This window comes from Ochotona curzoniae, unplaced genomic scaffold (assembly GCF_017591425.1).
Source record: "Ochotona curzoniae isolate NIBS_2020 unplaced genomic scaffold, NIBS_Ocur_1.0 contig_1813, whole genome shotgun sequence".
NCBI lineage: Eukaryota > Metazoa > Chordata > Mammalia > Lagomorpha > Ochotonidae > Ochotona > Ochotona curzoniae.
In genome coordinates this window covers 44,832-116,920 of record NW_024465204.1, presented here as the reverse complement: position 1 = coordinate 116,920, position 72,089 = coordinate 44,832, and the positions used below count along the sequence as shown (strand labels likewise).

The window sequence follows — 72,089 nt, the reverse complement described above, 5'->3', positions numbered from 1 at the left end:
GGGGTTGAGCTGGTAAAGAGGAGGTACAAGGCAGCACCTCACCTCTTGAAGAGGGAGGCTGCTGCCTCTGCCTGTGGTTTGCCTGGTTTATGTCTTTGTGTGTCTGGGGGCAGGGTGACCACTTTATTAGTGCTACAGACTACTCTGCCCATCTTTTGGCTTGTCCTGGGTTTGGTGGTGTTCCCTCAATGGCCTTCAGTCTGGTGAGAGATTTGCACACGGGGTTGGTGGGTGTGGCCTCCCTTCAGTGAGAAAAAGCTTCTTTAGCGACCTGAGAGGGATGCGTCTACATTATGGGGTGTCGTAACCCCTGCCTGTTGCTTTTCTTCCCTCCTCCTGGTGTATGATGGTAGGTGTTTGCTGATGATGCAGATCACCTGGGTTCTGCATTACAGTGGTGTTGGCTGCTTGTTCCCTCTACCCCATACTGGGGGGAGGGGAATGGAGGTTACATGGTGGCTCTGCCAGCCCCCTACCACTGAGGGCTGGATGCTGCCTTTCTTGGCTCTGCCTTGCCTTGGCCTGTGCTACAACTGTCTGTGTTGGGGGATGGTCTCACTGGGCTAGACAAGGTGTGTGTCCTGTGGTTGCTTGCATGTGCCTGTGACTGCCTTCTGTGTGCCTCTTGGGGTTTTGGGGTGTGCGTGGCTTGACCCATGCAGCCCTGTGACTGGCCTGGTGTGGAGTCTGTCTGCCTCCTGCCTTGGACTGCTCTTTCCCCTCACTGTCCTGTCATTGCCAGCTTGTGACAGTTGTGTCTCCCATGAGCTGTCCTGACCTTGGGAGCGTTCTTGTGGGGTTATGATCTGTGAGACTGGAGACTTGGATTTTGGTGGATGGACACTGGAAGACAGTAGTTGCAGATGCTTGGTGTGCAGGTGCTGGTAGTCTAATTTTGGGGAACCTGGCAAAGGCACATTCAGGTCCATGTGGGAAAATGTCTGGAGTCACTGGAGGTGGGCTCTTGTGCTTCAGGTGTCACTAGTGTATGGTGGTGCTATCCTGTCTCTTTTCTGGGTGGGCATGGCTTTTATTGGCCGAAGGTGTTCCCTTTTGGCTCCCCATTGCACTTCTGGTGCCTCTCTTACATGTATCCCTCTTGTGGCCTGCTGTGGTCTTTTGTCTCTGGATGTGCTGCTGAGAGCTTGTCAGGTTTGGGGATTGGTGCTGGCAGTGAGATTCTGTGTGGTGAGTGGTGGTGTGCCACCTGGCCGCCATCCAGTTTAACTGTCCATGCCAACCAGGCCTTCTTTTCCTGTGCCTCTTTGTGCTCATGTTTGCTGGTTCTTAGATCCCAGTGCCACCCTTTCTCATGTCTTTCTTCCTTGCCAGGATGTGCCTGCAGCTGTGCCTCCATTACTTCTCTTTCTCACTCTGATCCACATTCCTGGGTCTTCTGACACCACTAAGCTTTGCACTGTGGGTTCTACTGTGGCTGTTGTGGGGGCACTTGATCCCCTTCCACATGTCACACTGCCTTGCCCTATCAGGTGTTGGGTGGTGGTGGTGCCATGGGTTAGATTATTAAAATGATGTGTGTGGGTGTGTGTGAAGTTGGTGAGTGGTGACACTGTGGAGTTTAGTGTCCATTTCCCTTCTTCCTGGTAATCTTCTCAGACCTGTTGCTGCCTGTGATGATTTTCTTGAGGCTGGAATTGTCTGGCTCCTTGGGCTTGTTTCTGTTGTGAAGCTGTATGAGTGGTTTGGCATCATTTTGTACTCTTTGTGTGTGGGGAACTTTGTAGGCCCCGGTTCTGGCCTTGGCCCCTTTGTGCCATTTCCTCCATGGTGTTTGCCTTTTATTGGCCTCTCCAGATAGAGAGTGACTTCTTGAAACTTTGGTATGATCTGGCATTTGCGCCCTCAGTGTTGCTGCACCTCTGCTACATCCCCTCTGCCTGGCTCCCACTGTTCCACATCAACATGGTTGGGAGTGGTTGCCCTGGGTTTTGGACTGCCTCATGCCTTTTTGCCTCATGGTATAAGCCCATGGGGGTGGGAAGTGGTCATGGCATGAAACAGCCTGTTGTGCCATCCCTTCTGCTGGTTTTAAGTTGGCACTTAGGTGGTGATCATGGTGTGTTAGGGGTTTTTCCCCTCTGTCCTCCCAAAGATTGGTGAGTGAGGCTGCATGTTCTTGCTGCCACTCCAGTCTTCATCCTATGCCTTTTCTCTGTACATCTCCTGCCTCTGTCATCTCTGCTTGCCTGAGAGCAGGCTGATTGGGTTTGCAAGCTCACCTTTCACCTGGAAGTTGGCTTGTCTATAGGTGACAAAGAAGACTTTTCCCTCCATTGCAATGCTGCAAAAATTTGTAGGACACATTTTCCACTCAGCTACTGTTCTTCATCTAAAAAATATTTTATTTTTTAGTAGAAAGTCAGGTATACCAAGAGGAGAGACAGAGAAAAGAAAAAATCCATCCGTTGATTTACTCTCCAAGTGGTAACAATGGCCTGAGCTGAGCTGATCCATAGCCAGGAACCCAGAGCCTCTTCCAAAGTTTTGGCCATCCTTGACTGCTTTCCCTGGCCACAAGCAGGGAACTTCCCAGTGGGATCAAACAGACACGAACTGGTGCCCAGACGGGGTCCTGTCACATGGAAGGTAGGGCCTTTAGGTGCTAGGCTACCACACTGCGATTATATCCTTTGGCAGGGCATCTAAGCCTAAAACATGCAAAAGAAACTGGAAGTGTTTTGGATGCATGTTTGTCAGAATGATGAGGATATGGGATAAAATAGCATTCTACAGGGGAAATAAAGTGTAGAGATGTAATGTAAAGGAAAAAAATAAATACCAAATGATGCAAAGATCTTGCCTCTGTGACACTCTCATGGCTCACTGTGTTCCATCCTGGTTGATTCTGCCAGTAGCATATGCTTGTCTCAAAGATTAAGCCATGCATATCTATGTAAGCATGGCCAATACAGTGAAACTGCGAATGGCTCATTAAATCAGTTATGGTTCCGTTTTTTGCTTGCTCCTCCTATGTGGATAATTATAATTCTAGAGCTAATAAAAGATAATGGAGCTGATCCCTTGGGGCTGGGGTGGGGTTCATGCATTTATCAGATCAAAACCAAACCTGATTAGAGTCTTCTAAGCTCTGGTCATGGGGTGGCCCTAGTGGCTTGGTGACTTTTGGCAACCTTGGGCTGATTGCACACCCTCTATGCTGGCAGTGGTGAACCATTTGAATGTCTGTCCTATCAATTTTTGATGAAATTTTCTATGTGTACCATGGTGACCATGGATGATGGGAAGTTAGGGTTGATTCTGGAGAGGGAGCCTGAGAAATGGCTACCACATGCAAGGAAATAAAAGTAACAAGGTTTCTGCAGGTGAATGTGCAGAAGGATCATTAATGAGAAGTGCTTGTGTGCACACACATGGTATGTGTGGTGGTGTATTGCTGACCCGTGCCTGGGGAGAGGAAGGAGTTTTCCCTCATGGTGTTGGGTTTTGGAGATCTTGCAGGGACATTGCAGTGGTGATGGTTGCCTACCCGTTCCTCGGCGTACTATTTGTGTGGGCGTTTGTCTCCTACTCCTACTCCACATGGTGACTTCTTGGTGGTGTCATGTCGAGGAATATTCCCCTGTTGTGCCACAGGGACGGGGAGGTCACTGAGAATGTCTAGTCTTGCAGACTTCTCTCCACTTTTTCCTCACAACCCTTGGCTGTGACATTCTTTTCTTCCTACCCCTACTCTGTGTCTCATTGGCTTACCTGGGGGAAGAAGGCAGCCTGTGTGTTGTGTTTGGGGAATGGGCACTGACCATGCTTGTTGTGATGTACTGTGGGACTGTGGTTGGTCAGGGACATGTGTCTTACGCCTGTTGTTGATCTTGTTGTGGTGGCTCTGGATGCCTGTGCTAGGTCAATGCAGGGCTCTTGTGTCAGTTGCACCCAGTGTCAAACCCTGTCAACCCCATCAGTGTCTGGTGTTGTTTCAAGATTGCTGACTGGCCTGGGGTAACCCTTTCCTCTATCTACATTATGGACAGTACTGTACTTTGCAGCAATGTGCAACTGTGCTCATGTGTTGATGAAGAATGCAGCTGAGAATTACTGTGGATTTCAGGACACATTGATCATTGATGGTTTGCACTTATGGAACCAGGAGCAATCCTGAGCTACACCTGTGTGAGTTGCTTGGTGATCAGTCTTGTTGGGGGACTGACCATTTCCTGCCCTGTGATTGGCTTTTTGCCCTGATTGGTGTGGTTTGGTTCTCTTTAAGCTGATTGGACAGGTTTGACAGATAAGCGGGGGGCTTAGTGGGGGAGGGGCATCAGCATAACAGAATTAACGGTCGTAACGGTTTCAACGGAAGATCAGAATAAAGCGCCTTGGAGACTTTCTGTCAAGTGTCAGGTGATTTCTTCCTCAGAACGGGAGGACCTTCGATAATTGTTGATGTGACTGGGATAGAAGATAACTGGTGCTGTGAATCAGATAGAAGTCAGCTGGTGAACGCCAGGAAGGTAAGCTGAACAGATAGCTCAGAGAGCCACTTATCGCGGGAATTAGTTTACAACTGAGCTTTTTGCTCAGGAAGCCGCTGATAGCAGAGGGGACACGCGTCAAGTTCACAGGGTAGCGACCATTAAAGCTCGGGTCTAGCGATTATTCAGATTCATTCAGTTTCATTCATGATGACGTTTACCGCCCATTTACGATCGTGTTTACCACCCAATCACGAACTGTGGCGTTTACTGCTCACCCACGATTGCAGTTAATAATGGCTCAAGCTCACAGTTAAGGATCGGTCAATTTCGCAATTTGACAGTCAAATTTGCAGTTGAGCGACAATCAGAGTTGTTAGAAATATGGACAATTTAACTTCTTCAGTGCATATGCAGCCTTTATTGCAGAAACTGCTGACAGTGCTGCTGTTTTTGCAAACTGTGCAGATGATTGCTCCATGGTTTCTGGATGAGGTCCTTTTGACCCTGCCACAATGGGAACACTTAGGCAGAGACTTATCTAAGGCAGAAAGGCAGGAGCCCCTCCCTCTAGAAATGGTCAAGTTCTGGACATTGATTAAGTCTTTCCTGACAAGTGGCACTGATAAAATCAGAAGGCTTATACAGGAAGGTGAGAAAGTCTTAAGGAGACACACACACACACACATACAAAAAAAAAAAAAAAACAGAATGGAAGGTTTAAAGACCCTTAACCCTCACTAACTTCAAAAACACCAAAGTCATACCATGCTCCTTCTCAGACCACAATGGAGTGAAACAGGAACTCAACAAATCAATATGCCCCAGGAAGTGCAAAAACACCTGGACGCTGAAAAACTAAATGAGCAGTGGGTCTGAGAACAAATAAAGGACAAGATAAAAACATATATATGGAAACCTACAAAAACTCAAATACAACATTCCAGAACTTGTGGGACACCACCAAATAAGTCTTGTGTGGTAATTTCATATTAGTTGGTGCATACATCAAAGCCCAAGAAAGTTACCAATTACAAGAGTTAAACATCCACCTCCAGAAATTAGAGAAACAAAAATAAAATGACCCTTCAAACAAAAGGAAATAAGATATCATCGAAATAAGAGAGGAGATAAACCAAATAAAAATTAAAAAAAAAAACTATACACAAAACGAATGAATCAAAAAGCTGATTCTTGGAGCAGTTAAACAAAATAGACACCCCACTGGAATGACTGACAAAGAAAAAACAAGAGAAAACGAGGATTAACAGCATCAAGGAAGAAAAAGGCAGCATAAGAATTGACCCTGCAACCATTAAGAAAATAATCAGAAATTACTATGAACAACTATGCTCCAACAAATCAGAATATCAACAGGAAATGGAAAAGTCATTGGACGCCCACCACTTACCAAAATTTAGCTCAGAGGCAACAAAAGACCTGATCAAACCCGTATCTGAGGCAGGGATCAAATCAGTGATCAAAGGTCTCCCAACAAAGAAAAGTCCAGGCCCATAAGTTTTCACTCCAGAATTATACAAAACATTCCAAGCAGACCTAACCCCGATCCTCCATAAACTCTTCAAAGCAATAGAAAAGGAAGCAACACTTCCAAATTCATTCTATGAAGCCAACATAGCCTTAATCCCAAAACCGGATAGAGAACTGAGAACGAAAACTACAGACTGATATCCCAAATGAACATTGATGCTAAGTTTCTCAATAAAATCCTAGCCAATAGAACTCAAAAAAAAAAAAAAAAACAGATCATTCATTCAGATCAAGCAGGATTCATTCCTGGCATGCAGAGATGGTTCAACATTAGGAAATCCAAAAATGTAATACACCGCATTCAAAAACTGAAGGACAAAAATCATATAATAGTATCAATAGACGCAGAAGAAGTTTTCGACAAAATCCAACACCACTTCATGCTAAAAACCGTACCCAGGGTAGGCATAGAAGGAACAATCCACAACATAATCAAGCAATATACGAAAAACCCAATGCCAGCCTTTTACCTAATGGAACAAAACTGGAACCCTTACCACTAAGATTTGGAACAAGACAAAGATGTTCGCTATCACCACTACTATTCAACATAATTCTGGATGTACTTGTGGATGCCATAAGACAAGATAAAGAAATCAAAGGAATTCAAATGGGAAATGAACAAGTCAAGTTCTCACTATACATGGATAACATGATCCTTTACATAGAAGAACCTAGAGACTCAATACAGAGACTGCTAGAACATATACGAGAGTTTGGTTGAGAGGCAGTGTTCAAAATAAATGTACAAATGTACAAAACAAAACACAAAAGCCATATTGTATGCAAACAGCCCCCAAGATGGAAAAAGATCTTGTCAACATCATACCATTCAAAATAACACAAAAGAATATGACGTACCTAGGAATTAACTTCACCAAAAATGTAGGAGACTTCTTTGAAGACAACTACCGTAAGCTTAAGAAAGAAATTGATCAGGACTTCAAAAGATGCAAAAAACACCCCAGGCTCCTGGATAGGTAAAATCAATATCGTCAAGATATCCATACTACCAAAAGCAGTATACACATTCAATGAAATCCCAAACAAAGTACCCAAAACATTCCTCATAGCACTAAAAAAAAATGATACATAGATTGATCTGGAAACACACACACACACAAAAAAACACAAATAGCCATAAACTTTCTGAAAAATAGGCAATTTTCAGGGGGAATCAGAGTTTCAGACCTATGGACATACTACAGATAGGTGGTGGTCATCAAAAAAGCTTAGTACTGGCTCAGAGATTGAGAGGAGGATGAATGGAGCAGAATAGGAACAGCAGAGGGGAACCCACACAGATGCAACCAAATAATCTTTGACAAAAAAACAGACAACAACCCATATCAATGGGAATGTCTCTTCAATAAATGCTGTTGGGACAACTGGCTAATAGGCTGCAGCAACCAGAACATACACCTGCATCTCTCACCATACACTGATATCAAATCAAAATGGATAAAAGATCTAAAGCTACACCAAGAATTCTTCAAACTTCTGGAAAAAAAAAATGTAAAAACACTCAACAAGAGCTAGGTGTATTCCATGACTTTTTGAATAGAAAGCCAAAATCAATAGTACTCAAGACCAAAATAAACAATTGGGACTATATCAAACTAAAAAGCTTCTGCACAGCAAGGAAAACTATCACAAAAATTTAAAAAAAAAAAACAAAAAACATAGAATGACAGAATATCTTTGCGTACTATGTAGATGGTAAAGGGCTAATCTGCAGATTATACAAAGATCTCAAGAGAAACCAAAACACCAAAGCGAACAAACCACTCAGAAGATGGGCACGGGAAATGGGCAGATATTTCACAAAGGAACAAACCCAAATGACAAACAAACATGTGAAAAAATGCTCAAGATCCCTAGGAATAAGAGAAATTCAAATGAAGGCATCAATGTTGTAAGACCTAACACCAGTAAGAATGGCTCATATGCAAACAACCGACAACCACACTTACTGGCAAAGTTGTAAGGAAAGGGAACCCTTATCCATTGTTGGTGAGGATGCAGGTTGGTGCAGCCTGTATGGAAATAAGTATGGAGAATAATCAAACAACTGAAAATTTGCATATCATAACCTATGATCCAGCAATAGCACACCTGGGAATATATCCAAAACACCAGCTCCATGAGAATCCTACATGCACCCCCACGTTCATCGCCACACAATCAATAATTGCAAAACTTGGAAGGAATAGAAGTGCCCATCAACAGAAGACTGGATAAGCAAGCTATGGCTTATTTATTCCATGGAATACTACTCAGCTCTAAAAAACCAAAAAACAATGAAATGTAGTTCTTTGTGGCCAAATGGATCAAACTGGAAACCATCATGCTAAGGGAAATGAGTCAATCCCAAAATGTTAGATACCGCATGCTTGCCTTAATTTAAGTTGAAATGTTGTCAATTTGAAAAAGAGCACCTATGAAATGTAGTATTACATTGTTAATTAACCATATAATGTTGGAAACGTTTGTTGATATTTTATTATGGTGATTAATAGGTCACAATGATAAGATGTCAGCTATGTGTATAGAACAGAGTTATCTCCTCAAGAAAAGTTGAATACAGCTGGGCAATAAGATGCTGTACACTGTGCAAGGCACATCCCTGCATCAAAAGAAACAAGACTAGATTTGATCTGTAACATTGCAATAAAGTAGAGCAATCCATCAGTGGGGAGGGCAAGGAGAGGAGAATGGGAATGAAAAGAGACTATGAAACATTTTTATAAAATTAAATGCAATTTTTAAAATAAACAATTAAAACCAATTTAATTAATTTAAAAAAATGAATAACAATGAAACTAGAAGCCGAGACAAAAGCTTCCCTAGAAAATGTGTTGCAAAATCCCTGGGCTTCACTCCATTTTCACCATATTGGCACACTCTCACTCAGTAGACATCCAAGCCCAATACACTCACAGAGGGTTGGCCTCCACGAAGACTGGACTTCCTCCCTGGCAGGGTCTGTGGGGATATGTGTGAGCATGCAGTGGAGGATGTGAGCAGAGGTTCATTGTGTGGAAGACCTCAGAAAGCAGAGCTTGAGCCACAAGTCCGCTTTCTGCACATGGCTAAAAGGTGCCTGTTTGTCGCCATGGCTTTTCTAGAATGCTTACATCATAGCATTCTGGGCTGCTTATGACTAGGCGGCTGCTGAGTGGATGGCTAGTATGGCCACAGGGCCTGTGAAGTCACAGAGGGGCAGCCAATCAGTATGTTCCCTGTTCCTGGACAACTGCATGGGCTTGGATGAGTGAATCAGGAGTGAGGGCTGAGGTCATGGTCCACCAAGTTGGCTATGCTATCAGCTGCCTTTTGCTACAATTCCTCCAACCCCATGTCTGTAAATTTGCTTTTATCTGGAGTTACACAACACCTGTGGCAACTGGCTTACACTAATATGATTGTCATACTGCTATAATAGCCTACCACACCCTCCGCACCATACATGCACCACAATACCTGATTTGGCAACTGCTTGCTACTCCAGCAATCTGAGAGGCACGACAGCTTCTGGCATGTTTTTTTTTCCCCCAGAATTGGAACTCACTGAGCAGGGCACCAATTTCATACAAGGGACAGCCTCAACGCAGTGACAAACCATTCAAGTGTGTCCCTGTTCTACCTAGACGAATGTGGTCTCCATAGTGGATCAAGGACTCCCTGTTGTTGCACAAGACTATTGACATCCTCTGCTGTTGTGACTCTAAAGAGAATGAAAATGAAATCACAACCCAGGAAAAACGCTTTTCTAATAACTGTGTTCCAAAAGCCCTGGGCTTCACACTTTTTTCAGCATATTGGCGCATTCCCACTCGGTAGACAACTAAGCCCAAAACACTCACAGACAACTGGCTTCCCCGGAGGCTGGATATCCTTCCAGGTAGGGCCGGTGGGGATGTATGTGTGTGTCAGGGTGAGTCTGAGCACAGAGGCTTTGGGGGGTAAACAAGAAACAGCAGAGATTGATTCACCTGCCTGCTTGATGCAGCAGGCCAAAGGGGGCATGTGTGTCACCATGGCTTTTCTAGAATGCTGAGGCCATAGCATTTCAGAATTGTTATAATTAGTCGGCTGCAGAATTCATGGTTGGTACACCCAAGAGCCCTCCTAGGTCACAGAGTTGCAGCTCCCTGTACCTGGATAGCTGCATGGGTTTAGGTGAGTGAAGCAAGAGTGAGGGCTGAGGTCATGGTACACCAAAGTTTCTGGGCTGTCACCTGCCTGTGGGCCAACTCATCCACTCAGTCACTCCAATGATGAGAGCTTCCTGTAATCTGGAGCTCCACACCACCTGTGCCAGTGGGGTTATAATTTTAAGGTCATCAAACTGGTACCATCCTCCAAACAATTACACACACCCGATTTATGGCATGCATCTGTCCCCCTAGTTGGACCATGGTGAGCATAATGCCCAGTTCATACAAGGAAAGTACCATTCTCTTGGGACCTTGATATACTTAGACAAATCTGCAGTCCATAGTGGATCAATTACTCCTGGTTGTGGCAAAGGGCTATTGCCATCCTCTGCCTAAAGGACTCTAAAGTGAATGACAATGAAACCAGAACCTGCGAGAAACGCTTTTAGTAACAGTGTTGCAAAAGCAATGGGCTTCACCTCGTTATCAGCCTATTTGCGCACTCCCACTTTGCAGACACACAAACCCCATACACTCATGGATAGCTAGCTTTCACAGAAGCTGGATATCCTCAGTGGTGGGAGTGTGTGTATGTGTCGGGGTTTGTTTGAGCACAGGGGCTATGCGGGGAAGACCACAGAAAGCAGAGCTTGAGCCACCTGATCACTTTCTGTACATGGCCAAAAGGGGCCTGTCTGTTCCCATGGCTTTTCTAGAATACTGAGGCAGTAGCATCTGGGCCACTTATGACTAAGTGACTTCTCCCTGGATAGCTGGTATGCCCACAGAGCCCTGTGAGGTGACAGAGGGTCAGCCAAGTGGGATGGTCCCTGTACCTGGAAATCTACATGGTTTTATGTGAGTGAAGCAAGGGTGAGGACATGGTCCATAAATTTCTGTGCCGTCAAATGCCTTTTGGTCCAACTCATCCACTAAGCCATCCTGATGTCTGTGAAATTTCTGTCATCTGGAGCTCCACACCACCTGTGCCAGCAGGCTTAGAATACTATGGGCATCAAACTGCTACCATCAGCCATGCCCCCCAGCTGAACGAAAACTTCTGTCTTGGCAACTGCTTATTACTCCAGGAATCTGACATTTACAACAATTTCTGACATGTATCGGTCCCTCATGGTTGAGCTCAATGAGCTGGGACCACACTTCAAACAAAGAATATCTCAAACATGGTGACAAACCATTCTCATCTGTCCTTGTTCTACATAGATGAATGTGCTCTCCATAGTGGTTCAAGGACTGTCCAGTGTAGCACAGGGCATGTAAATGTTCATATCAACCATTGCTGGAGCCTTTCTGGATTGCAAATAATCCTAGCTTTCCACCAGCAAGATTTCCTAAAGTCATTTTTGTAACCAAATTTTTCTATACACTTCTCTTTGCCAATCAGAACATGAATCTTTGACAAATATTTTTAGGACTCCTAGAAGGCCCCACATAAGAATCTTAAAAATCAGAAGTCAGGTTGACTGAAACAGTAACATATTAGATACAATGACCACACAAATATCAATAATAGAGCTTATGGAAGCTGGATAGACAATGGACAAAGTTATCAATTTGTTTCCATTAACAATCCTCAAAACTCGAGACTTCCATTGTCAGGTATTTAGGAGCACTTCCACAGATGTACATTTTAAAAGTATTTTGTAAACAGATATCAGTTCAAATGCCAGTAATACTTAAACAATGCTGTACCAATATCTCACAAATTATAATCAGTTCCACATAAAACTTGCAAGATTCATTTCACAAATTTTAAAATTTCTTCACCTTTTTTCTCAACATGTTTAAACCTTCAACTATATTGTTTTAGTGTTTCTTAGCCATATTCCTGGAGGACAAAATATTTTTGCCACCACAGCAATGCTCTTCCTTAATAATTTTCCTTTTACAATCTTCTCACCAAGAACATATTCTCAGACTTGTAACCATTCTTTATCTGCGAAATCTTTGGATCTATATTTTGAAACAAACTTTGAAAACCTTAAAACAAAGCAATTCAAAACATAAACACAAACTTGCATCAGAACCTGAAGCGGTTACCTCTTTCCTTCCAACTGATTTGGGAACATTCTTCTTCTTAAATGAAGGCAGAGACAAGGTCAAGTTTCTAAACTCCCAAATTCTTCAAAGGCTAGGCTCCAAGCATGCCCCTCCTTTTTCCTGGGCTGATAGGCCTGGTGCATCTTCTTGTCCTCTGTTTTATTGAAGACAAGGGTACTGAAGAACTTCTGACAAGGGATTAAACTTCAATTTCAATTCTGCTGCTGTAGAAAAGGTTAACTACTTAGAAGAATGTACACAATACAGACAATTTTACCACACATCTTTAAAAAATTCATTGTCTTCCTGTAAGGCAAAATCTTACAAACAGCACTTTTTCATAAGTAAGAACACAGATAACTTATAACCTATGATTAAAAACACTTTGACCAGTAGACATAAACATCAATATACATGCTCTAAAACCATGTAAATTTCCACCACTTTGTAGTACATATGCAACCAATTTTGCATAATTTCATAACATTTTGAGTTTATAATTCAGAATGTTTTAAAGAGCAACTGAATTATTCAAATTTTGTCTCTTTCCTTGAGAGTTCCACTAACACTTGGTAGACACCAAGCCCAATACACTCATAGACAGCTGGATTCCACAGAGGCTGGACATCCTCCCTGATACTGCATGTGGGAATGTGTGTGTGTGTGAAGTGGTGGTGACCAGAGGGGCGTTGTGCAGAAGACTATAGAAAGCAGAGCTTGAGCCACCTGCCTACTTTCTGCACATGGACAAAATGTGCCTGTCTGTCACCATGGCTTTTCTAGAATGCTGAGGCTGTGGTATTCCGGGCTGTTTATGACCAGGTAGCAGATGAGTGGATGAGTGGTGAGGCCACAAAGCCTTTACAGGTCACATAGTGGCAGTCAGTAGGAATGCTCCCTACACCTGGACAGCTGCATGGGCTTAGGTGAGTGAAGCAAGAGTGAGGGCTGAGTTCACAGTCCACCAAATTTGCTGTGCTGTCACTTGTTTGTTGATCCAACTCATCCACCTCCATTCCTTGAACTTTCTGTTATCTGGAGCTCCACATCACCTATGGCAGGTAGCTTACAATCCTATGGGTGTCCAACCCGATCAATGGAACACCCCCACACATGTTCCCACTCAAGCGACATTTGCACGTGCTTGCTGTCCCTGTCTGCAGCAATGGACTTGGTGTATGTAGCAGATATTAACTCACATGGACCTAGACTCATGGTCAAACTGAAATTCCTTTGTGGCCGCAGACTTTATACACTGAGGGTCATATGGGATAAGGGAGGAAGTACTGATTTCATTAACAAAACCCAGTAACTGTTTCTATGCTTTTGTTTGGAACTCCTTTTGTCTTTTATATTCCACCAAGTTTCTCACACACATACTGTCCACTCATCCATTCTTATACAGATGATCTCCCATCAGGTATACAAAATGTAGCCATTTGTATGTTCTCATGTAAATACCATCCAATTCAGTAATCCAGTACTCGCTGACCTTCTATGGTCACAATATTCTCCTACAAATCCCCTTTTTGTGTTTTATAAAATTAGGCCTGAAAGTGGTAGCTGGGGGGATATGCTCTTGGAAGAGCAGAAAAAGAGGAATTAACAATATTACATATTATACAAAGATGACTTCACCATGGACTAGACATGCTAACTGCTCATCATTACACCTGACTCCTCAACATCATTTTTTACCCAAAGAATAACCATTGGCTGCATATCAGGGATAGGGGCTGGTGATCACTCTGGCTATTTGAACCTGAGAAATTGGCATAGAGGGTGCCATAGCTGCCAGGTATTCTCCAGGAGATGCATCTAATCATCCTTGTTAGAAGGTAGAAATATAACAGGTATACTTTCTCCTGAGCTAATATGTTTTTGAATTTAACCTAAATCAGAGTTGCACAGGAACCGTGAAAGGATCAACATTAACATCCATCATACACAACAGCTGAATACAATCAAAGTCTCTATACAGTTACATCTTGCTTAAAATTAACAGTTTTAAATTGTTTAAAGTTTTTCAGGGAGATTCTTATCCCACAATTTAAACTTTGCGGTTTGTAGTGATTAAGCACAGTTTTTACAGAACTTTGTATTTAAAAATTGAGGAATAGACTATATTTAGGCAGGTGAGCAGGGCAATACCCAACAACTTAGTGAGTGAGGAAGAAGTTAATTCTATATCCTATTAGTCTCTATCTAAAATATTTTCGGAGCTCACAAGCAACCCTGATGATTGGTGTAAGAGAGGGCTGGGAGCCAAGGCTGGAGCTAGGTAGGAAATGGAGAAAGCTCCTCCTCTGAGTCCAGTTGTCTCTGAGTGCCACCTGGGGCTCCTGGCTGAAGTTCTGATGTCACCAGACACTTTGAAGAGGGAACTGTACTGCTTCAATCCCATGTGGGAAATTCAATAGGAAACGGCTGACCTCAGAGTTCTCAACCTCCAAGGGCACTCATCTTCCTTGTGATCTCCTTGGCAGTCAGGATATGGTTCTTGATGTCCTTGATGAGGCAGGTTTCCACTGCATCTGCAGTGAAAGCACATGACAGGCTTGCAGGGATCTCCGGGACTAGGATAGAGAGCTCCTCTCATGCTCCTGCTCCTCCCTGAGATTCTCTGCTGCTCTGTATACACAGCCTCCTTTAAGAGAGTGTCAGAATCATCCTTGGATCCCACCACAAATTAATATGGCTTTTCTAATGTCTAAGGCAGTTAAGAATTTGTTCTTTATTAATAATAAGTTACACTTAAAGTCTTCCTCAAATATCCTAGGAAGGTAGAGAATTTCTCTGCACTCCTGACCTTTAGTAGAATAAGAAGAGTATTAAACAAAAATTTTTCATTTTTCAGTTCTTAGAGGCAGTTCCACAGAAGGCTCCATCTTCTCCAGGGGCAGCATTGCATTGACGTTTGCATCAGAGGGGCCATAGGGAAACCCAGAGTTTGGAGGATCCATAAGAAAACTCTAGAGACAAGAGCATAATCTTTGCCATGGATTATTAATGACCCAGAACGTCAATCATTCAGTTGTATTATCAAATATATCATGAGGTCAGCGATAGTTGTGCTTGATGCACCAATCTCTTAGAATCCCCCATCACCCACTGTAGGGAGGGGTCTGGCATCTTTCTTCTGCAATGTTTCCTTGATGGTGATGGATCTTACAGGATGAGGTCATGAAGCTGTCTTACTGCAGGGGCTTCCTCCAGTATGAAGTGGGCACCCAACTCAGTGAGGACCAACTGTGGGACAGATACATGCCAGAAGCTGCCATGCATTGCAGATTCCTGGAATAACAAGCAGTTCCCAGAGGGGTGTGTTGGGGTGCCTGTGTGAGTGTGTATGATGGAGTGTGGGCCTTTGTAGCAGTTTGACAACCATAGATTGTAAGTCAGCTGCCATAGCTGATGTAGAGTTCCAGATGACAGAAAGCTCACAGAAATGGAGGTGGATGAGTTGGAGCAACAGGCAGGTGACAGCACAGCAACTTTGGTGGACTATGATCTCTGGCCTCATTCTTGCTTCACTCACAAAAGCCCATGCAGCAGTCCAGGAACAGGGAGCATCTTGATTGGTTGCCCCTGTGTGACCTCACAGGGCTCTGTGTCTGTACCATTAGTCCGCTAAGCAGTCGCCTGTTCATAATTGACAAGCAACCCTATTGCCACAGCATTGGAGAAAAGTCATGGGGCCCTTTTGGCAATGTGCAGAAAGTGGTCAGGTGGCTCAAGCTCTGCTCTCTGTGGTTTACCCCCAACGTTAATCTGCTCACCCAACTACACACACACGCACACACATTACCACAGGCCCAACTAGGGAGGTTGTCCTGCCTCCATAGAAGCCAGTTGTCTGTGAGTGTATGGGCTTGGATGTCTACTGAATGGGAGTGTGCCAATATGCTGAAAACGGAGTGAACCCCAGGGCTTTTGCAACACTGTTACTAGGAAAGTGATTCTCTTGGTTGTGGTATCATTGTCATTCTTTTTAGAGTCATGTAAGGAGAGGATGGCCATAGCCTTGTGCCAAAAGGGGAAGTCCTTGATCCTCTATGGAGACAACATTTGTCTAGGAAGAAAAGGGACCTATGAAAAGGGTTTGACACCGCGTTGGTGTTGTCACTCGAATGAAGAGGCCGACCGGCTAAGTGAGTTGCAACTATGGGGGACAGATACATGGCAAAAGCTGTCATGTATCTCAGATTGCTGGATTAGCAAGCAGTTGTTAAAGGGCCTGTTGGGGTGCCTGTGTAATGTGTGTGTGTAGGGGTGTTAGCCATTGTAGCAGTTTGACGCCCATAGTATTGTAAGCCAGTTGCCAGAGGTATATGGAGCTCCAGGTCAGAGGAAGCTGGCAGGCATGAGGGTGGATGAATTGGACCAATAGGAAGGAAGGAGACAGCATAGCAACTTTGGTGGACCATGACCTCAGCCCTAATGCCTGCTCAATTCACCAAAGCCCATGGGACAGTCTAGGTACAGGGAGTATGCTGATTGCCTGCCGCTCTGTGACCTCACAGGGATCTGTGGCCATACCAGAAGTCCACTCAGCAGCAGCCCAGCCATAACAGACTGAAATGCTACTGCCTCAGGATTCTAGAAAAGTCATTGAAACAGAGTCCACTTTTCTCCCAGTGCAAAAAGTGGGCAGGTGGCTCAGACTCTGCTTTCTGTCTTTCTGCTTAGGCACCAATGCTCACGCCCTTACACATACACAGACACACGGATCCTCACATGCCCTACCAAGGAGGATGCTGCCTATATGGTAGCCAAATATGCATGAGTGCAAGGGTTTCCGTGTCTACTGATTGGGAGGGTGCCTATATGCTCTAAAAGAGAGAAGCCCAAGGTTTTTGCAACACTGTTACTATTAAAGCTTTTATCCCAAGTTGTGGTATCATTGTCATTCTCTTTCGAGTCTCATAGGCAGAGGATTGCCATAGCCCTCTGCAAAAATGGGCAGTCCTTGAGCCACTATGGAGAGCACATTTGTCTAGGTAGAACTGAACTAACGACAATGGTTTGACACTACGTTAGAGCTGTTTTTTGTATGAATTGGGGTCCCTGCTCAGTGAGGTCCAACTATGGGGACAGATATATAGCAGAAGCTGTCATGCATCTCGGATTCCTGTAGTAGTAAGTTTTGCCAAAGTCGCGTGTTGGGGTGCCTTTGTGAGTGTGTTGTAGGTGTGGTCCATTGTAGCAGTTTGAAGCCAAAATGATTATAAGCCAGCTGCCACAGGTGGTGTGGAGCTCCAGATCAGTTGAAGATGGCAAGCATTGGCTTGGGTGAGTTGGACCAACAGGCAGGTGACAGCACATCAACTTTGGTGTACAGTAACCTCAGGCCTCACTCTTGCTTCACTCACCTAAGCTCATGCAGCTGTCCAGGTACAGTGACCATCCCGCTTGGCTGCCCCTCTGTGACATCACAGGGCTCTGTTGCCATAAGATTAGTACACTAAGCAGCCACCTGGTCATAACCAGCTTGAAATGCTATGGCATCAGCATTCTAGAACAGCCATTGGGACTGACAGGCCCCTTTTGGCCATGTGCAGAAAGTGCTCAGGTGGCTCAAGCTCTGCTTTCTGTGGTCATCACTAAATGCCCAAACTGCTTACATCCTCCACTCACACACTCTCTCTAGCACACACACACACACACACACACACACACACACACACACACACACACACACACACACACACACACACACACACACTTCTACACAGGCCCTACCATAGTGGATGTCCAGCCTCCATGGAAGCCAGATGTCTGGAATATATGGGGCTTGGGTGTCTAAAGGGTGGAGTATGCCAATATTTTCAAAACAGAGAGAAGCCCAGCACTTTTGCAACACTGTTACTAGGAAAGTGCTTCTTTTGGGTTGTGGTCTCATTGTCATTCTCTTTCAAGTCATGTAGGCAGAGGATGACAGTAGCCCTGTGCCACAAAGGGGAGTCTTTGAGCTACTATTAAGACCACATTTGCTAGGTAGAGCAGAAGCCCATGAGAATGGTTGACACCGCGTTGTGTCTGCCCCTTTTAGGAAGTGGGCACCCTGCTCAGAGAGGTCCAACTATTGGGGACTGATACTTGCCAGAAGCTGTAGTGTATCTCAGATTCCTAGAGTAGCAGGCAGTTTCCAAAGAGACGTGCTGAGGTGCTCCGGTGAGTTTGTGTAGGGGTTTTGGCCATTGTAGCAGTTTCTTAGCCCTAGGATTGTCAGCCAGTTGCCACAGGTGGTATTAGCTCTAGATGAGAGGAAGCTGGCAGGCATGGGGTTGGAGGAGTTGTAGCAACAGCAGGTAACAGCACAGAAAATTTGGTGGACCGTGACCTCAGCCCTCACTCTTGTTTCACTCATCCAAGCCATTTGGCTGTCCAGGAACAGGTAGCATCCCAATTGGCTGCTCCTCTGTGACATCACAGGGCTCTTGGGTGGACATGCCAGCTGTCCACTAAGCATCCGCACCGTCATAACAGACCAAAATGCTACAGCCTCAGCATTCCAGAAAATCAATTGAACTGACAGTAACATTTTGGCCTGGTGCAGGAAGCATGCTCAAGCTCTGTTTTCTGTGGTCTTCCCTCTGCTTTCCCCCTCCAGACACAAACAAACACACACACACACACACACACACACACACACACACACCCCTAAATGCCCTACCATGAAGGATGTCCAGCCTGTATGGAAGCCAGATGTCTGTGAATATATGGAGCTTGGTTGTATACGGGTGGGAGTGTGCCAATATTTTGAAAATGGAGTGAAGCCAGGGTTTTTGAATCACTGTTAGTAGGAGAGTGATTCTCCAGTGTTGTGTGTTCATTGTCATTTTCTTTAGAGCCAACTCATATACCACCATGCTTGTGACCTTACTGTGATCTGGGGCTCCACATCACCTAAGCCAGTTGGCTTACAATCCTATGGGCATCAAACTGCTACAATGGCCCACACATGCAACGCACACATACCACTACATCCCATTTGGCAACTGTTTGCTACTCCTGTAATCTGAGATGCAGGACAGCTTCTGGCATATAACTTTCCACCATTTTTGTACCTTGCTGAGGAGCGCACGCATTTCATACAAGGGACAGACCAATGCAGTGTCAAATCATTTTCATGGGTCCATGTTCTACCTAGAGAAATATGGTCTCCATAGTGGCTCAAGGAATCTCAGTTGTGTAACAGGGCAATGGTGATCTTCTGCCTAACTGATTCTAAGATGAATTATAATGAAATCACAAAAAAGGAGAAAAACATTCATAGTAAGTGTGTTCCAAAAGAACTGGGCTTCACTCCATTTTCACAACATTGCCACTCCAACTCGGTAGACACACAGGTTCCATATACACAAGGGTAATTGGCTTCCCTGGAGGCTGGACATTATCCATGGGGGTCCTGTGTGTGTGTGTGTGTGGTCCCAGCAGAGTGGCATTGTAGGGAGGGCCACAGAAAGCAGTGCTTGAATCACCTGTCTCCTTTCTGAAGCAAGCCAAACGGGCCTGTCTGTCACCATGACTTTTCTAGAATGCTGAGGCCCTAGCATTCCATCCCCTTTTGTCCTGGCGGCTACTGAGGCACAGAGTCATGTGAGGTCACACAGTGGAAGCCAATTGGGATGCTCCCTCTATCTGGATAGCTGCATGGACTTAGGTGAGTGAAGCAAGAGTGAGGACTCAGGTCATGGTCCACCAAATTTGCTGTGTTGTCACCTGCCTATTGGTTCAACTCATCCACCTCCATTGCTGCGAGCTTACTGTCATCTGGAGCTACATACCACCTGTGGCAGCTGGCTTACAATGCTATGGGCGTCAAACTGCTAAAACCGCCTACTCCCCCAGCCAGACTCCCCCCCCACTATCCCCTTTTTTCAACTGCTTGCTACTCCAGGAAACTGATTTGTGAGACAGCTCCTGACATGTGTTTGTCACCCATGGTTGCAACTTGCTGAGCAGGGCACTTACGTCATACAAGGGATAGCCCCAAATTGGTGTCAAACCATTCTCGTGTGTCCCTGTTCTATCTAGGCAAATGTGGTCTCCATAGTGGCTCGAGGGCTCCCCGTTGTGTCACAGGGCTATAGCCATACTTTACCTATGTGACTCTAAAGAGAATGACAATGAAACCACAATCCAGGAGAAAAGCTTTTCTAGTAAATATTTTGCAAAAGCCCTGGTCTTCATTCCATTTTTAGCATATTAGCACACTCCCATTGCATAGACACCAATCCCCATACACTCATAGACAGCTGGCTTCGATGGAGGCTGGGCATCCTCCTTGGTAGGGCCTGTGGGGGTATGTTTGTGGTGGGTGAGCAGAGGTTTGTTTAAGGGAAAGAGCACATAAAGCAGAGCTTGAGCCACCTGACCACATTCTACATTGGTCCAAAGGGTCCTTTCTGTTGCCATGGCTTTTTTAGAATGCTGATACCATTGCATTCTGGGCAAGTTATCACCATTTGTTCACCAATTGGGAGTGCAGGATAGCTGCTTGAAACTGCTGTTAGAGGGTTAGCAACTGGGTGTTATCCTTTACAAATATTATGCAAGACAGTAGAAACTGGAAAACTTATTTGACTTTTATATTTCCAAACAGAGGACTAGATCGCAACTACTTTTAGGGAAAAGGGACATCTTTGTCTACTCTTGGCTCCCTCTTGCTGAGAGGGGGTGTTGTGTTGAGTAAGCACAGTAGTAGGTGTGTCCATCTAGCAGTTCTTAAAAGAAAGTAGAAATCATCAATTGTTTGATGTACACTCTTGCATTTGAAGGTCTTGCCTTTGTTGATGTCTGGAATAGTAAAACTCTGGTGGGAACTCTTAGGTTGTGAACTCACTGTTATACCAGTGAGGGGCACAAGCCTATATCATTCCACCAAGTAAGGGCTGAGGTGACCTCTGTTTCAGTTTCAATGTTAAGAAGAGTATAAGCCCTAAGAGTTTTAGGATGACGTATATAGCCTAGAACATAAAATGTATCACTGAAATCATTTTGTTTCAAGACCCCCTACTCACATCAAAAGATTTAACTGATTTTCATTTGTAATAACTTAGCAGTTTGTAATATTCTAACAAGATTTTACAGAACTTTTCTATTCCAGTAAAGCCTAGTTGTGGCACTGGTCATATGTCAGTCAACTTACAAGCTACTGATAGCTACTGCACTAATAAGATTCTCAAGATTCATAATCACTACTTAGAATTAATCTATAAATATTAATAATATATTAATCATGTTAATATTAATCATTAATATACTAAAATATATAAATTATATATTTATGGATTAATATATATTTTTAATATAACTCTGAATATACATGTTCCACCTGGGAAGTCAGCGCACAGTGACTCTAATGAATGTAAAAAATTACGTATGCGCAGAAAAGACACCACAGTGGGATAGATGGCATAGGTGGTGAGGAGCTGCAAATAACAGGAAGCTTGCATGCGTGGGGATGAATGAGTTGGAATAATAGGTAGGTGACAGCAGAGCAACTTTTTGTGGACCCTGACCTGCTCCCTCATTCTTGCTTCACTCACATAAGCTCATGCTGCTGACCAGGTGCAGGGAAAATCCCGCTTGGCTGACCTTCTGTAACTTCCCTGTGCAATGTGGCCATAGCAGCCATCGACTCAGCAGCAAAGTGGCCATATTCGGCCTGAAAGCTATGGCTTCAGCATTCTAGAAAAGCCATGGGGACAGACAGGCCCCTTTTGGCTTGCTGCAGAAAGCAGGCAGGTGGCTCAAGCTTTGTTTTCTCTGTTCTTTCCCCCAATGTCCCTCTGCACTCCCCCCTCCACAAAAGCACACACCTCCCTACAAGCCCTAACCAGGAGGAAGTCCAACCTTCTTCGAAGACAGCTGTCTGAGAGTATATGTGACTTGGATGTCTACTAAGTGGGAGTGTTCCTAAATTCTGAAATGCAGTGAAGCCCAGGCCCTTGGCAACACTATTGTGTTGTGGTTTCATTTTCATTCTCTTTACAGTCAAGTAGGCAGAGGATGACCATAGCCCTGTGAAACAATGGGCAGTACTTGAGCAACAATGGAGATCACATCAATCTAGCTATATCAGGAACCCAGGAGAATGGTTTGACACCGTGGTGGGTCTGTCCCATGTATGAAGTGGGCGCCCTGCTCAGTGAGGTCTGTTAGAGTGTGAATAAAATGCTATTTTTGGGTAGTGTGAGGTTCCTTTGTGTAGAGAAAACTGCCAGTTTGCTAGACCAGGGGTTGCCTGGTCGTTGGCAGTATTTTGCTTTAGTGATAAATCTGTTTTTTGGTGTCATGCAACTTTGTGAACCCAGGTGCAGGAGGGCAAGGGCACAATTCTTCTTTGGTCCCAGGAGCAGAAAGAAGATAAGGGTGTGAGAATAGGAAGAGCCATATAGATAATTTTTATGGGAACAGAACAGGCTGCCAGTGCCTGAAGACCATAAAAATGTACATATCTAAGGTTATTACATTTGATGTGTTTCCCAGACAAAAAGGCCATATGTAAACTTCTGTCTTGGGCTGTTCGGGGTCCGGCTGCCATTGGTGGCTGCCTTATGTGCCCCAAGTGTGTTCTGGCCCCAGCATGCTGGCACAATAAACACTGTTTTCTGTGTGCATTATCAGGAAGACTATTTGTCATTCTCTGGTGGTTGACAAGCTCACACCCTGATGCCCGGGGGTGCTTTAGCCTGGACCCCAACATTTGGAGGCCCCAGCAAGATTGTCAACCCCTTTTTGAGCAGCGAAGCTGTTGAGTGGTATAAGAGTTATATATTCCTCAAGGGTTCAGGTTAGACCCGAGGGGGATTGAGAAGGTACAGGGTTGGCGATTGAAGCCGAATGGATTGCAGAGGCACTTAATCAACCCTGAAGGGAGATAAGAAGCTCCACACACCATGGCAGGATTTGATCACCCTGGAGGGGAGCAAGGAAGCTCCAGGTACTGCAGTGGCACTTGATCACACTGGAGAGGACCTAAGAAGCTCCAGATTACCAGGGAAGCTTCAGGGGAGCAAGTGAGCTAGACTCCAGGAAGGAAGTTTCTGGGCAGTGAGCGAGGTTGGCAGTGTCCTTGCAAGGAATTGGCCATCCAGAGCAAGGAACGTAGAAAGGACCTGCAGGACAGGAGCAGGATTACATCCTAGAGGAAGTTTTCGAGCTCCTTGATCATCTGCAGTCCATGAGGACACTGTACAGGGCACTTCTAGTTGATGACCCGGATCTGGAGGAATGGTGAGTGTGTGGAAAAATGCATAAGGTAGACTGGTCCTACTGCTGGCATCCTCAGTTCTCCTGTCTTTGGGAGTTTCATAGGATCCATGAAACTCTCAAGGAAAGAGACAAAATTTGGATAATTCAGTTGCTCTTTGAACCATTCTGAATTATAAACTCACAATGTTATGAAATTATGGGAAATTGGTTGCATATGTTCTATAAAGTGGTGGAGATTTACATGGTTACAGAGTATGTATATTGATGTTTATGTCTATTGGTCAAACTGTTTTTAATCACAGGTTATAAGTTATCTGTGTTCTTATTTATGAAAAAGTGTTGTTTGTAAGATTTTGCCTTACAGGAAGACAATGTGTGGTAAAATTGTCTGTATTGTGTACATTCTTCTAAGTAGTTACCCTTTTTTAAAGCAGCAGAATTGAAATTGAAGTTTAATCCCTTGTCAGAAGTTCTTCAGTACTCTTGACTTCAATAAAACAGAGGACAAGAAGATGCACCAGGCCTATCAGCCCAGGAAAAAGGAGGGGCATGCTTGGAGCCTAGCCTTTGAAGAATTTGGGACTTCAGAAACTTGACCTTGTCTCTGCCTTCATTTAAGAAGAGGGAAGTTCCCAAATCAGTTGGAAGGAAAGAAGTAACCACTTCTGGTTCTGAAACGTGTTTATGTTTTGAATTGCTTTGTTTTAAGGTTTTCAAAGTTTGTTTCAAAATATAGATCCAAAGATTTCGCAGATAAAGAATGGTTACAAGTCTGAGAATATGATCTTGGTGAGAAGATTGTAAAAGGAAAATTGTTAAGGAAGAGCATTGCTGTGGTGGCAAAAATATTTTGTCCTCCAGGAATATGGCTAAGAAACACTAAAACAATATAGTTGAAGGTTTAAACATGTTGAGAAAAAAGGTGAAGAAATTTTAAAATTTGTGAAATGAATCTTGCAAGTTTTATGTGGAACTGATTATAATTTGTGAGATATTGGTACAGCATTGTTTAAGTATTACTGGCATTTGAACTGATATCTGTTTACAAAATACTTTTAAAATGTACATCTGTGGAAGTGCTCCTAAATACCTGACAATGGAAGTCTCGAGTTTTGAGGATTGTTAATGGAAACAAATTGATAACTTTGTCCATTGTCTATCCAGCTTCCATAAGCTCTATTATTGATATTTGTGTGGTCATTGTATCTAATATGTTACTGTTTCAGTCAACCTGACTCTTCTGATTTTTGAGAATCATATGTGGGGCCTTAGGATTCTCAAAGTTATAGGAATATTTGTCAAAGATTCATGTTTTGATTGGCAAAGAGAATTGTGCAGGAAAAATTGGTTACAAAAATGATGGTAGAAAATCTTGCTGGTGGGGTACCAGAATTTTTTGCAGTCCAGGATGGCTGCAGAAATTGTTGGAAGGTGCTTTTTGCCAAATTCAAGGTATAGAAAGACACAGACTAAGAAAAGGCACCTGCTGGGTGAACACACTGTTTGTTGATATGTGAATTCCTCAAACCGCCCTTCTTGATGTGTAAGTGACCATCTGGTTGTAGAGTTATCAGTTGTGATGTTTAGGCAGTTATGTCTAAAAATGTACAGCAGTGTGTAAAATCCTACAAGTAGTTTTGCAGTGCTATCTGAAATATAGATGTCTCTACTTGGTTATATTTGATAATGTTTTTTAAATGTGTATTACCTGATATGCATACACATGTTTATGTGGCATGCTATACAGTCACATGGCTATATGTATAAGAGTGTTCAATGGGGCCCGGCGCGGTGGCGCAAGTGGTTAAAGGTCCTCGCCTTGCACGCTCGGGATCCCATATGGGCGCCGGTTCTAATCCCGGCAGCCCTGCTTCCCTTCCAGCTCCCTGCCTGTGGCCTGGGAAAGCAGTCGAGGACAGCCCAAAGCTTTGGGACCCTGCACCCGTGTGGGAGACCTGGAAGAGGCTCCTGGCTTCGGATCGGCATAGTATCAGCCCGTTGCGCTCACTTGGGGAGTGAATCATCAGACGGAAGATCTTCCTCTCTGTCTCTCCTCTCTGTATATCCGCCTTTCCAATAAAAATTAATAAAAATAAATCTTAAAAAAAAGGAGTGTTCAATGATAATTCAAATGTCAGGAAGTGTTAAAATGCTCCCATATGGGAAATGGTTTTTACAGTATACTCACAGACTGGCAATCTCGAGTAGCACTCAGTGGCCTTAGAATCAACCCAAAAGGCATTCTGGTCTGACAAGAGAGCCAGCAAGAGAACAAGTGCATCAGGTGTGGAAAGCCAAGGATGCTGCTGCAAGAGTGTTGCTCTGTGAAAGGCCTCAGCGGTCCATGTCCTAGTGCAAAGAAGCTGCCATTAAACATGGTTGTGCTCTTCTCTCAATGGAGTGGAGAACTTCCACTGTGTGTGTGTCCTTGTGTAATGCCTCTTGGGGTTGGTGTGGATTGAAGGAGCTTCTACTGACTAAGCATGGTGTGTCAGGAGCCTCAAGTGATCACTGACATCACACATAAGAGTGTTAATTTATTAAATTCATTAGAGTCACCTTGTACTGACTTCCCATGTGGGACCTCTATATTCAGAGTTATATTAAAATATATATAGCAGGTCTTTCAATAAAATATTTTCAATGCTGTGTTTTATGTTCTGGGCTATATATATCATCCTAAAACTCTTAGGACTTACGACAATGGGTAAAGTAAATTCTCTTTGACACAGAAGCCAAAACAGACAGTTGCCTCAGCCATTTTTGGATTTAGTCATCATGATTCTTCTTTTTCTGAGATTCCCATATGGTCTCTAGAAGTCTGAAAGCGTAAGAATATTTCTCAAAGATTGCATCATTTAGTTGGGAAAGAATATTGTGTAAAAATTTGTTTACAAAAATGACTGTAGAAAATCTTGCTGGTGGAAAGCCAGGATTATTAGTAATCCAAAAAGGCTGCAGAAATGGTTGATATGAAAATATACATGAGGGGAACTCCTTGGTCCTCAGTCTAAATAACACACCAAGACAAAAAACAAGATATGCTTTTCCCCCATTTCAAGGGACATAAATTAACAGACTAAGAAAAGGCTTCTGCTGGGTGAACAAACTCTTTGTTGATATGTGAATTCCTCAAACCTTCCTCATGCGTAAGTGACCATCTAGTTGTAGAGTTATCAGTTGTGATGGTTAGGCAGGTAGGTCTAAAAATGTAAAAGGGTGCTAAATTATTAAATTCACTAGAGTCACTGTGTACTGACTTCCCATGTGGAACATGTATATTCAGATTTATATTAAAATATATATTATTAATATTAATAAAATTATCTAAGTAGTGACTTAAGGATCTTGAGAGTATTATTAATAGGTGGAGCTTACCATACAGTGGCTCTCAGTAGCTTGTAAGTTGACTAGCATATGACCAGTGCCACAACTAGGCCTTACCAGAATAGGAAAGTTCTGTAAAATCTTGCTAGAATACTGCAAACTGCTAAGTTAGTGTAAATGAAAACCAGTTAAATCTTTTGATGTCACTAATAGGTCTTACAACGAAATGTTTTCAGTGTTATGATTTATGTTCTAGGCTCTATGTTTCTCTTAGGGTTTAAACTCTCCTTCACACGGAAACTAAATACAGACGTTGCCTCAGCCATTATTTGGTGGAATGATATATGTTTGTGCCCCTCATTTGTGCAACAGTGAGTTCACAACCTAAGAGGCCCCACCAGAGTTCTGCTACCCATTCCAGACTTAAATAAAGAAAAGCCGTTCAAATTCCAGACTGTACATCAAACACTTGATGACTCAACCTTCTATCAGGATCTACTAGATGAACCCCCTACAGTGTTACTCAACACAGCACCACCTCTCAAGAAGAAGTAGCCAAGAGTAGAGGATGCAGTCTCTTTTCCCTAAAAGCAACTGGGTTCCTGTCCTCTGTTTGAAAATATAGGAGCCAAATAAGTTTTTCAGTTCCTAGTAAAACTGTCTTGTACAAAATTTCTAAAGGAACATACCATGCAATTGCTAATCTTCTAATAGCAGTTTCAACAGCTACCCTGTACTGAGAAAGATTCCTGAAAACAAAACAAAACAAAAAAAAGTGTGTGTGTGTGTGTTAGAGTGTGGGTAAAATGCTATTATTGGGTAGTGTGAATTTCCTTTGTGTAGACAAAACTGCTACTTTGCTACGCCGGGGGTACCGGGAGCTTGGGATGGTTCTGATTTGGTGATAAATCTGTTCTTTGCTGTCCTGTAACTTTGTGAACACAGGTGCAGGAGGGCAAGGGCACAATTCTTCCCTGGTCCCGGGCACATGAGAAAGAAAAGGGTGTGAGAATAGGATGAAGCAGATAATGGGTATAGGAACAAAACAGGCTGCCTGTGCCTGAAGGCCACAAAAACAAACATGACTAAGGTTGTTACTTTTGATGAATTTCCCAGCCTCCAATTGCCTATATGCTTCTGACTTGGGCTGCTTAGGGGCTGACCACCCTGGTTGGCTGGTCTGATGTATCAAATGTGGTCTGACCTCAGCATACTGTCACAATGAACTCTGATGTTTGCATTACCAGTGAGACACTTTTGTCGTTCTCTTAGGGTTGACTATTATGCACTCTGATATTTAGAGTTTTTAGCTCTGATTCTAACAGTGGCTGCAGAGTGGATTGGGTGGTGTGGCCACTGAGCCCTGTGAGGTCACAGAGGAGCTGCCAAATGAGATGCTGTCTGTACCTAGACAGCCACATGAACTTTGGTGAGTGAAGCAAGAATGAGGGCTAAGATTACAGTACACCAAAGTTGTCTAGGTGTCTCTAAAGAAAATGGCAATTAAAGACAAGCAAGGAGAAATGCTTTTCTTGTAACAGTGTTGCAAAATCCCTGAAAGTCACATCATTTTCAGTATATTGGCACACTGCCACTCAGTAGAAACTAAAGCCCCATATACTCACAGATAGCTGGCTTCCATGGATGATAGACATCTTCCCTGATAGGGCCTGTGGGCGTGTGTGTGTGTGTGTGTGTGTGTGTGTGTGTGTGTGTGTGTGTGTGTGTGTGTGTGGAGGGTTAGTGAGCAGAGAATCATTGGAGGAAAACCAGAGCGACTAGATATTGAGCCACCATGCTGCTTTCTGCACTTGGTCAAAAGAGAACTTTGCATCCCCATGGCTTTTCTAAAATGATGTTGCCATAGGATTCTGATCCGGTTATGACCAGGCAGCTGCAGAGTGTATGGCTGCTATGTCCACAGAGCCCTATAAGTTCACAAAGTGGCAGCCAATCAGGTTGCTCTCTGTATTAGACAGACTCATACGCTTGAGTGAAGCAAAAGGGAGGGCCTAGGTCATGGTAAACCAAAGTTGCTGTGCTGTCTTCTGCCTGTTGGTGCAACTTATTCACTCCCATACCTGTGAGCTTTCTGTCATCTGGAGCTCCAAATCACCTGAGGCTACTGCTCACAATCTGATGGGCCTCAAATTGCTACAAATGCTCATCTCCACACATTCACTCACAGACAACAGCCCAACGTGCCCATTGGCAACTGCTTTCTACTCCAGAAATCTGAGATACACACAGCTACTGACATGCATCTGTCCCCCATAGTTGGACCTCGGTGAATAGGGTGTCCTCTGCATACACATGATAGCCCCAAAGCACTGTCAAATGATTCTTGTGAGTCCCTGTTCTACCTAGATGAATGTGGTCTCCATAGTGGCTCAAGGACTCCTAGTTATGCCAGAGGTTTATGGCCATCCTCTGCCTATGTGACTCTAAAGAGAATGACAATGAAACCACCACGTGGAAGAAACACTCTCCTAATAAATGTGTTGTTAGAAAATCCCTTGTCTTCTGGCCATTTTCAGCATATTAGCACACTCCACCATGGTAAACATCCAAGCTTTTTATACTCACGGACAGCTGGCTTCCACAGAGGGTAGACATCCACAATGGTAGGAACTGTGGGGATGTGGGTGTGTATGTTTGCGTGTGTGTGTTTGTGTATGTGTTGTGTGAAGGTTGTTCAGCAGAGTGGTGATAGGGATAGGACCAGAGAGATCAGAATTTGAGCCAGCTGCCTGCTTTTTGCTTTGGGGCAAAAGGGGCCTGTCAGTTGCCATGGCTTTTTTAAAATGCTGAGGCTAGACAATACTGGGCCGGTTATGATCAGGCAGCTGCTGAGTGGATGGCTGCTACAAGACCACAGCCCCATGAGGTCACAGAGGGGCAGCCAATTGGGATGCTCCTTTTACCTGCACAGCAACATGGACTTAGGTGAATGAAGCAAGAGTGAGAGCCTGAGTTTCAGTCTACCAAAGTTGCTGTGCTGACACCTGCCTGATGGCCCAACTCATCCAACCCCAGGCCTGCGAGCTTCCTGTCATCTGGAGCTCTACACCAACTTTGGCTACTGCTAAAAATGCTATGGGCATCAAACTGCTACTATGGCGCATACACCAAGAGACACTCACACAGGCACCCTATCATGCCCCTTTGCCACCTGCAGGAAACTGAGATGAATGACAGGTTCTGGCATGTACCTCTTCCTCATAGTTAAAGCTCACTGAGCTTGGTACCCACTTCATACAAGGGATAGACCCAACGTTGTGTCAAACCATTCTCATTGGTCCCAGTTCTACCTAAGTGAATGTGGTCTCCATAGTGGCTCAAGGACTCCCCATTGTGGCACAGTGTTATACATCACCTCTGCCTATGTGACTCTGAATGAAACCACAACCTGGGAGAAATGCTTTTCTCATAACAGTGTTGCAAAAGCCCTGGGATTCACTCTGTTTTCAGCATATTGGCGCACTTCCACCCGGTTGAAACCCAAGCACCATATACTCACGGACAGCTGGCTTACATGGAGGCTGAACATACTCCCAGGTATGGCCTGTCAGGATGTGTGTATGTGTGAGTGGGTGTGGGCATGTGGTTAGGTGGTAGTGGCAGAGGGTCTTTAGGGGAACTCCAAAAAGTTCAGAATTTGAGTCACCTGCCAGCTCTGTGAATCAAGCTCAAACTGGCCTGTCTGTCACCATGGCTTTTCTAGAATGCTTATACCATAGCATTCCAGGCCAGTTATAACCAGGCGACTGCTGAGTGGATGGCTGGTATGGTCACAGAGCCCTGTGAGGTCACAGAAGGCAGCCAATCAGGATGCTCCCTGTACCTGGACAGACTCATGGGCTTAGGTGAGTGAAACAAGAGTGAGGTCTGAGGTCTTGCTCCACCAAATATGTTGTGCTGTCACCTCGTGTTATTCCAACTCATCCAACACCAGGTTGATGAGCTTCCTGTCATCTGGAGATATAAACCAAATGTGGCAGCTGGCTTAAAATCCTATGGGCATCAAACTGCTAAAATACCCCCTCCCCCACTCCTCCAACAAAAGTTTTGGACCAGCTTGCTACTCCAGGAATCCAAGATGAATGACAGCTTCTGGCATGTATCTGTCCTTTAAAGCTAATCCTCGCTGAGCAGGGCACCCATGTCATACAAGGGAGAGTCCCAACACAATCTCAAACCTATTTTGTCAGTCCCTGTTCTACATAGGATAAATGTGGACTCCATAGTGGCTCAAGGACTCCCCATTGTGGCACAGGGCTATTGCTATCCTTTGCATATGTGACTCTAAAGAGAATGACAATGAAACCACAACCTGGGAGAAATACTTTTCCAGGAACAGAGTGGTCAAAGCCCTTGCCTTCACATTGTTTTCAACATATTGGCACACTTCCACTCAGTAGTCACCCAAACCTCATACACTCATTGACAGCTGTCTTCTACAGCAGCTGCACATCCTCTCTGGTAGGTCCTGTGGGGATGTGTGTGTGTGTGTCCAGGTGAGGTGCCAAGGGATGTTGGGGGAAAGACCTCAGGAAGCAGAGCTTGAGCCTGTTGGTGTACGTGCAGTGGATGTGGGTGACAGGAAGTTGTGAAAGCTATTTTTCCATTGCAGGCAAGGTCATAAGTAACTTCCAGCTGTTTGGCAGGACCACCTGTTGAATGTCTATACAACCACCGAAATGAAGCTCCAGCTACTTGTACATGGGCATGGGATCACCCTGAAGAAAAATATTAATTCATCCAGGCGTTTGCTTGATACTGTGAGACTGGCCTTTTATTCAATGTGAGTTTGGAGTTTGTCTTGCAAAAGGGCCTGCTATTATCACTACTGTCTTGTCTGTCCCCATTGACCTTATGCTAATCCAGGGACCAATATAGGCTTTCATTCTTTCCTCATATATTTCTTCCTCTTTTTCTTTGTGTTACAAGATTGAGTTGTAGGATAAGAATTGTATCAGGAATTTTACTGTTTCTGGATAAAACTGATGGCAAAATTACCCAAAGAAATTCCCATCTTGCCCATGATGTAAAAGTCTGAACCAGCGTTTGACCTATTTTGTATAAGTAAAGCCTACAGGTTTTCTTCATTGTCCTTTATCATCATGAAATCCTACTGCTCCATCAGTCTCTTTCATTGCATCTCATCAATGCACGCTTCTTGAATTCAGAACTCAGCTGGAGCTGGACTCCGGCAAGTAGCGCCCAAAGTTTTACTCCAAAAGGTAGGTATTTTCTCTTTTGTTTCTAGCAGCATTGATAGGACTTCACCCAGGGTGCTGCAGGCCCCCTGACAGAAGGTTAGGCTAGGAGGGGAGAATAGTCAGAACATTTCTTGAGATGTTTTGTACCCTCTGTTACTATAAAGTTAAAATGAGGCAGAGTGCATTCAGCGACAGAAGCATGTATGCTGATATTAGTAAGCATTCTTTACTAAAGAAAGGAGTAAAGGTTAGCAAAATCAGCTTTCAATATTTTTACACTTTGTATGGACAATTAGTCCCTGGTTCCCAGAGGAGAGAACGCTGGATTTACAAACATGGGATCAGGTAGGGAATGACATGAAGAGGTGGTATCAGAGTCATGGGGTGGCTGCCATGCCATCCTTAGAGCATGGTCTTTGGAAAACATTGAAACAAGCTTTGGATGCAGGGACAGATGTGTATGCCCCATCTTTTCTGAATGCACCACCCCAGGAGCATACACCCTTGATTAAATGGAAAAAGGGAGGCTCAGGCTGTACTTATGGCTCAATGAAAAGTGTTCATCCTGAAGATAATATAAAGTGTTATGAAAATGATCAGGAGGAATCAACTATGGGGGGAGGGGTATGGCAGGGGTGAGGGGAATCCCCAGTGCCTATAAAACTGTATCACATGATACAATGTAAATAACAAAAGTAAAAAAAAAAAGAAAATGATCAGGAAGATTTAACAAAGCAGAAAGAAGATCTTTTAAAATCAGAAAGATTTAGATCAGGAGTTAAGGATTGTGAAAAAGTACAGACAACTGAATTACATGATGGGTGGTCTCCTGCTGTGGATGACAAACCTCCTAATTATTCGGTTAAGCAGTGTGAGCCCTTTCCAGCTAGACCAGATCCAACAAAGGTTGGCCTTAGAGTGGGCAAAGCATCAGGCACATAAGGAAGGTGATTTTTTCTGTTTTCCTGTTGTCTATGAATGGGATGAGCCTGAATGAGAACCATTGCCTTCTAAACTTATTAAAGAACTAAAGCATCCTGGGAATGGCGCAGTGGCACAAGTGGTTAAGGTCCTCACCTTGCACGCCCACATCCCATAGGGGCTCCGATTATATCCCAGCAGCCCCGCTTCCCTTCTAGCTCCCTGACTGTGGCCTGGGAGTGCAGTTACCACTGCTGTCTGGTACCAGCCAGTTTGTGTCCTTTGCTAGAACCAGGGGCCCCGTGTCTGTTCTGAAAAGGACCCAAGGAAAGGGAGGCCTGTGAGCTGAGTGAGAGAGTGCTGCCTGCTGGGCGGCAGCAGCATCAACATGGCTGCTGTGTACTTTGAACGTGCTGGGGTAGTGGCTGAGCAGGAAGTGGGAGGAGCAAGATGGAGGGAGGTGAGTACAGGAGGAGGGGAGGAGCAGGAGCTCCTAGCAGCCTGTATTGCACACTAGGAAAGGCGGAATGAGAACCAGCAGGCTCTACCGGCATTTGGGTCAAGGAAACCCCAGTTACAAGTGTGCTCTGGGAGACATCCATTGACCAGGGACTATGAGAGACTGAGCAGAGGCTGCTAAAGAATTCAAGCAGAAACGCATGGTACTAATGGAACGCAGAGGGATGATCATCCACAACATCCCTGGCTTCTGCCCTAAAGTTGTATTCTTTAATGTGCTGAGTCAAAGTCATGAGTGTAGCCGTTCACCTAGTTAGCATTGAGGAAATGCATCACCGTGAAAAAGTGTTTGTTGTGAGGAAAATGAATTTCCTCCACAGCACATTTAAACATTCCAGGGAGGACTGGAGGGCATGTTGACTGAACCTACACTGTTATGCATTAGTCCACCAATTGTCAAGGTATTCCTCCAACTTGGAAGCAAGGTTCTTTGAAAGCACAGTCTTGCCTGTGTTGGAGATTTTAGGCTAACAGAATGATTCTCCAACCCAGTCACTGACAACTGGTTGGAAGACTATTGCCAATAACTATGATGCCTGAGGTGGCTCTCAAAGGAAGCACCAGCTCGGAGTGAATCCTGTCAGAGAAAGGAGATTCTTGTCTTTCCCATTGCTACCAGGTTACCGGTAAGATCCTGTGGCACACAGAGTGCTCAATGGCAGTTCATCGTTAGCTCACAAGGATCAGGGCTCTCACTATACTGAGGACAGAGGCCCTCCTTCTGTCCACCACTTAAAAATTAACATGTACCAGGAGCTCTTATTTGAGGATGTATTGGGACATTGTGATCCAGTAATATTAATAACCCAGCTGTGCATTGTGTAGGTCTGAATTCTAGTCCCACACGATAGGACTCGAGTTTGATATTTATTATTCTGTTGTATGTTCAAACAGCCCTGAGACTGTGATGCTTGCTCTTCATTTATTTCCTATGAGCTGTGAAAAAGAAATATTCGGACAAGTCTTGGAAGACAGAAGATCTATATATAACAATATTTTAAGGAGCACCCAACAACAAAAGATTTCTCTTTTGCACTGCCTGTTTGACCTTGCTTTTGGCTCTGTTGCACACACACACACACACACACACACACACACACACACACAAACACACACACACTCACACTCACTGAGCTTTTCTTGTGAAATTTCCTTGATAGGTAGTTTGTGAACCATTCCCAGATATCTCCCATCATCTGTGATAAGGATGAAGACATCCTTAGCTACATGACCAACCTACAGGTGAGTTCCTTGAGCCTCAGGCTAGTCCTATGCAGAAGGAACTGTGAGTAACAGAAGTAGTTTAGAACAGTTGAAAGGAGACTCACTGGTGAAAAATCAGCATGCTCCATCTTATCCTGACAGGTGGTCAAACTCAAGCATCCCAGGAATCGCTTCAAGATCAGGTTGTTCTTCCGCAGCAATCCTTACTTCTCTAAAACAGTGATTGTTAAGGAATATCGAGATAACATCAATGGTGAGATGTTACTCAGAGACTGGATATTGGACATGGGTGACAGGTAACTGGCGATGTGATCTGGCTCTGTTTTGCATTCTCGTCCCTTAGGCTATAGAGCATATCGTTCCTCTCCAATTAAGTGGCTTCAGGGTTATATGGGTGAAGCTCCAAGGAGCATGGCATATAACAACAGTGTCAGCATTTTCAACTGGCTTGTGGACCACGACTTTGTAGACTCCAGCAGGATTGCTGAGGTGGTTGCTCACTGGGGGAAATTCTAAGTGCATCTTGGAAGTTCCAGGGCAAGTTAACAGTGAGCAAATTTCTCCTTATTTCTAAGAGATAATCTACAAGGATATTTGCAATATTACCTTGGGACTGAGGCAGCTGTAGATGGAATGTAGAAAGGTGATGAGCAGCCCTTGACCTTGGGTAAGAGCTTGTGTGTAGGGACATGGTCTTTTAATTCCCAAAGGTTGTACCTGAGGTTTAGTGGAAAAAAAAGGATTTTCTGACAAATTGGCTCACGGTTGTGTGTGATCACACACATGTAGGCATGCTTTGTGTCCACCCACGCAGATACTAAATAAATTTGAAGCATCACTTCACTTCAATAGACATATTCCTGCCCATCTATGTCAAACCGATCTTCAGCTCAATACCAGCAAGTTATGTTTGTTTCATTGAAGATTCTTTCACTACTATTTTCAGAAATATCCATGAATATTAAGGCTGTGTTTTTGCCCTAAGACACATTAGGAGTTTAGGTTTTAATAATAGATGTCCTTATATTTTAGTTTTCTTGGGCCATGTATTCCTTCATTGAACACTAGCAATTGCTCTGGATAAGGGGAAACTGATTTTAATCTCTCTCATTGTGGGAGCACTAATGAAAAGTCACACGTGAGTTTTGGATAGCTTTCTATACAGATCCTTTCCACTTTGATACACATTTAATGTTGTTCTGAGGCCGACGTGTGTCCTTATGAATTTGTGTGTTTCAGAGACCTTTTCATTTAGTATGGAATCTGTTGGAGATGTGTAAAAACCCTGAAAATCCTGGTATGGAATATATGAGCTTGTCTGCCACATGATGGAAGGAAGATACAGACCTCAAGTGCCAGTTGGGTACAGCTGTGTTAACCTAAAGTAATAGAATAAATTCTGTGACGTGGATGTTGTGTGTGTTCCAGTGATTGTATGAGAGACTGGGAAAAGAAATGTAGATGAAGTTCACATGAAAGTTCCTGTTCCAAGCCTGGGATGTGCTTTTCTGTACAGTTTTTGGACTAAGACCATTGTAGAGATGGGTTAACCCTTCCCTCAAATACCAGTGCCAGAATAATTATTTCAAAATAAGTATTTCAAAACACCTTTTGTATTAGAAGCAGAGAGAAAAGAGGAAACTGGGATGTTTGGAGTTCTTCTTTGTTGAGTCCAGCTCCTACAAACAGAAGCCTTGTGATAAAATGATCCAAATAAGGTATTAGTGATTCTCCTCCTCTCATTTGTGCACTGTACAGGATGGCAAGGTCCCTGGCTTGTTGCCTCTGTGACTTTCCTTGGGAATTCAGGGTTGCAGACATATTGCACCACAAGACACATGCCCTCACAACCAGCTTGTATGTGTGGCACAGCCTGTCCTCACCCTTGGCTTTATGGAGCCATTCTACGCTAGAGCTCCAGAAGCTATACCCAATCCTGGAGCACTGCCTGGGTCCAACCTGACATGCCATATAATGACCAGCTGTGCAGAACCCTTATACCACCTAGGGAGTCTGCTGCTGGTATTGCAGGCACAATTGCTAACCCCGCCTTGCATACATGTGCACCTCTGAACCACTGTGAGCACCACCTAAGCCAAAGGAATCTCCTGTGGACAGCACGTTGTTCAAGTTCTGTGTCACTTCATAGTCACACAGTGTGTTCTCAGTGGCTGTGGAGGGATGGGGAATGAGGGATGTGGAGGGACACAGTTCTCTTTGGAGAAAGGACATGCCCACACACTGGCCATGAGGGCCGTCTCATTCTCTGTGTAGTCACTGGAAATTTCAGTTGTCTTCCTACTCCAATTCCTGCTCCTCCTCCTCATCTTGCTCCACATCCTGCACAAACCTGGGTCAAGGAACAAAGGCAGGACACTGTTCAATGCGGCTCCCCAAACCTCTGCTGGGCTGATGCTGCCACGGAACCCAGGTTGTTTATGTTGGGTGATGAAGTGATCCCAGCCTTGCAAGCCCGTGCCTCTGATGCCATGTCCACCACAGTCGCATTTTGGGCTACTGTGCTCCTGGTAGGTTGCCTCCAGTATGCTGACACTTGTGCTCCTGCTCTCGTTGACCTGTGCTCTTGCACCTGGATGCCAGCCCAGGCCTGAATGCCCACCAACTACACCAGACCCAGCACACATCCCAGTGTATCTGTAAGGCAGCCCAGGCTTTGACAATGCTCCCAGGCGAGTTTGGGTGCTGATGGCAGGGATGGATGCTGGTGGCAGAGGTCAACAAAACTAGCACAAGTGTAAAACCCTTAGTGTCAGGCAGAGGGAGATGTGTGTGAGGCCTGAAGCCTGGCGGCAAGAAGGTGGACCCATCAGCCTTTATGGCAAAGGGGAAGGATTTGGAGCATTCAAGCCTCCTGCCTATTGGCCATGGCATATGGGTGCAGAGGACCTCTTCATGTCTCAGATGAGGGGATATCTCTTTTCTGCAGAAGCTCTACTGATATAATGCACCTGGCTTCCCAGCCTGCAACCCAAGGAAATGCTCATGCTCCAGTCCATCGGTTACTCACCCCACTTCTGTATGGTTCCCCTGAAGGAGATATCCTCCCTGGGTTAGTACAGCAGGTCTTGAGCCTAGGTTATCGCAGATGATCTGGGGAAAGGGAAGGAGGGCATGTAAGCCGGAACTGCCTAAGATCACCTGAGCATCTTTGCAGGCACCTTTGCCTACTATAATCTTACATCACCAGCCCACCTCACTAGCACTGGTCCATTTCCCTAGCCAACCTCTGGCAGCCTCATTCGTGCCTGAGTCCAGCAAAGGTTCTGGAGTCGAATTAGATGATGCATATGAGGGTTGGTCTCATCCAGGCAATGCTGTTGGTGCCTGGAAAGGCGTGGTCTGACAATGCAAATGCTGGGTTGGCAGGAGCCAATGTTGCAGCCGGTTGGATCACAGTCACAATCACAGAACCACTGGGTTGCACTGAACATGCAGGCCTATATCCTGCAGCAATGGGATCTCAAAAAGGACCCATGACTGTTCAGGACTCACACCGAATCCACTGTCTATGGCTTCCCTAACATGGAGGCTCTGATCCTAGCAGATCTTGTCATTGTGGAAGTAGGGGTTCTGCTAGAAGCAAAAGTGTATCTTGCAGTGCCCTTGGCCACAGCTGAGCTCCTTGACCGCCAAAGTTAGCACAGTGAGCACACTGTGCGCAGAGGCACATCCGGCCCCTGTCTCCACATCCCCGGCCACACTCTCTTGCTTCTTCCCAGCAAATGTTCAGCCCCATAACTCACTCTCACCACCACCCAACGCCTGCACCAGCAACAACACACACCCATGGGTCCCCACCTCCAAGCCAATCACCAGACTTCTGATTCCAGGATTCGCTTCCCTTGAGGTACAACACCAGCAGCCATGCTCAGGATTACAGGGTTGCATGTTCCACTGCGGACAACCCCAATGCTCTGCTCTGGGCCACAGCCTGAACTTGCACTTGTCAGGAGCTCCTCTGCTGGTACCACCTCAACTTCCAGTCCAGTAGCAGCAGTGTGCTTCTGGCTGTAAAACACCACTGGATCCTCAGAAGAACATTGCTACATTCCCTTCTCCAGGTCTGGCTAACCAGAGCCCTGCACACAGTTTGTGGATAGGGTCCTTCAGGTCTGCTTCAGCACTCCAGGACCTACCCTTGCTCACAGGGTGCTGCCCAAGCTGCATGGAGCTGAGGCTAGCCAAGACCACCTGTGGTGCAGGCTGCTCAGCCCCACACCATGCACAGCCCAACACCCATGCCATTCACACTGCTGGCTAGGTTTCTCCTGGTGATTGGTGCCTGGCTCCTGCATCCCTACCACAGTGGAAGTGACTGATCCATTCAGGGCCTTGGCCAGAGCTAGGACTCTGGGAGACTCGGCTCTCCTCCTGCCACCTCCCACACTTCCCAGCAGTCCCATCTCTCTCTCTCTACCTCTCTCTGCCTCTCTCTGTTATTGTCAAACACACACACACACACACACACACACACACACACACACAGAAACACACACACACACAATCTGTTACTGTTTCTCTCTATGTCTACTAAGTCTGTGAATGTTATTCAAAACTGTGTTTTTCAACTAATGTACATTTCTGTCCACTGAAACTGACATTGTATCATTTTTCTAAGGATGGACTTGGAAACTGCAGTACACTCACTAAGACTCAGGTTTCTGTAATTTAGCTAAATGACTTGTGAGAATCAGAATTGATCACAATCTGTTGTCTTCATTATGGTTCCACTGATCAATAACATTAATAAATGACAAGGTAGTGAATTCATCTGTGATCTAGAACAATAAAAATGATATTGATGACTCTTACGTGATTAAGGCAAACATAATACACCTCTAGCTATTGTCAACTATTTCTTTTAATAAAATATGGGAGAGCATTGGAAGCACATGAAACAGTTACCTATACAAGCAGCAGACTACTACCAGAGCAAACAGGAAACATTATGCAATTTATAAGTAGTAAGTTATCCCATAAATGTAAGTAAAGATTTGTCTACACAAGAGAATATGCATCAGTAAGAGACAACTACCAGGGACCACAAAGGTTAGTAAACATTGTCTACACAAAAGGCACTCACCAGAGAAAGAATTTGTAAGATCCAAGCAGTTTACAAATGAAAAAGCCTGCTTGTATATTAGTTATATGAATTCAGATGTCTACTCCCAACAGCAAGCTACAGATTCAGCATGATCCTAGTTGAACTATGCACAGCATCCTTTCACCTTGAAAACTCGCTGGGACAAAATCGCATGGCACTGAGTACTGCTGAAGGGGGCATAGTGCATACTTGAGAAATAAAAGGACTTAGAGAGAAGAGCAGATTTAATGAGGGTAGCCTGAGGGAACTCTGCCAGCAACTGAAGCAAAGAACAACTCTTGACTCACCCAGAAGTTTTTATTCTCAGAGGAAGATTTGTCCCCATCAGTGAATACATGTCTTCAGGGACAACATGAGATTACCACAGCACAGGAGGAAGGAGAGGTTTAGCCAAAAGCTCCAGGCACACAAACTCTTTTAGTTTGTTCTCTCAGTAAAGATCAATTCCAAACACTCTGACTCTTTCCACCCTGGGCTCTGTCACAGGGATTGTCTTTCCTAGTTGCGGACTTTGTCAAGTGGCATCACCTGGGGAGGCTGATGTTCCAAGGCTCCCACTACACATCATTCTGCTTCCAACTCAAGCTGCCTAAATATATTATCCCTTTCTTCTTGTAAAAGATTTAACTATTCTCCTGGAATGATAGATCAATAGAGAGAAGAAAGAAAGAGAAAGATTATCCATCCACAGGTTCACTCTCCAAGTGGCTGTATTGTCCAGAGGTGAGCTGATCCCAGCAAAACAGCAGGAACTTTCTTGGGCTCCCAAGTCAGTTCAGTGATCCATGGATTTGTGTCATTTTCTACTGCTTTCTCAGCCCATGAGCGAGGAGCTAATCAGCAGCCAGGACAGGAGCCACTGTCCATGGTTTCCAAGCGCATGCAAGGCAAGGTCTTTAGATGTTATTACATCACATATGCCTAAATCTCTTTCTTCTGATGGCCATTTTTCAGAAGAAATACATATCACTTCAGCCATATGGAACACAGCCCACTGAGAAGAACAAAAGAAAATTCTGGTTCTTCTCAATGAAAATTTAGTTGAGACATAACAATAAACTCCATGATATATTGACAAGTAGTGGTTATCAAAACTCCATGGAATTGACACAAAGATACACATCAGGATTCACAAAAAAAGAATGCACCACCAAAAAAGAACACTGGCAAACATTATGTAGCAGCCAACTAACAGTTACAAACATACTGAAATCAGTCCAGGGAGAAACAAAACAAACAAACAAAAAATTAGACTTTTGACCAAAGCATGGTGTGCAAATGAGAGTGTGAATGCAAAATAGAAAAGGAGATAATCACCATAACTCTATAGAGCAGGAACCTAAATCTATGACCTGGTGCCCCTAATGTGCCAGAGGAAAGCGTTAGGGAAGCCTAGAAAGAATGTGTGACCAAAGGTTTCTCAGAACAGATCCTAGAACAAAACAGAAAATTATAAGAGAATTTTTCTTGCAAGGAAACATGCTTCTGGAGACTTTGTATTGCAGTTCATCCATAAACGCATGAACCATAAAACCAACTTTTTTATATAAGAATGGGCATGGAGATCAGATGAGCAGACTAAGATGAGGACACATAAAACAGTAGCAACTTGGTTGAGCAGGTACTCCAAATATCTCAACATCTCTATGAAATGACAGTTACATGATTCAAAATAGTGAGTGTAAGGAAACTAAGTGAGTTACAAAAGAATACAGAGGAACACATAAATGAAAAAATAAAAACAGAAGAGAATGAAAAAAGAAAAAAAAAATGTTTGTGTTGAATAAGAAGGGACAAACAGGACAAGAGACTGAGGAGGAAGAGGAAGAAGGAGAAAGAAACACAATACCTCAGTAGGGACTGAGTGGCAGATTGTCACGTCAGTGGATTAAAATGTCATCAAGGAAAATGCAAGTATTACTTCTTAGTGATAGTAATTGTGAATGAAAATGGATTAAAATCACCAATCAGAAACCTGAATTCAGCTGAGCAGATAAAACCACCACAATCCTCAAAGATGCCAGCAAAAAACAAGCATATGAAAGGACAGAAACTCAATGTTTGAGATAACAGAAAATTATTAGACAGGGTAAAGCACAGAGAGAAGATTGCAGAAAACATTTGAGATGAGGAAGTCAACAAGGAGGTACCTGGGGAACCGCAGAACAGAGGGAAAAGGTGACGATGGCAGAGCAGTGTTGCAAGGAACAGAAAACCCAGCTGCCACCTGTGAGCTGTGATCTGGATTCCAACAACAACCAGGGATCCAGAGACGGCCACAGATCCGCTATTGCTGTAGCCAGGTGGGAGCTTGGGTTTGCATGAGGAGCTCAGGAGGTGAAGACAGGCTGGGACTGGTGAATCATGCCGAATATTGTGGCCCAGTATTGAACCAAAAGGGAGCTCTAACTCAGCAGGGCACACTGGTGGTGGGATCAAACACCAGAGTGGGCAAGTTTCCAGCTAGTCACTTCTGGCTGATCTCATGAGGAGGACAGCACCAGCTTCACATCCTGCAAGATCTGGGAGGTCTCCAGATGGGAAAGCCAATAGCCTTGGCTTTCAGGCAGTGAAGAAACAAACAAACAAAAAAATTGACTTGTAGATGTATAGATAACCGATCTTAGAAAACTGCACTAAGGAGAAAAATTTACTAAATAGGATTTCAATGTCAAAAGTTAAGAGACAGAGGCACAATGAATATTACCATATTCACATAATCACACCTCTGGTATTGGAACAAAAGCCTCTAACAACCTTAGAATTAACTGAGGAAGATATTAAAAAGATGGGGGACAGAGAATTCTGAAAATTTATTATAAGGCTTCTGACGAACAGTGAGAAGCACACAACACAAGAATTCAAAGAATGTAAAGACTCTGTTACACAGGAAATGAATCAAATGAAAGCTGACATTTCAGAAGTTAAGAATCCAGTGGAGCAAATTAAAGGTAGAGTGGAGAGTCTCAAAAATAGAATGAATGAACCAAAACAAAATAAAAAAAAAATCAGAATTGGAAGATATTTCCTGTCACCTGGGGGTGACGGGGGGGGGTAGCTAGAAGAAGAGCTAGCCAAACCAAAAAAAAAAAAAAAAAAAAAAAAAAATTCAGGAATTAAAAGATATGATCAAAAGGCCCAACATAATAATTATGAGAGTTCCAGAATGCAGAGAAAGAGCAAGTGGGACTAAAGGTGTATTCAATGAAATAAATTAAAAAAAAAAAAAAATCCCTAATCTAGGGAAATAATTGAGAAACAACATCCAGGAGGGGCACATGCCTCCCAACGGGGTTAACAAAAAGTGACCTTCACCAAGGCACATGATAATCACACTCTCCTCCGTTGAACACAAGGAAAAACATCCTTAAATGTGCACTTGACAAAAATCAAGTGACTTACAGAGGAACCCTAATCAAACTCACAGCTGACCTCTCAGAGGAAACACTATAGGCCAGGAGAAAACGGAGTGGCATAGTCCAGACTCTAAATGGGAAAAGTTTTCAGGCCAGAATAACGTATCCTGCAAAACTCTACTTTGTCTTTGAAAATGAGATAAAATTCTTCCGCAACAAAGGAAAACTCCAAGAATCCGGTCCTCCAAACAGCCTTACTGCTAACACTCAAGAATGTTCTAGTGGAAGAGGAAAGGAATAGCAGCTACCAAAAACAAAGGCAAATGTGGAGAGAATCCCACCAAAAGGCCATCAGATGACTCAACCAGAGAACACCACATTACTATGATGATAGAACCAAATTTCCGTGTATCCATATTAACATTAATTGTAAATGGTATAAATTCATCAATCAAATGCCATAGATTAGAGGAATGGATCAAAAAGCAAAACCCATCTATCTGCTGCTTACAGGAGACACAGCTCACTAACAAAGATCAGAGGAACCTGAAAGTTAAAGGATGTGAAGAGATATTCCAAGTGAATGGTAAGGAAACACATGCAGAGGTAGCTATTCTTAGAAGATATAGACATCAATGTGAAAAACATTAAAAGAGATGAAGAAGATACCATATAATGATCAAGGGATCCATTCAACAAGAAGAGATCATCATACTAAATATGTATGCAATAAATGCCAACACATCAAGCTATGTGAAACAAGTGTTAATGTACTTAAAGAGAGAAATAGACTAGGACACAATCATAGTGAGTGTCTACCCTTTAACATCAACAAACAGATAACAAACAAGCAAACAAAAAAAAAAAAACTGAAACTCAGTAAAGAAACAACAGAACTCACCCAAAGTTTAGAGCAAATGGAATTAGTTTAGATCTACCAAATTCTCATCCTACAGATAGAGAATACACATGTATTTTCAACAGTGCATGGAACTTTCTCTAGAATTGATCATAATATTTTAGAAAAAAATCAATAAGGGGGTAGAAAATGAAGGGAGGTGAATCCCAGACTATATAATATTTTAAGACAAATTTCAAAAAAAAATTAAAGAAATAATATATTTAAAATATATTAACAAAGAGAAATTGATTCTATGCTTCCCAGAAATATGATTCTAGGAAACCACTCATACTTCTATTACTCCATGATTTCATTAAAAGCCCTAAACCTAAACCTAAAACAGCAGTACAGGCACCAACTAGGGCCTACATGAGAATCCCAATATAAGAAATCTATTAGATGGAGTCAGCCTCGGCAACAGCTTTAAATATCTGCCCTTTCACATACAGTCGTTAGACACACGGCACCACAATGCTAATCCAGTGTATGTACAAAACTTATGTAATTTATAACAGAAAAATTCAATGGGAGACACAGAGACAAGTTATATTCCTTGCCAATGACAAGCCACTAGTTCCACCTCTGACTGAAACAACATAGCAGGTTAGCCATTTGCAGACAAAATACAAGACTGAGATGCCTAGCGCAGATGCTAAATGACAAAGTCATGCACTTTCTTCAGGCATGTGCACGTAAGGCATTCATGTATAGATTCATAATCTGATTTTGGTCAAATGAATTTGACATGACATATCCTCAATTAAAAAATTTCAAGACAGATGCTATATACCTGTGCTTGCTTTCCAGCCCTCAAATATTTTTAAAAAAAGAAAGAAGGAAAGAAGAAAGAAAGAGAAAAAGAAAAAGAGAAAGAAAGAAAGAAAGAAAGAAAGAAAGAAAGAAAGAAAGAAAGAAAGAAAGAAAGAAAGAAAGAAAGAAGGAAGGAAGGAAGGAAGGAAGGAAGGAAGGAAGGAAGGAAGGAAGGAAGGAAGGAAGGAAGGAAAAAAACATAAAAAAGGAATCACATGGCTTCCAGTTGTTCCTAATATGGATGGCATATGTCCATCCATATTATGAGAACTCTAATATTTTGAGACAAACAAGTGCCCATGCATCAATGTGTTACTTTATTTAAAAAGTTTTATTTGTTATTATTGTAAAGGCAGATATAGAGAGAGGAGAAACACAGAGAAAGATCTTCCATCCAATGGGTCACTCTTCAAATGGCCACAATGGCTAGAGCTGAGCCAATCCTAAGTCTGGAGCAAGGAGCTCTTCTGGGTCTCAAACGTGGGGTACAGAGTCCCAGGCTCTCGGCCATCCTCAACTGCTTTCCCAGGACACAAGCAGGGAGCTGGACAGGACCTGGGCCACCAGGATTATAACCAGCACCCATATGGGATCTCGGCGAGTGCAAAGTGAAGGCTTTAACCAGTATGTTATTGCACTCAGCCCAATGTGTTACTTTTACAAGAGGGTTCAAATCTAAGATAAATTTAGATGTGGGAGTGTCTAAATATGGCTAAATAGAATATACCTGTACTAACACAAGATTTTCATAGACGTAAATAGCATAGGGATAGGATGGAGGGTCCAGAAGGCAGCCAAAATGTAATTTTTCAGCAATGTATGAGAGAACAGTGGAAGCCCTACGAAACACACAGCAGACACTGGAAATGCTGCTTTCTGTCATCAACAAGCACACAGCTCTCTCCTACTTCAAGTAAAAACAACTATGACACAAATCATGAATTCCAGGCCCAGTGAGATAGTGTAGTGGTCAAAGTCCTCACCTTGCACTCGCCAGGATCTCATGTGGGTGCTGGTGGGAGACCCAAAAGTTCTACTGGCTCCTGTCTTTGGATTGGCTCAGCAACAACCATTGTGTTAACTTGGGGAGTGAATCATTGGTCAGAAGATCTTTTCTCTGTATCTCCTCCTCTCTGTATACCTGACTTTCCAATAAAAATAAACATGATATGCCTTTTTTAGAAAATCATGTAATCCAGTTGAGCAGAAAGAGGGGCACATAAAGTGTGTAGCATGAATTACTTCCAGAATTGATGGCAGTAGCAGGCGCCCGCCACAAACTCTGAATCAAAGCAAATGCTACTGTAAGAAAGATCTTGCTATACTGCCATGGGAGGAGGCAAAACCTCATTCTCCTTATTTAGGGGATACACAAACTGCTGCTAAATAAACATCATTTTGACAGTGACTGTGTTCAGGCTGCAGACACCCTGTGCACTTCTGAGTCAGTTGCAGAATTCACTGTTGGTTTGGAAAGGTCTAATCAGGGCTCCTCACTCATTTTTACAAACAGCTGGTATCTGATGGGAAGATTCATGTACATGTGTCTGCCATTAAATGTATTACAACATAAAGTATTGCAAGGCCTGCTCCTAAGGCTGTTCATCCAGATCTGGCTAGAACTTGCGTCTATGCTAATCTTCATCTTGAAATTAGTTCTGCAGAGAATGTGAGCAATGATTAAGCATCCTATTACTGTGGGAATCTTCCACACACATACTCTGGGAATTCAGTGATTGTCTGTAGGGTGTAGTGTGGATTGCTGTCTAGTAAGGCACATAGAGGTGCAGTCTGTTAGATGATGCTGTGAGAATCACGTGCCAGTTTTATAGGGGTTCGAGCACTGTGAAAGGTGTAGAGGTCACACAGATTCACACACTATTTTGAGGACTATCTCCTGACCTAGACGAAAATGCAGAAAAAAAAAATCTTGGAGGTGACACTGGATATCAACCTTTGGACTATATTACTTCCCTAAAAGAACACTGTAATACTTCAATATAAAATGTATAGATGAGGAAACAGACCATATGCTTGACTATGCACCCAAAATTAATACAAATAAAAGTAAACACTAGCATTAACATCATGTACCTGAGGAACAAAATGTTATTCATTGAAGAGAAAACTTCAAGAGTAAACAATGGTAACATTAAAAAGAAATTATTGAACATGTGAAATAATGAGGAAAACACAACATGCTTTCAAAAAAAAATGATAATGATAATAGAAAAAGATTAAGCAAATGTGGTATAGGAGAATAATTCCTAAATGTAATCAGTGTAATTAAAGCGATTCAAACTGGACAATATGAATCAACCTAAGCCTATTATACACAGCATGATCCTCCTCATAGGGGAAATGAAAAGACTCTACTAATGAAACTTCTGGGAAGTTGGGAAAGTATCAGCTTATAGTTCAATATCCTGAGCACACACAATCAAAAGTCTGATGAAGGACTTAGAAGATTATTTCCACCACAAAAGGCTGCCAGAAACTTAAATGCCTTGGAAAAAACTAACCAAAACAAAGGAGGATCCTAACAACGAAGACTACATAATATTCAAGAAAGCAATACCAGAGGATATCAAAAAGATGAAAACAAACTTCAATGTTGGTGGATTTGCAGAATTGTTGTCCTCAAAGACCTACCACACCACAAGCAAATTTAGTTTAAAGGAGTTTCCACTCTATTGCCTGAGATATTCTTGTCACATCTACAGTCATAAACTCTAAAATCTTTAGGGAATATGGACAAAACAACCAGCTAATACAAGGTTCAATCACAAAAATGTATTTGGGGACATCGCAGTACAGACTCCAGCTGTAACAATCAAAACACTGTGTTCACAGAGTAAAAATAGACCACAATCAGTAGAGCAGAAGAGATGTTACAAGCAACAAATGCACACATCTAACAAAAGGTGATCATTAAACAGTGAATTGCATTCATTGAGGGAGAAAGAATTGCCTCTTCAACAAGCCTTGGAAAACTTGATCCTAATTATCAGAAGCACTAAATCAGAGCACTCACGACCACAGAAGTCATCATAGCATTTATCGATGAGCCAGATCTACAACCTGATGGCATCCAAGTCCTAGAGAAAAATACTGGTTACTGTGTAAAACTCAAGACTTCTATGGAAAACAGAAACACAGGCAAAGAAAATTTTAAAAAGCTTGATAACATCAAAATAACAAATTTGTACAACACAAATAATACTTGCAGAATGTAAAGGGGCAAACAGATATCAGAAAAGCCTAGCAAATTATATATTTGATCATGTGTTAATATCCAGAAGGCATAAAAGCTCAGATAAGTCAAAAATAGTGGGACAAACATTCAGTTTAAGAAGTGGCAAAAGACACTGACACAAACATTTGAAATGATGAAATGCGAATGGCTAACACAACAGTAAAACCAAGTTGTCTAGACATTTGGGAGATGCAAATAAATAAAAACAATTTTTAGCCAATTTCTCAACACCTACTTGTAGTTACAAAAGCTATCTTCTAAAGGCAAAACATAGAAACAAATAGCAACAAAACTAAGAGAAGGTGAACCATTAAATTATGATTTGCTATTTTGGTAGTATCATAAAATATTCACAATTGATATTGGAATATTATTAAATGGAATCTTAGTTATCTGAGATTGTATCCAGTGTATTGCAGACCATCTCATCACATGACTTTATCCTAAATGTAAACAAAAATATGAGACATACACCTACATGGCCATAGCTGATCAATTCATAACAGCTAAGATTGACAACCAAATCATTTTCATGCCAAAAGACAGTAAGTAGAACAGTTTCCTCTTTCTACCCTTTCACAAATGATAATATGAATTTCTTTTAATACTTCAAAAATATTTCTAAAATTTATACTTAAATTATGATCGTTTTTTCTCAAAGACTGATGAACATTTTTTTTTTAAATAAAGCAGAACATGAATGTTACAAAGAGCTGCTGTTTTAGTAGTTGTTGTTGTTTGAAGATTTATCCATTTTTATTGCAAAGGCAGACATACAGAGAGGAGAAGAAACAGAGAGGAAGATATCTGTCCAATGATTCACTCCCCAAGTGACCACAATGGCCAGTGCTGCACCGATCAAAACCAGGAACCAGGAACTTCCTCCAGGTCTCCCACGCAGATACAGGGTCCCAAGGCTTTGGGCTTTAGTAGAGTGCTTTCCTAGGCCATGAGCAGGGAGCTGGATGGAAAGGGGAGCTACTGGGATTAGAACCAGCACTGATATGGAATCCTGGCACGGATCTTAGTCTCTAGGCCATTGCTCCAGGCCCTGATTACCAATTGATTACAAGCTATAACTATAACAGGCTCTCATGCACTCTTTTATGTTCTGACCTTAGCTGAAAAATAACTATTGATTAATTGCTACTTGGACCACCTTTCTTCTGATCTCATTTACACATTTCAATTGCTTTCAAAGAATGTTTTATCAGTAAATACACTTCTTTCTTCTCTGTCCTGATAGAAGTGCCTTGGGAATTGATGATAGGTCATAAACTACGAACATGTAATTTCAATTTGCTATTTTCAAAAGATATGGTTATTTTTATTGAAATATCAGGTTTCACAGAGAGAAACAGGGACAGTGAGATCTTCCCCCCTGCTGCTTCACCCCACAAATGACAGCAACAGAAATCCGAGCACATTTAAAGCTTGGAGACAGCAGCCTCCTCAGAGACTCCTGCACTGATACTAGTCTGACTTTATATTTAACATTAGTAAAAGATGCTGATAGAGAAATCTTGGCTTCAAGGATTGCCTGCTGAAAGGAAGTGCACAGGGCCGAAGAAAGAAAAGTTCAGACAATTATTCTGCACAGAGCTGCCTGAAGCCCATGAATTCCAAGAGAGAAGATCTCAAGAGAAGGGACATAAGGATGGCGGCTTAGGTGTCAAAGACACCACCCAAAATATAGAAACCTAATTTACTGGATATGTTATTCAAATGACTTATGTCTAAAATACTGTGTTTATGGTTACTATATTTTTCCCATGGTTAAAATATTTGTTACTTGGAAACAAGAGGGAATGTAATTGATCTGGCCAGTGTGTGTTAGCCAGTGTGTGTTGTTCAGTGCTGAAAATGTTTATATTCAAATAACAATTGGTTTCAGAGTCAAAAGAATCATTTTTCTTAGAAAATGTTCTACCTTTTTTTTTTAATTTGTGCTTTTTATTAGTAGTGTAATTATCATTTTATTGTACAGTTCCATAGGCCCTGGGATTTTCCTTATCCCTTCCCTAGTAATCCTTGCTATGCCGCAGTGATTTCCCCAATATCATCACTAAATTATAGTTCTTCATACCCAATCACAAGTCTGTAATTTTAGGGATGGACAAGGGCAGAGTCCAGCATCATATTTTCAAGATATGTAAGCAGTTTCATTGGGAGCACATTTTTACTGTATAAGTATAGATGTATATTACATTGTATCCTCACATCTGGGTACCTTAAACTCCAGTACACAGTCTCACATTACACACAAACATCCCCTTAAATGAAAAGTCACAAAACAAAATCAACAACAGGAAGGAAAAAAGAAAAAAATAAATTAACAACAGCATGAAATTAAATAACATGCTAATAAGTAATATATAGTCAGAACAACATATTTAGTAGAGACAAAACTAATAAAAAAAATCAACATCCATGATATATAATTTCCTTTGATCTTTGTTGATGAAATGTGTCTCCTGTACAATAAAAATCCGTTTTTTTGTTTTCTTTTTTATGCAGTCTACTAATCTATGACGTTTGATTAACCTTAAGCTACTTATTTTCAGGGTTAATAGTATGGGTGGTCATATGTCTTGTTATTTTAGCAATGGGTTGTATTCTGTTGTTATTTTATTGGGATGTTCTTCCTATTGTCCAATAGGAAATGCCAAGATGAGGTTGCCTGTACTGCATGTGACAACAGCCTCCAACCAACATCCAGGACCTGAGGGGGGTGGGGGTTACGGGATAGGAATTCTCCCTTAATATTGCCCTTTTCCTCAGATACATAAACGTGCAAATCATAGTCTTACCCACTTTCCTATAGACATTGAATCTTTTTACCCTAATTAACTATATAAGTTGTGATAAATATAACGAAAAATAAAAAAAAAATGAAAATGGTATGTTCTGGGATATTTTTGTGCACAAAGTATTTAAAAGATAAAAGAACTAAATAAAAACTTAGACCAAATTTTCCCAGGAGTCAAAGACATTAAAAAATGGGTTAGTATGAGGTCACACTGGTTCAAGTCACTGACAGGAACATTAGTACAACATAGAATGACTAGATTGAGATCTGGCTGCTCCATGTCCAATCTCCTGCTCTTTTAATGTACCCAGTGAATGAGTACAAAATAGTTGAAGTTCTGAAATGCATGGGAAACTCAGATGCACTCCAGGCTCCTGGTTTTAGCCAGAGATAGTCTTGGCAGATGCAGCTTTAAAAAATAGTATAAATAATACATAATATAATATAATGTAATGTAATATCATATAATATAATGTAATATAACATGATATGATATCATATCATCTAATATGATATAATATAATGTTATACAATTCAATACAATATAATATAATACATATACAGAGGTTCATATATATATATATGTATATATGAAATCAAATATACAGAGAGGAGGAGATACATAGAGGAAATCTGACTCTCCTTTTTCACTCCCAAGTGGCCACAATAGCCAGAGATATGTCAAGCCAAACTCTAGAGTCAAGAACATCTTCCTGGTCCCCATTGTGGCTGTAGCCTCCAATGGCTTGAGGCTATCCTCAACTGCTTCTCCAGGCCACAAGCAGGAAGCTGGAAGGCAAGTGGATCAGTCAGGACATGCAGTGGTGTCCATATGGGATCTCAGCATGTCCAAGGTAAGGGCTTTAGCTACGAGGCTGCCACGCCAGGCTCTCGTGCAACCTTTGGTTTAAAACAGTAGCTGGAGATATCTCCTGCTCTCTCTCTCTCTCTGTGCTTGAGTCTCTCTGTAACTCTTCCCTTCTTTTGAGAAGTAAGTCTTTGTTTTTGCTAAATTGAAATCACATTTGAATTGGACTTTGACAGCCACCACTTTCCATTTGACTCCTTAGAGTTGAACAGCAAATATTCCCCAGGTGACTCCTTTACTTATTAAAAAAAAAAAAAACAAAAAAAAAACAAAAAAAACAGTGCTACTTACCTCTCACTGTTGTGAGCTCTTCCTTTTTCTTCCCTTCTTTTTCTTTCCACTGCTTCGTTTGATACCCAGCTTCTGGCCATACTCATCCCCATACCATATTAGAAGTTCACAGCCTGGTTTAATGACTTGGCAGGTGTGGTAAAATATCTGTCTGTGGTATTGGAAGGCCACCAAATTATGCTCCTCATCATTCCGAGCACAGTTCACATACCTGGTGCAGAGATAAATGCTGAGTTCCCATGCGCTGTTACACTTGATTCTCATCTGTTCTCTGATAACCTCCATCTTGTTTGAATCCCTACTCTGCAAGAGCTCTCCCTGCAAACATATATCTCTCTCATGAGATCAGTGAAGTCCCATGTCCAAGGTGTAGATACTGCATTTGTTCTGACAAGCATGCTTTCTTCCTTCTTTCCTCACTAGTCATCCTCAAATTCCTAAATAGTATTTATATAGAGTGTGTTTTTAGAAACTGGCCATAATATTCGAAGGTCATTCAAATAGATATCAAAGAGAACATATCATGTAAAATTCTCTGAGTAAAGTAGAGGAGAAAGGACAGTGATCTTGTTTTTGTGAGAAATATCATCTCCAGATGTAAATTGCCATGGTTCTTACCTCATCCAGTTGGCCACAGAAGTGTCCTTTCCATCCACGTACTCATAACTGTTTCTCCCCTTGGCTATCTGAGTTTCAGAAATATAGTTCTGGAAATGGGATAGTTTCAGTTAATATAGTTCTGGAAATGGGATAGTTCAGCAGAATTATTAACTCAACTACCATCATGTTCCATGACATTCCATGAGTCCAACCACATCTTGAGACATAACATAGTGTTAGTACACACTTAATCTGGTTTGTTTCCTTACAGTAGAAGCCCACAGCTGAGATTGAACTGCTTTGTTTTTACAGCCCAGTGATCTCATCAATTCTAATCTTCTGTAAGGATTCTGTGATGTAATCATGTTGGCTCCACTCATGCCATAATGTGTAGAAGGACACATGAACCGGACACATGAGCCAAACTCACAGCAGGCAGGTGGAAAGCCACCAGACTGCAAAGGGATGTACTTCTTACCTGCCAGCTGTACCCACTATTGGCTTCCTGTTCCACTTCTATGATCTTGCCCTCAAAAGGACCAAAGTGCAAACCCAGTGGTAGATCAGATGCTTCCTTAAACACTCCAAGCCCAGCTTCAGGAATGCTGGATGGACCAATTCGAAGCCTATTGGACACACTGAGGAGAGCGCGACTAGGATGTCCCTTATCCACTGGTTGTCCTTTAGAAACACTGGGGGTCCATGAGCAGCACAGCTTTTCAGGAAGAACTTTTGACCCTTCTCACAATCTGGAGATGAGATTGGAATAGATTGGGAAAGGATAGCAAACAGTTCTAGATATAGAGGCAACAGAAGCAGCCAACAACACACATCACTTAGCCCTAATTTTGCAACCCAAGTTACCAGAAGATGGAATGATATAAGACAAATATGCAAGTGGAATTTGATTTCAGGCTATAGGATTTCTCTTTGTGGATGTGCCAAAGGGTCACTTACACAGGTAATCATCATCCTCAGTCTCACTGAACTCTTTGTATGTCTGTCCCATTCTTTCTTGCAAGTTGTACATCTGAAATTTTTCATTCTCATCCTTTCTTCTGACTTCTGAGATGGAGAAACTAAGTCAGTGAAGTTATTGGTAATTTCGTGTTTCATGTTTTATTAAAATATAAGGCTTTCAAGACAAAAAACTCTGTATGGAATTTTTTTTTTCATGAAAAATCTCTGGTTGTCATTCATTTCCCCTGACATTTGAACAGCTCCTTATTTAAAAGACAAAGAAAGACACACATAAAGATCAACACATCAGGGGAGAGAAACAGCGCATGTTGAACGCAGAGATAGGTAGGGATGTTCACTGATTAAGTAACTTTGAGAGCAAGGAATCCAGCCTCAGATCAGAAAGCTTTATCCAGTTCACACTAAAGGATGGTAAGACTTGAATCATGTGTCTCATCAACAAGCAACACTAAGTTGTATATTAACAATATGGTAGAGTCAGAGAGAGGGTTGAACTCAGGTACTCTGCCATGGGAAACAGGCATATTAAGTAGCAACTTTGCTCCTAGGAAAACTGACTTCCTCTCTGTAAAGTTTTTGCATATAGCCTAAGAAACCTTATCCCATTTTGTTTCTTAAATCAGCCCCCAATGAGCCTAAAATGTAATCATGTTTCTAGAGGCTCTATTCATTTTGCATTGAGTGTGACCCAAGCATGCAATTGCACCTCTCACAGCTTGACCATCCTCATCAATCCTCACCCTCCTTGGGCTTCCTAGTGGGCCTGGAGAGACAACTCTTGAAATTATTTTTCTTACCAAAGTTTTGTGTAGAATCCACTTCTGAGATGTTTGATTCTTTAGGATGAAACACTGCTTTCCGGCCCTTCTTTGAGCCAGTTGTGTTTAGTAAATTTGCTATTCCTGAGGTATCCTTCATACTCATTTCATTATGTGAAGGCCTGCTAGGCTTTCCCTTTAATGACAAAGTAACAGTTTTGATTTGAAACTTATTATTCAGTTTAGTTATCCTTTGGGATTGCAAAGTGTTTTCAGGTGCATGGCATTCTTTAATGTATCAGCAAACATGGGAACTATCTGAGGCGTTTGAATGCTGAGGAGAAAACATTATCTGTATTTCTTGTGTATTTGAGGATAGATCACATCAATTGAGGCTATTTTCCTCCAGATGATTTTCAACTTCTTCTGCACAAATGAAAGTGGAAAAGGGGCGGACATTTGGAAAGATAATCTAGAGAACAATGTATGTGAAGGCAGGTAAATTGGGCTTCTTTAGAAGAGTATGTCTTGTCAACCTGTGGACAGTCAAGGGGAAAATATAGGAAAGCACGGATAGGAAATACAACCAGAACATTTGTTTGCATAAATAAGGTGAGGAAGAGGTGAAATCAGATGTTTGTTCAAAATGAAAGATGGTGATAAAAGCTGAAAATGATAGCATTTATTCAGAGAATATTTGATTTCGGGATTGGATGGGCTGATGCCTATATCAAGTTCCTTGAATCCAGGTGTACTGTTAGCTACTTCTCCACAGCTAAGCTTCCTCATCTGTAAATTTGCATACATACTTTTTAAAAAATTATTATTATTATTATTATTATTTTCGAAAGGCGGATATACGGAGAGGAGAGACAGAGAGGAAGATCGTCCGTCTGATGATTCACTCCCCAAGTGAGCGCAACAGCCGGATACTATGCCAATCCAAAGCCAGGAGCTTCTTTCGGGTCTCCCACATGGGTGCAGGGTCCCAAAGGTTTGGGCACTCAACTGCTTTCTCGGGCCACAGGCGGGGAGCTGGAAGGGAAGCGGGGCTGCTGGGATAGAACTGGCACCCATATGGGATCCTGGGCGTGCAAGGCGAGGACCTTAACCACTGCGCCAATGCGCCAGGCCCTGCATACATACTCTTTAGATATTACATACTCATTAATGTGAGTTAAAGAATTTTTTGTAATAATGCTGTTACACTTTACCATGTTTTCAAAGCTCAAACACAAAATAAAATATATTCCTAGGAAGATTTCCAGTGAGAAGGAGAGACAAAATCCTCAATCTATAGATCATTCCCCAAGTGACAGCAACAGCCAGAGGCAAGCTGATCTGTAGAGTGGAATTTTTAGCCTCCTCAAGATCTCCCATGTGGGGGCAGGGTCCTGAGGCCATCCTCCACTGCTTTTCCAGGCCATAAGCAGGGAACTGGATAGGAAGTGGAACAGCTGGGAAATGACCTGGTTTCCACATGGGAACCTGGATTGTTCAAAATGAGGATTTAGGTGGGTCTCAGGACGGGCCGTCTCATGCCTGGATCCCAGACGGCCACCATGGGCACATGGTGAGCCGTGTCCGGGCCTGCTGGGTTCCAGAGGCTGCTTCCTTTGGGGTGAGTAGACCGAGGGGGGAGGCCTCTGGGACCGGGCAGGTCCGGCACCCAGCCACCGCCCTCATTGGGCGGTGAAGGGGATTTGGGAGGGGCGCGACCTTAGGCCTGGGAATTTAAACCTCCAGCAGCCTCCTGGCAGCTGGTGGGTCTCAGGACGGGCCGTCTCATGCCTGGATCGGCCAGTGCGCCATTGGCGCCAGGCTCCGCCTGCTGGCCGCCCGGCTGGGGAGCTCTGGGGATTTGGTTCTTTCAGTCGCTGCTTAATTAGCTCCAGGTTGAACCCATTGTGATTCTCGGACATGAATCAGGCAGTAACTCTTTCTTTGTAAAAGTTGTAATCACTAATAATGCTGGGCACCAAATACCAGTCCATGCAGAAGCCTGGGCTTGGGGCTTGTCCTGCAAAAGTAGCTCCAACGGCTGGCTAATGTGTCAACTGGTAGGGAACAGAGTAGATCTGGTATGAATGAGCAAACCTTAGCCCACAAGTAAAACTAGAAACCAGGAGGGAGCAAAGGTCATGCTGAGCTAGGCTCTTGTACCTACTGGTCTGCAGGAGCCAGGGACACGAAGCCACAGTGTCTAAGGCAGAGGTCGGGACAGGTGAGGGGCTGTGCCAAGCTGAGTCAGAGCAACCACTGGCATGCGAGTGATCTATGGCTGGGAACAGACCCGGTGGGGGAGCAAAGGGGACAACCCTAGCTGGGCTGAGGTTCCCACAAAGAGGCGCGTGGCCTGGAAGGGGGGCTGCGTTCTGATCTGGAAACAGTTGTAGTCTCCCTTGGCACAAGTGTGGACTGGGATTGGATGCACCGAACCGGGCTGGACCACGACTCCCCCTGGTGTTCTGGAGGACCAGGGCAGATGTGTGATAGACTAGGCAAGGTCTCAACCCCTACTGAGCCATGTGTGAGCCATACATAGGTATGGACAAACCATGGCTGGGCTGGAACATTCAACAGCAACAACCAGATTGGGTTGAAGGCCAGTCAGGAAAAGCCACAGTTCCTGCTATGACAGGAGGTGGACTGAGTAGGGTTGGCTCATGGACCCACTGGTAAGCGTGTAACCTGGCATTGGGTGAGGTTCTGATGGAGGAGCCTGGGCAACTCCTCTGGCAGGACACAGACCCGGCAGGTCAACGCAAGAAACATGATAGGAAACAGCCCAGAAAAGGCCATGGAAAGCTACCCACTGGCATACACTTGGCAGACATGGGGGCAAGACCAGGCTGAATCTGTCCACGTCATCCACTGGCAAATCCAGGCACCAGTGTGGGTCAACCCAGGTTCGGTCGCAACAAAGACTAGTGCACAATATGGAATGCCGAGGTGAGGTTGCCTGTACCGGAGGGACCGCAGCGTCCAACCAGCCTGAGAACAAGAAAGGAAGTAGGCAGAGCCAGCAGGGGAATAAGGGAGGGTTCCTTTGCAGGATAGCTACTTCCGCAGGAGAGCATGGGCTGGGATGGGGGCAGACCAGACTAGGCAGAGCTACCACACCTGTGTGCCTCATGTGGACTAGATCAGGGAAAAGCCGGGCTCAGCGGATTATTCCTACTGGTGCAAACAAAATTAAAGTGGGCGAGGTTTGTTTGGGCAGCATCAACTGGAATCTGGGAGTGGGAGAGGCCTGGGAGGGTAATAGTGGGCTCATCCCTCTTGGGTTACCACTTCCACGGGAGGACATAAAACTAAACAGTGGCTGGGGTGGAATGGGGTGTGGGACAGACTGGATTACTGCTACACTTACTGGCAAACAAGGGTAGGGGCGGGCCTGGTGGGGGTTATTGTGGGTCGCTCCAACTAGGCTGCAGCTCCCACTGGTTTAGGTGAGGGCCAAATATGTGCGGGGCAGAACCAGACTGGACCGCAACACCCATTGGTTCCAGTGGAAGTCGGGAGTGAAAACAGAACCAACCCAGCAATTACAACCACCAGCTGACTGGAGCGATGGACGGTGCCTGGCCCTGTACTTGTTAGCACATACAAGAAGTTTCTTTGGAGATCTTCCTAACCTAAATGCTGGACTCAGAACCCTAACGAAGAAAAGAGAGAAGACAGAACAGGTCAACCAACCATCTCAGCTATGATGGACTATGTCAATCAGTGGATTTTTCAAAGACCTCATAGTGCTTGGAGTGGCAAGATTGACAGCGATTCATAACTGTGGCAATATCAAAACCACTGGAGCAAGAACCTCAGAGCATGCCATACATCCGGGACCTGGGGAGGGTGGGAAATTGGGTGGGCCTTTTCCCTTAATACCCACCTTTTAAACATGAAGGTAACAATATGGAAAACATACTAGTATTATCCACTTTCCTGTAGCCCTTGAACCTTCTTACTCTAACTAAGTATGTAAAGAATATCAAAATAAATTTTATAAAAAAAAATAAATAAATAAATAAAAAAATGAGGATTTAGCAACCAGGCACTTGGAGACTTTTCTTCTTGAAATCAATTCCCTAAACACTTCACATTCCTCTACTACACATTCCTCATTTTTTAATGATTTAGTAAAAGATTCATAGGGTTGTTGGAAGGTTCCAATATGTGTGTGATGTAAAACCTTTATCAGATTTACAGATCATGTCAGCTATTATGAAAGATCATGACAGGAAGAAGACAGTGAATAGTATTCGGTGTCCTTTCTCCTCTTAGTTGTGAGGGACTTAACAGGATTATTCCTGATTTTTTATTTTAATGTAATTCATTTTTTTAGTGAATGGGATCTAAGAGCTACTCACCTTCTGCTGCTGGTGATTCAGTTTGCAGGTCATCTGAGCAGACTTGACTAGAAGGTGACAAGGAAGGATTGATAAGTATTTCAAAACTTTGTAAACTCTTACCAGAAATGAACCTCCAATCAGAGAGTATTGATTCTAACCTGTGGTCCAGATGTGACATGAAAACATGTTTTAACTCTCATTTAGATGTATGCTTATGTGTTGAAGATTTTTTCTTTAAAACAAACCCCCACATCAAAAAGAAATCCTTCATTTCCACCTCAGCTCTTACTTATGCCTATTGTATTCAATGAAATAAACTGAGTTCATTTTCAGAACAAAAGTGATGAACACATTAGGAATAGAAGGAGATTTCCTCAAAATAAAATAAAACTCATATGGAAAAATCTGTAGTTAATTGCATACTTAGTTTTTAAAAATCAAAAACCTTTTCTCTAAGATCAGAAACAAGGTATGGTTTTTGCATACTTACTACATTTATTTCATCTGCAACTATTTCTAGACAGAACAATAAGGCAAAGAAATTATTTATCTAATTTGGAAATGAAGAAATATGATGTCTATGTTCATATTTGGCATGAACTTACAAATGGAAAACCCTGAATATTCCATCAACAACCTGTGAGAGTTAATAAACAAATTGAGCATAGTAACCAGGAAGAAACAAAGGCAACACTTCCGATGAAGTGTTGTTCAACACCCTAAGTTGTCTACAACATCAGCAATTCCATTCCTGAGTACTGGTTTCAGTTCCACCAGACACTTTCAGTTCCTCTCCTGCCAGTGCAATTGGGGAAGCAGCAGGTAATGGCCTTAATGCTTGGAATTGTTCTAACCACATCAAAGCTTCCATTTTCTGAGGATAACCAGGTTCAGCTGCACTGACTGGGGAGTGAATGTATGGGTAGATCTCTCTCTGTCTCTTTATCTCTCTTACTCTGACTTCAAAAACATAGACAAACCATTTATGTACAAACTTGGTTGTACTTCCATTTTTGATTTAGTTATTCCATGATTATTGTCAAGTGTTCATACATTTTCCACGTTTTGTCTGCTTAATACCACTGTTGCAGTTCTAGGATCTCATGTCAGCAGCCTCTGACAGGCACTGTTTTCCAGATAATGAATGGTGTTAATCAAATATTTCTGAGTCTGATCCCAAGAATGCTTTTCAGTTGCTACTTATCTCTCCTGGCCCTCTCTTTCTTTGTTAGGCCTCTATTCTCAAAAGCATCAATGTTGTCCAGGGGCTCTGAAGGCTAGCTCTCATAAAAAGTCAGGTGAGTGGGCTCTCAGAGGTAGATTAAAGCAAAATCTTCACTTCCAGAGGATACAGCTAGGAGACCTGCAAGGCGAAGCCCTCAGAAGCAGGATGGGCTGGGACGATCAAGTATAGGAGAGAGGTCTGCATAGCCAGAACACAAATACCGATCTCCTTGTCCATATTCATCCCTGAAGAGGTGGGACAAGATGGGAAACACATAGGCTAAAAAAGGCTGATGTTGCATAGGTCCATATAATCTGCATGCTATATTTCCATTTCACTATTTGATAGTGTGTCATCTGTTACTTGCCAATATTTAACAACTATTCTTTGGAGAACTACATGGAAATTTCTTGGAAGGCATTTTGGGATGTTAGAAGACACGAGAGGTTGCTGTGCAATCACAGTCACCACAGAGGAACATTCATGTCCCTCATCTAGATGCAGTTTTCTACATTACCAGTGTTAAAATTTGTCCTTCACCACCCATGCCAACTTCAGCCTCATATTAATGTGCCTCAGGCTCTCACCTCCAGATTTAACAATGTGGATCCTAGGCTTTTCCAGGCTTGCTTTGGCAGGAACCTCAACACACGTGATTCCAGCATCCCAATTTAATTCTTCTGAGTCTGTCATCAGGCCAGAATTCTGAGAGAAGGAAGAGGCAGGGCCTTGCTGTGAGCCAGGCCCAATAACCAGGAACCCAGCCATGGGCTGTGGCACCTGCAGGATAGTGATCAAGAGGCAGGCTCCACGCTCACTGATTTCCTACAGCTATGGACATCTGCTGTCTCAACAAAGAGAGGTGCATCGTCATGGAAACCAGAATGAGGGGCAGACTGCTAGTTAATAGAGTGCTGGAATTTTGGGCTGCTTCGGGTGGGGATGGTGCCAAGCATGCCAACTTGCACATCTCCAAGTATATACTGAAGAATAATGGCCTTCCCAACAGGTGGATAAGGTTTGGTGTCTCAGATAAAACAACAATGGAATCTAAAATGGGAAGCTTATGAACCCTACTGAAGAGTATGTGCCTTTGTTACTTTGAGGTGACTGAAGCCTGGGTGAGTGTAGGCACTGTTTTAGGCTGAGCATCTGTGTGGATGTGGCTTGGCATCTCTCAAGTTGAACAGTTTGGACCAGTGCTAGACATTGATCAAAGGGCAACTGTGTGATTGGTGACCTGATGGGTGTGGCTATTTGCAGCCCACCAGGTGTGAGGCCTATGAGCTCTCTCCAGGTAATGGATATGGTCCCTGAATGGCCAAGGGTCCCTGTGCTATTACCCTGAGGAGTTTGTTAGGTGCTCAGGTTGAAGGGGCCTGTGGCATAGGCCAAAGTTGAAGGTTTCTCAGTACAAGGCAAAAGCTGGGCTCTGGTCTATTATTTCTGCTCTCCCCAAGTGCTTTTAGAAATTTGCTGCCTCTCCTGGGACACTCTGCTATTACAGAAAATGCCACCATGCAGTGTTCCTTGTGGTACTGGCTATCTGATGATGCTGTGATGAAAGCAGTCTATCTAGGAACTGATGGTGCAGGGCGGAGGAAGGAGCCATGACTATCAGTCATGGTCACCTCAACCTTGGGTCCTGTTGGTCTGGGTGGAGCTAAGCTTATAAGCACTCAAGTCTTTGCACTATGCACAACACCATTGTGTCCTACTCAGTGAATGATAAGACCTGCAAGAGTCAAGCTCAAGTCAAGCTTCAACTTCAGGATGCCACATTCCTGCTGGACCATTCTGGAACCTAATGAAGACTTGCTTTCAATAGTTGAACTCCAGGTAGAAGCAGTTGTGTCCTGAAAAGTCAAAATTCATGTTGTGCATTTTGTTCAATTGAGCTGAAGCACATGTAGGTTGGTTTTTGGTGGGCAGTGTCTATGCATGTGATGGTGGTCAGTGTGTACATGTGTGCTATTTTCTGAAATCTCAGCATCTGAACTAATGCATATTTTTTGTGTTCAGCACCTCTCCATGTATACTGCTTTCTGCAAGGCTAGGAGCAATGTGTTAATTGTTTTATTGGAGGCAGGTCTCTGAGGTAGGACTATTCCTTTGAACCTTGGAATTAGTGGATCCTGTTTCCTTGAATTCTGGAGACTGTGCATGTGTTACTTTCTATGAGAGTGAGGTTATACCTCTCACTTGGATTCCTCCTGGCAGTGGTATTGATCTCATTTTCATCTTCTAAGCCATTAATTGTAGTATTATGATTGCACCCATGAGTTGTGAAATCTATTTTCTCTAAAAAATCAGATTGGTGGATCTGTGTTGTTTTGAATGGATACTTTTGCTAACCCTGATGACTCAATTCTTTACAAATTAAAATGAGAAAGAAATGAAATTTTATTGCCAGATAGGAAAAAGTGAAAAAGTGAAAAAGTGAAACAGAATAAATGAGAACATTCCAGGACAGAAATCAAAGAGGAAATACATATATTTAATATTTGAATGTGTACCTTTCAAATAAGATAAATCATAGAGAAAATTCTCTAAAATGAAAAAAAATGAAATCTTAAGTCAGAGAAGGTTACAAATTTCAATGTGTTTGCCTTGTCAAAACCTCATAAGAATTCAGCTAAAGTGAAAAATTGAATTCAAGAGATGTATTAAATGTCACAATGAGCATAGAAATTATAACAATGCTAAATTTTTATCAGGGCCAAAGAATAGGTGGCTGGAGGACCCCTTGTACTTTTAGGAAGGAATATAAGTATATGACTCATGATTTAAAAATGAGAAATGACTTTAAAATAAAGTTTTCTTACTCATATAGGTATAACTATAAATATATATTTATATTCACCATGTGTGTGAAAAGATTTCAAAAAGCCCAATCTATGCCACATTTTTAGTGTATTTATTTATTGTTTTGATTGATTATATTGCATTATGTGACACAGTTTTATAGGCACTGGCATTACTGACCCAAACCTTAACCTCGAATGGTAGATTTCTCCACCTTGTTGCATTACCACAGTTCAAATTCAGTTGAGATTCTTTCATTGCAAGCATGTACCAAGTGTAAAGTGCTGCGTCTTATACTCCAGATGAGTTTATTGGTTTTTTCAGGAGACCATCTCTGGTCTGAACGTAGAGGCCGCAGAGTATCATCCTGATCATTCCAAAGGCTTGACATAACAGCAGTAACATTTTAGAACGTTATGGAATTAGTTAACATGGTATTCAGTAACCAATATTTCAAAAGAGAGAGAGAGAGAGAGAGAAAGAATGCAAGTCTGAACCACATCCTGTAACTTCTACATTGACATTTCAATTATTACTTTATGTATAAATTGTTTCTATACACTTTAAAATGGTTATAGATTACTAATCAGCTGTCTCGCGTCTAATTTCTTTTAATGTTTCGCGGTTTATAGCGTTGAAGTATGATTTTGCTTAACCTAGCTGTTTTTCAGGTAGTCTAACTCTATAGCTCTAACAAAACATATGTCAACCCTTTAGGTGAAGAGTTTCAGGAGGGGTGTGCAGAGAAATCTTCAATGCCCTAGTGAGTAGTAACTAATGTTCGTGTCCTACCAGTGAGTTATAAGTGCATCCCCACTGACCATTTCCTGTCTCTTTCTAAGCTTTCCTTGCTGTTCTCTGTCTATTCTAGTTTTTTGTTTGTTTGTTTTGACGGGTTTTTGGGGTGATCCTGATGGTGATTAAGAATGAGAGTTAGGACTCAAGTCAGAATTCTGCAGTTATTAATTGCTGCCCATCTCACTATTCCACCCATGATGAGATCTCTGACAAATCCACTGGTGGACATAGTACACTTTAGAGTTTGTGTTTGCCTAGATTTTCAGTGCCAACATATGGCTGGAGTGGTTGATTGACTTATTTTCTCTGTCTATTTTTTTTAAATTTTATTATAATTTTTAAATATTCATTTCATGACACAGTTTCATAGGCTCTGGGAATCTCCCTAACCCTACCCTTGCCCTCAATGCATGGTGGATTCCTCCAGATTTTTGCGGTAGAGCAGTTCATATCCAGTCATGATTCCTTTGCTGCGAGCATATCACATGCATTGTCAAGATGAATTCAATAGTTTCCTGGAGAGACCATCACTTGTCTGAAAGTAGAGCTGACACAATACCATCCCCTCCAATGAGAAGCCACAACATAACATCAACAACAATTTACAGCATCATGCAGTTAACTGACATGGTATTGAGTGACCAATGTGTTACAAAATGCAAATTATTACTATTTTGCTTTTTTTAGGTCAAACTGAGAGTGAAGTGAGAGCTCATTTTTTGGATGACTTCGATTATCTTTAGGTAAGAATTGCTTTTTTGTTTTTTTAAAGATTTATTTAGGGCCCGGCGCGGTGGCGCAAGTGGTTGAGTCCTCGCCTTGCACGCCCGGGATCCCATATGGGCGCCGGTTCTAATCCCGGCAGCCCCGCTTCCCTTCCAGCTCCCTGCCTGTGGCCTGGGAAAGCAGTCGAGGACGGCCCAAAGCTTTGGGACCCTGCACCCGCGTGGGAGACCCGGAAGAGGCTCCTGGCTTCGGATCGGCATAGTATCGGCCCGTTGCGCTCACTTGGGGAGTGAATCATCGGATGGAAGATCTTCCTCTCTGTCTCTCCTCTCTGTATATCCGCCTTTCCAATGAAAAAATAATAAAAAAAAAAAAAAAAAAAAGATTTATTTATTTGTTTTAATTGTTATTAACATTGTATTATGTGATACAGTCTCTAGGCACTGGGATTCCCCTCACCCCTGCCATAACCCTCCCCCCATAGTGGATTCCTCCACCTTGCTGCATAACCACAGTTCAAGTTCAGTTGAGATTCCTTCATTGCAAGCATATACCTAGCATAAAGTCCAGCATCTTATTGTCCAGATAAGTTCAGTGGCTTCTTGGGGAGAACTTCTCTGGTCTGAAGGTAGAGCTAACAGAGTAAAGTTCCGGTCAGTTAAAAGCTCCAAGAAAACATCAGCATCAATATACAATGTTATGGAATTCATTGACATAGTATGGAGTTAAAAATAATGCCAGTTCAATTCTTCAAAACACCTGGGTTGAGACAGTATCAATGACAGGTTCAAAAAGTAACAACCAACCAAACCAAAATTACAGGTTAAATCAAGGCAAACATGTGGTATCTAACCTTTTGGGATTCACTCATTTCCCTTAACATTATAGTTTCCAGTTGGGCCCATTTAGCCACAAAGAGCTGCATTTTGATTTTTTTAATAGCTGAGTAGTATTCCATGGAGTAGATGAACCAACACTTTCTTACCCAATCTTCTGCTGATGGGCATATTGGATGCTTCTATGTTTTTGCAATTACTGATTGTGCTGCTATGAACATAGCGGTGCATGTTGGTTTGTCATGAAACCAGTGTTTTGGATGTATTGCTAGGAGTGCTATTGCTGGGTCATATGGTATGCAGATTTTGAATTGTTTGAGTGTTCTCCAGACTGATTTCCATAAATGTTGTACCAACCTGTAGCTCCACCAGCAGTGGAGTAGGGTTCCCTTTTCCCCACATCCTCGCCAACAAGTGTCTTTGGTGTTCTTGTTTATGTGGACCAATCTTACTGGTGTTAGGTGGTACCTCATTGATGTCTTAATTTGGATTTCCCTTATTGCCAGGGATCTGGAGCATTTTTTCATATGTATGTTTGCCATTTGGGCTTGTTCCTTTGTGAAATGTTTGCCCATTTCCCGAGTCCCATTTCTTGAGTGGCTTGTTTGTTTTGGTGTTTTGGTTGTTTTGGAGTTCTTTGTATATCCTGGAGATTAGCCCACTATCTCCTACATAGTGTGCGAAGATCTTCTCCCATTCTGTGGGGTGCTTTTTTACTTTGCTGATGGTTTCCCTTGCTGTTCAGAAGCTGCTTAGTTTGATGAGTTCCCATTTGTTTATTCTGTTCTTAACTGCTATTGCTTTTGGCGTCCTTCATAGAAAGTCAGGACCTAATCCTAGCTCTTGCAGGGTATTTCCAACATTTTCTTCCAAGTGTTCGAAGGTTTCTGGATGTAGTTTTAAGTCTTTTATCCATGTAGATTGGATCTTAGTGTATGGTGATAGATGTGGGTCTATCCTTTTGTGTGTGCAGGCTATCATCCAGTTGTCCCAACAACATTTACTGAAGAGGCCTTCCCATTTGCTTGGACTGTCATTGGTCTTTTTGTCAAAGATTAATTGGCTGTATCTGTGTGGGTTCCCTTTTGGTGCTTCTATTCTATTCCATTGATCTTCCTCTCTATCTTTGTGCCAGTACCAGGCTGTTTTGATAGCCACTGCTCTATAGCATGTCCAGAATTCCGGAAGTGTGATTCCCTCTGCTATCTTCTTGTTCTTTAGGATGGTTCTAGCTATTCATGTTTTTTGTGTTTCCAGATGAATTTTTAAAGATTTTTTTTTTTTTATTATTTTTTCATTGGAAAGGCGGATATACAGAGAGGAGAGACAGAGAGGAAGCTCTTCCGTCCGATGATTCACTCCCCAAGAGGTCGCAATGGGCTGATACTATGCCGATCCAAAGCCAGGAGCCTCTTCCGGGTCTCCCACACATGATTGCAGGTTGCCCAAGCTTTGGGCCGCCCTCGACTGCTTTCCCAGGCCACAGGCAGGGACCTGGAATTGAAGCGGGACTGCCGGGATTAGAACCGGCGCCCATATGGGATCCCGGGCGTGCAATGCAAGGACCTTTAACCACTTGCGCCACTGCGCTGGGCCCCCAGATGAATTTTTAAATCATTGTGTCTAGTTCCGTGAAGAATGTTTGGGGCAATTTGATTGGCATTGCATTGAAAAGTGTATATTGCTTTTGATAGTATAGACATTTTAATGATGTTGATTTTACCTATCCAGGAGCATGGAATGTTAACAAAGATTCACGGATTGGAGCCAAGCCCACACTGACTTCCCTAATCTTCCCCATCTAATATTACTCAGGCTGTGTTCAGTGTCTGTGCCTCCTCCCTCTCTCTCTGATTCCTTCTCAGTAGTGAGCATTCATTACTCCAATGTTCTAAGCTGTGTGAGTGAAAGCATTTTTCTCTGTTTAAAATTGACATGTTCCGGGCCCAGCGCAGTGGCGCAAGTGTTTAAGGTCCTCGCTTTGCACACCTGGGATCCCATATGGGTGCTGGTTCTGATCCCGGCAGCCCCGCTTCCCTTCCAGCTCCCTGCCTGTGGCCTGAGAAAGCAGTCAAAGACGGCCCAAAGCTTTGGGAAACTGCATCCGTGTGGGAGACCCGGAAGAGGCTTCTGGCTTGGGGTCGGCATAGTATCGGCCTGTTGCATTCACTTGTGGAGTGAATCATCGGACGGAAGATCTTCCTCTCTGTCTCTCCTCTCTCTGTATATCCGCCTTTCCAATGAAAAAATAATAAAAATAAATTTAAAAAAAATTGACATGTTCCAGTGGGGACTACGTCCCTTCTCCTGGGATCTTGGGGGCCTGGGTCTATCTCTTACCCCTCTGCTACTTTCTCTTTTCTCTCCTTTGGAACTCACAATCTTCCTTTCTGATTCTTCCTGCCTTCTCTTCCAGGCTTTCTCTGCTATTGAAGATTGTCTCCGCTATCTTCATTACATCCCTAATACTCATCCCTCCCAGTTATTCCTGCTTGTACGGTTTTCTTCTGACATCTGGGGCTGCCTGGTGTATTAAGGTCATAATTACCTCCAATTGCTTTTCTTCAGCCATAGGATCTAAGGGAATGCACTGCCTGCTAGTGTCATTATAGGTATTTGAGGAACGTGGACATGCATTCATTTTCCTCCCTGTCTGATACCTTTTACCTTGGCCAAATTCATGGGTCCTCACTCCAGTGCCTGAGCCCTGTCACTAGAGTCTGGCGGTAAGCTCAGAGACTCTTCCTACCTTCCTTTTCCAGCCACAAAGTCTCAATTCAGCCATGTCAAGAGGAAGGCATTGTCAATGATATTCTGGAGGACTGTGGGTCTGCTATTCTCTCTGTTAGCCTTTTTTAGGGGTGGGGGGCTATCTTCAGAATGGATACGCTCTCTTCAGTGGTGAACAGTGTCTTGAGCAGCTTCTGGCAATCATCACAGATAGGGCAGTGGGTGTCCATAATAGATTCCACAAGGTCAGTTAACACTCTGAGGTCTTTCGAAATGGGGGTGCGGTGTTCTGTGTTTTCTAGTTTTAGAAGTCCCTGGAGGAAAAGAGCCAGTACTGATAAGTTTAGCCCATCTCTGGCCTGCTTGCTTGCCCAATGGTTCACACAGGCAACAGTGAAACATAATTACCCAAACAATCGGGTCACTCGCAGACTTCCCTTCTCTGGAGTCAAGGTCTCAAACTCCTCTTCTCTACCAGTGGTGCCAGAGTGGGTACAGCCGCTTCTGGAGTCATCTGCATCAGGAGGAGTTTGTGGTTGCCCTCTGCAGCAGCCAGCCCCAAGAGCAAGGGTTTGCAAGGGGCCCATTCTGAGGAAGAGTTACCCTCATGGGCAAGCAGTGGGACTACATATGGGAGGGGAATCTCTCCCGCACACCCACATCCCCATAGGCTGACATTAAAATCTAAATCTATTAGGGAAGGATAAAATCCAGGGTCTTTCTGGACAACTGGCTGCTTTTGAGCAGCAATCTCTTCCTACTCCAGCCTCTTGGCCTGAGAGTACTGAGGTAGGCATGACTTGTACATTCTGCGATGTTAAAGGGGAATATCTAAGCCAATTAGGAGGTTTCCCTACTAAATCCTGTCATTGGAGAATATAAGCAATCTCGTCCAGCTGTCCTTATCTCCCCAATCTGGTTATGACTGGTCTTGGGAATATAACTCCTCCGGGGGACAGCTGAACACGAATTTAGGCCATTCTACGAAGCAGAGAGTGGTCAACTTACCCTTCTTGATTTCCAAACCCATGTTACAAGCCCTCTTCTGTATCTGAAACATGGCTCATGAGCAGAGGTTTGGGGTTGACTAAACTCTGCCCCACATTTTTCCCTAATATAATTAATCAAGCCTGATAGAAAAATGCAGAACACTAGAACCAGCAATACAGCAAGCCCACGATGTTTCACAACAATCCAACTCTCACTTGAACTGTGCCTTCTCACACACTCCTCCACACACTCACCACTCTCAAGATCTGGATCCTCAATCGGGAGTGCTTCAAATGGTGTGCACTTGGACTGTGGATGATTAATGAGCTTAATGACTTCCTCCAGGGTGAAATCCTTCTCCTGCCCTGCAGGTCTTTCTTATGTTTCTTACTTGGGATGGCCAAGTCCCAACGCGGTCACTGGACCTCCCCTGAAACCTCATCACTGAAGCCTCAGTTGCTCCCCTGAAGCCTATTCACTGGATACTTGCTCACTCCCTTGAAGCTTCACTCACTTTCCTGGAGCACCACTCACTCTGCTCCAGGGTGATCAAGTCCTGTGGAGGTTCTTGGAACTTCTCTCTCCCCTCCAGGGTAATCAAGTCCTGTAGGGTACCTCGGGCCTCACTAGTCCCCTTGGAGATTCTTGCTTCCCCATGAGGCTAACCTGAGCCCTCAAGGAATACTTAACTCTGATGCCAGTCAACTGTTTGGTCACTCTAAAAGGGTTGGAGAGTCTCATGGGCCCTCAAATGTTAGAGAGTGGGCTAAAGTCCCCGGATGTCATGGTGTGAGCTAGTCAACCCCTAAAGAACAAGAAAGGTCTCCCTGGTAATGCAAACATCAAAGAGAGTTTATTGCACTAGTGTGAATGGGTCAGATAATACTTGGCACCCACAGGCCAACCAAGCGTGCAGGTCAGACCACGAATGAGCCCAAGACAGAAGATCATATAGGCCCTTTTAGGATGGGAAATACATCCAAAGTAATAACGTCAGACATGCTAATTTTCATGGCCTTCAAGGGCAGGCAGCCTGTTCCATTCCCATACCCAGGATGTTTATGGCTCATCCCATTCTCACATCCTTGTCTTCCTCTTGCTCATGGGACCAGACAAGAATTACACCCTCACCTGCCTATAATTGGGTTCACAAAGTTGCAAGGCAACAAAGAACAGGTTTATAGCTAAACTGGAATCCTTGAAAAGCCCAGGAGCCTCCTGATCTAGCAAAGTAGCAGCTATTTCAGCACAAAGGAATCTCACACTGCCCAACAGAAACATTGTATTATAGCATTCTAATATATTATGCTAACAAAGCATTTTACTATTCTAATATTTACATACACTCTTAACACCCAAAGAACAAATGGAGAAAGTCACAGCAACGGCTGATACATCCTACATTACCCACTGGTTAGAGGGAGAGACATGCCAGAATTCTGCCACTTGCTGGTTCACTCCTCAGACACTTGAACAGTCAGAGCTGGGCCAGGACCAAATTAAAAACCAGGCTTCATCTAGGTTTCCCACATGGGTTGCAGGGGCCCATTGACTTGTGCCAACCACCTGATGCTGCCCATGCTGTGCATTAGCAGGAAGCTTGGATCAGTATGTCAGAAGTTACAGACCTGTACCCTGTTTTATTTTAGTGCTAATTCAGTTCGATTTTTAAAGGCAGTAGATCAATTCACACTGAAAATAATATCTCATATGTTCACCATAGGGTTAGGTCCAAAGCAGAGTTGTCTAGTTAATGATAGTGACTCAGGATTGGAAGTCGGGTCATGGCACGCTAATCTAGATGCTGAAGACCTTGGTATGCATAGGCCAGGATTCCATAAAGCTTCTGGTTCAAATGTTGGTGGTCCTTTTTCCCATGTAGCTCCATGCTTGTGGCCCGGGAAAGCCATCTAGGACAGTGCAAACCCTTGAGAGGCAGCAGACACAGGAGAGATCCAGAAGAGATTCTGAATCCTGGCTCAGATCGGCTCAGCTACAGCCACTGAGGCCACCTCGGGAAGTGAATCAAAAAACTGAAGATATTTCTCTCTCTCTTCCTCTGTATAACTGACTTTGCATATAAAACTAAATAAATATTAAGGCAAAATGAAAGACTGGAATTTGATGGTGGTGCTTGATATTTCACGTGCTTAGTGCTAAGGTGAGGATAGCGGAAAATTTGCATTAGCTGTGTAATCACCCAAAAGGTCTAGAACACATGGAGCATGCCAGCCTGAAGCTGAGAGTCAGGTGCTCAATCAAGGACTCACCCTGGCTCTCTGGATCCCAGTCACCTGAACTATGACATCCCCTCACAGGTGCTTCAGTTGCCAGGGTTGGAATTAGAAGCCAGAGCAGGGAGTCAGACCAGATATTTCAGTACCAGACATGAATCTCTTCCTTATGAAGCTTACATCTGACCCCCTTGCTATATTCTTTTTCCTTTTTCTTTTTCTTTTTCATCTTTTTGTTTCTTTGTTTTGGTTTTTACTTCCATTCATATCAAGTGCTTAGCTTAACACACACCCCACTCATGAAAATATATTCAAGGAATGACACTATAACACAAGAGGTTAAGCCACAATCCGCAACACTGGCCTCCTATAGGAGTGCCAATTCACAGCTGCTCCATTTGCAATACAGCTTCCTGCCTGTGGTCTATGAAAGCAGCAGAGGATGGCCCAAGTCACTGAAACCCTGCTTCTATGTGTGAGACTTGGAAGAATCTCCTGGCTTCTGGTTTCCGTTTTACTCAATTCCAGTCATTTCAAACAGTTGGAGAGCGCGCCAGTAGGCAGAGATCTTTTTCTTTGCTTCTATTCTCTCTGTAAATCAGCCTCACCCTAAAAATAAATCTCAATAGATAAGGTAGAAGCCTCAGTGAATTAGTCTAGGGAATAAAGTCCTCTCCTTATGCACACTGGGATCTCTATAGGTTTTAGTTTGTGTCCAAGCAGCCCTGCTTTCATTCAGCTCTCTTTTGGGGGCTTGGAAAAATAGTTGATGATGACCCAAAGCCTTGGAGCCTGTATCCACTTAACAGACCAAGAAGAAGCTCCACACTCCTGACTTTGAGTCAACTGAGTTCCACCCACCGCAGCTACTTGGGGAATAAGTCAATGGATGGGAGACATTTGTCTCTGGCATTCCTCCTTTCTGTGTATCTGGATTTCCAATAAATATAAATGAATGTGCAAAAAATAATTAAAAATA

General features: G+C 43.1%; 2 protein-coding genes across 2 annotated transcripts; one reads left to right on the top strand and one right to left on the bottom strand.

Moving 5' to 3' along the window:
* Positions 1-33,304: 33,304 nt before the first annotated feature.
* Positions 33,305-35,175, top strand: LOC121148783 (testis-specific Y-encoded protein 3-like). Its single transcript, XM_040969088.1, has 4 exons — positions 33,305-33,376; positions 34,600-34,677; positions 34,801-34,912; positions 35,003-35,175. The coding sequence occupies exons 1-4, from the start codon at positions 33,305-33,307 to the stop codon at positions 35,173-35,175; spliced, it is 435 nt and encodes a 144-aa protein (XP_040825022.1).
* Positions 35,176-36,699: 1,524 nt separating this feature from the next.
* Positions 36,700-54,574, bottom strand: LOC121148790 (probable histone-lysine N-methyltransferase PRDM7). The gene is given in 7 exon segments (XM_040969099.1): positions 36,700-36,830; positions 52,126-52,286; positions 52,694-52,761; positions 53,154-53,350; positions 53,353-53,424; positions 53,633-53,740; positions 54,454-54,574. Coding segments are annotated over 7 exon segments (858 nt in total).
* Positions 54,575-72,089: the final 17,515 nt, after the last annotated feature.

Excerpts from the sequence above, each read along its gene's own strand:
- LOC121148783 (XM_040969088.1), top strand. The coding sequence starts at position 33,305 with ATGGCTGCTGTGTACTTTGAACGTGCTGGGGTAGTGGCTGAGCAGGAA. Across the intron at positions 33,377-34,599 it reads GAGGAGCAAGATGGAGGGAG|TTTGTGAACCATTCCCAGAT; the intron begins GTGAGTACAGGA and ends CTTGATAGGTAG. Across the intron at positions 34,913-35,002 it reads ATATCGAGATAACATCAATG|GCTATAGAGCATATCGTTCC; the intron begins GTGAGATGTTAC and ends CTCGTCCCTTAG.